The sequence below is a fragment of the Zingiber officinale genome, chromosome 5A (genome assembly GCF_018446385.1).
Source record: "Zingiber officinale cultivar Zhangliang chromosome 5A, Zo_v1.1, whole genome shotgun sequence".
NCBI lineage: Eukaryota > Viridiplantae > Streptophyta > Magnoliopsida > Zingiberales > Zingiberaceae > Zingiber > Zingiber officinale.
Genome location: NC_055994.1, coordinates 122,420,985 through 122,493,073, shown reverse-complemented (window position 1 = coordinate 122,493,073; position 72,089 = coordinate 122,420,985). Strand labels below are relative to the sequence as shown.

Below are 72,089 nucleotides of genomic sequence, written 5' to 3'. Positions count from 1 at the left end.
TTAACGCAAATTTTTAAACCAATTTTCAAACATAAGTTAATAAAAGACAGTTTTCAAAAAATAAGTTTATAAAATCTATTTTCAAAAATAAGTTTATGAAAGTCATTTAAAAAAAATAATTTTACAAAATTAAAGTAAGTTTCAGAATAATTTTTAAAATAATTTTACAAAATTAAAGTAATTTTAAAATAATTTTACTAAAGTTTTTTCAAGGAGATGAAAAACATTTTTCAAAAATAATTTTGTAAAATATTTTCAAAGAAGAGAAAATAATTTTATTACAAATATTAATCCTCCCCTGACATTATTTTTGAAATAAGACTTTTAAAAATATTTGTCAAAAAAAATTTAAAGTAAGATTTTTTCAAAGTATTTTTTTTAAAAGTGAGGTAGGATTTTCAAAAAAAGATTTTAAAAAGAAATTTGATAAGGAATAATTAAAAAAATTCTAAAAAAAACTTAAGGACATAATTTTCTAAGTAAATAAAAAAATTGATATTCCACCTGAATTTATTACTCCCCTTAATTATTACTCCCCTTTAATTTATATTAGAGTTTGAGTATGTTAAAATGTGCGACAAGATTTTTTTTTAAAAAAATAATTTTTTAAGGATTTTTAAAATAAATTTTCAAGGATTTTTAAAATAAAATTTAGAAGATTTTTAAAATAATTTTTAAAATAATTTTTAAAGATTTTTAAAATAACTTTTAAATTGATCCTCAGATGCTCTATCCTTCACCGGACCCGAAGCCATCAACCCGATTCAAATGTGTATTCTGCAAACTTGCACAACTCAAATACACATATCAAATACAAGGGTGAACCTAACTTAAACTCTTTGCCCAAACACCAAAACACATGGTCGCACGGATCATTGGTATTGCTCCAACAATCTCCCCCTTTTTGATGTTTGGCAATATGTTTATGTTAGGAAAAACATAATAGCAAAACAATATGCTAAAAACAATGGACTTACGTTGCCAAGGCTACACACTTGGACTTACACCGCCGAATAGACTTACATTGCTAAGGCTACACACTTGGACTTACACCACCAAATGGACTTACATTGCCAAGGCTACATACTTGGACTTACATTGCCGAATGGAAAATGCACCATGTATTGGAACCTATCCCAAGGCTCCCCCTACACCTATACCCCCCATTGAGCTAGGAATTTTAACACAGAGCTATTTAAGAACCTATCACATGACTTCCCCTACACCTAAGATCTTGAGCTAGGATTTTTACTAGTGCAAAGGTATTTTTAGGTTTTCCCAACTAAACCTTATTTTTCCCCCTTTGCCTAACATCCAAAAAGTTCTCCAACAATATCCCAATTGTTGAAAACTCGTCATTCAAATTGACCCTAAACTCATGTATTTATCCCTTATGGATCTCACACACCTGCACGAGCTGACCCGGTCCTAAACCAATGCTAAAAACAAATTCAGACTGACATTAGTCGACTGTTCTTATTGAAACAACACACAGAACCTTTCTGTGTTCAATGTTCACCATTATCAGTCGACTGGTAACTAAACCAGTCGACTGACACCCTATTTCAGCCCTTTTCAACATTTCTAACCCAATTTCAGAAATACGTTAATAATTCCACAGACCTCCAAAAATCCTCAAATTTTATGGAGAGGTCTATTTTACTCATGTCTATTTGGAAAAAATACATCTAAAAATGTATCTATCACCAATCCCAATATTGACACAAAATCCAAAACTAGCTAAATGGTTCAATTAAACATTGACCTAAAGTCCTAGTTTTGGCTTCCTCTTGATGTATTTGCTCATACTAACCCATAATGCATCCCTAGCATTGGTTTATATGACATCTATACATCCAAAACCAATTATCATGCAATATGACCCCAATGTCATATTTCCTTGTATGAAACATAACCCAATTGTGCCAAATCCTTAGGTTTGAGACTCAAATCTGTCTTCAAACCATTTGGCACACTCCATTGCTCCTCTAGACTCTCAAGTAGTACTATACCCACTTGAGATTCATTTGCCATGGGTCCCAACTTGACTCTTAGAGCTCCCCTAGAGTTCTTAACCTTAGCTACCTCCCTAGGTGACTCATCTATAATAGCTAGGTCACATCGGTGCACCTCTGGTGACACTTGGCCTACAAACCTAACCTTCTTAGCGTTAGACACCTTGTCCTTGGTTAATTTCTTCTTACCATTAAATGTCTTTCCCTTGCCATTTCTTGACTTCTCCTTGCTATAGTCATATGCAACCCTAGCATACGACTTTCCCTTAGCCTTGGAGACATTGGATAGGTATCCCAAACCCGATCTATCATTGTTCGTCTTTGGCTACCCAACACCATACCTAAACCCTTAGATCCAACATTGAATCTTTCTAGGGTTTTCTCCAACTTATCAAGCTTTTCCTTCAAAGCTTGATTTTCCCTTTCTAGGTTCCTAAACCTAGAGTCAACATGTCCATCATGGACATTCCTAGACCTACCCTTTTTAGGCACGCGTCTTCCCTGTTGGTCCCCGTGGGTGTTTTGATGTGATCAACCAAGTTGGTGTTAGGATCGATGGTCGCGGCTAGAGAGGGGGGTGTGAATAGCCGACCCCAAAATCGCGTTTCTTTCTACAAACTAGGGTTAGCGCAGCGGAAATAAAAAACAACGAAACAAAGACAAGAAATCAAACCTCAATACGCGTTGACGTAACGAGGTTCGGAGATGAAACTCCTACTCCTCGGCGTGTCCGTAAGGTGGACGAAGCCTATCAATCCGTCGGTGGATGAGTCCCCGGAAACCCGGCTAATAATCACTCCTTCTGGGTGGAGAAACCTCGCCACAATGTCTTGCAACAGCAAGATGAACAGGAGTACAAGAATACAGCAAGAAACTAAGTACAATACACAAATGTAATAACCCTAGCTTGCCTTCTTGTCGACTGGTTGAAGCAGCAACTTCACGAGACGCCTACAACAGCAGGAACCCAGTCGAAGAAGCTCACACGAAGCTTCGGAACTCAGCAAAGCTCAAGAGCACACCAGCAGCTCAGTAGAAAGAAGAGGAAGAAGAGATTAGAACAGTAGCTCCTCAATCCCTTTTATAACCTGCGAAGAAGACACAGAAGAAACTAGCCGTTGCTACGCAACGGCTAGGATGTGGACCGATCAGGCTCCATCCTGATCGGTCCACAGAGCTCCTGATCGGTCATGGGGACCGATCAGGCTAAGCCCTCCTGGACTTAAGGTCTGGACCGATCAGGCATGCTCCTGATCGGTCCAGCTTCATCCTGATCGGTCCTGGGGACCGATCAGATCTTTCTCTGATCGGTCCAGGGACCGATCCCCTTCCTTCTCTCCCGAGCTTCTTGCCTTCTGATCGTTGTTTCCTGATCGGTCTGCAGACCGATCAGATAACACTCAGTAGGCTACTGTTTGGTTACTGATCGGTCACCAGACCGATCCAGATACCCAGTGTATCACTGGATCGATCCACTGATCGATCCAGAGCTTGGTTTTTGCCCAAACCAAGTCCCAAGCCTTCCAAACCAATATCCGGTCAACCTTGACCTATTGGTATCTCATGCTTAGCATCTGGTCACTCCCTTGACCTGCTAAGACTCCCTACCAAGTGTCCGGTCAATCCCTTTGACCCACTTGGTCTTTCCAACACCAGATGTCCGATCATCCTTGATCCATCTGGATTTTTCCCTTGCCCGGCTTCACTCACCAGGACTTTCACCTAGCTTCACTCACTAGGACTTTTACCTGGCTTCACTCACCAGGGTTTTCCATCTGCCCGGCTTCACTCACCAGGACTTCCAAACCGCCTAGCTTCACTCACTAGGTCTTTCCCTTGCCTGGCTTCACTCACCAGGTCTTTCACTTTCACCTAGCTTCACTCACTAGGATTTTCTATCTGCCTTCCTGGTCTAGAGAACGAGCTACCGAGCCCTCTCTGACCTAGTCCGGAGAACGAGCTACCGAGCCCTCTCCGACTTCGTCCGGTCCAGAGAACGAGCTACCAAGCCCTCTCTGACCTAGTCCGGAGAACGAGCTACCGAGCCCTCTCCGACTTCCACATCCGGTCCAGAGAACGAGCTACCGAGCCCTCTCTGACCTAGTCCGGAGAACGAGCTGCCGAGCCCTCTCCGACTTCCACATGCCAAGCTCCCATACTTGGACTTCTCCGTGCCAAGTCTCCATACTTGGACTTTTCCCGTGCCAAGCTCCCTGCTTGGACCTTTCCGTGCCAAGTCTCCATACTTGGACTTTTCCCGTGCCAAGCTCCCTGCTTGGACTTCTCGAAATAGATCAACTCAAGTCGGGTCAACCAGGTCAACCTTGACCAAGGGTTGCACCCACAACCTCCCAAGTTTCTGTTCTTGTCAAACATCAAGATACAACTTGAGTCAGGTCAATCAGGTCAACCTTGACCTAGTGTTGCACCAACAATCTCCCATCAAAGTACAACTCTCTTCTGTTCTCGTCAAACATCAAAATACAACTCGAGTCAGGTCAACTCGAGTCGGGTCAACTAGGTCAACCTTGACCTAAGGTTGCACCAACAGTTGGTTAGGTCCTGCTTTGTGTTTGATCCATGTGTCTGAGTGTGCAGGAGCTTAGGAGCGCAGGAAGTCGAGCGGAAGACGCAGCTAGCGAGAAGGACGACACGGGAAGGGAGCCGACAGGCTCGGTGCGTCCGAAGGATGAGAGAGCTGCGGAAGAGTATTCCGGTGGACGAGAAGAACGTATGCGGCGTTCGAGAGACGAGAAGCCGGACGGAAGCCTGCTCGAGGAGAAGGTCGGAAATTGGATTCGGGTGATCCCTATTTCGGTTGACTGGAATCACCCAAAAGAACAAGACTTCGGAAGACGAAGCAAAGAAGCAACCAAGCTGGAAAAGCTGCCAGCCAGCTTGGAGGCGCCTCCATTAGGCTTGGAGGCGCCTCCAGCTTGAGGGCGCCTTCAACCCCTGTTGAAGGCGCCTCGGACCCGACATAATTGAACATTGAACTTTTGGATAAAGTTTTATCCACCCACTCGATGGAGGCGCCTTGGATCCCTATTGGAGGCGCCCTGGACCCTCAAGATCAAATTTCCAGAGGCTATTTAAAGGCCCCTGGAGCTAGGAATTCAATATCGATTATTCATTCAACATTGTAACAACTTCCTAGCAATAGTTCTGAGTCGTTAGTGTGTAAAAGGCTTCTCCACCTTCAGCAAAGGAGATTTTTCTACTGCGCTCTTCTTACTGCCCTAGATTAACAACCCTCTTGGTTGTAACCAGGTTAAATTCCTATCTTCTTATTTCTTTATTGCTTTATCATTTTATTTACTATTGCACTAGTTGAGTTGAAAGCACAAGGAGGGTATAATTTTTATTTGCAGGCAATTCACCCACCTCTTGACGGCCTCCGCTGCACCTACACTTGGTATCAGAACCAGACCGCCTCAAAAGGACTAACCGCCAACTAAAGCACAACGATCAAGACGATGGCCGGAGCAAATATTCATCCTCCAAAGTTCGACGGAGATTTCGCCACATGGAAGCGAAAAATGAAGGTATTTTTTAAAACTGAATTTGATATACTTTTAATAATGAAATATGGATATGCAGCACCGAAAGATAAAGAAGAAAACACGTGGAGCAAGAAGGAGCAAGCTAATTTTATCGCCAACGGAAAGGCTGAGTTCCACCTGCTCAGCATTCTGCCACCTCAGGAGGTAAATCGGATCGGAAGCTACGACTCCGCGAAAGATCTTTGGGAAAAATTCCTAGAGCTTCACAAAGGTACCTCCGAAGCGAAACTAGCGAGGCGCGACATCCTCCGGACCCAATTGACGAACCTCCGGATGAACCAAGGCGAGAAGGTAGCGCAACTCCAAGCAAGGATCAAAGAGCTGATCACGCAACTAACCAATCTTGGAGAAGAAATAACGAACCGAGACTCGATCCGATATGCGCTCAATGCCTTCCCGAGAACTCAAGAATAGACGTCCTTAGTAGATGCGTACTACATCTCTAAGGACTTCGAGGTAAGTACTCTAGAAAATTTATTTTCAACTTTTGAACTTCACGAATCTCAAATTGCAGAGCCCATTGGAGTAGAAAAGACAAGTCAGAACATTGCTTTGAAGGCAAGAGCAAACGGTTCCGACTCCGAAGCCTCGATCGACGAAAATGAGGTTGCATTAATGGTAAGACGATTTAGTAAGTTTTTTAAATCTAACAAATTTAGATCGCAGAAGCATGAGCGAAAAAGGAGAACAATTCATTGCTACAATTGCAACGAAGAAGGGCACATCAAGGATGATTGCCCGAAATTAAAAAACAAACAGAAAGAGAAGAGAAAGACAAAGCACAAGAACCTGAAGGCCACTTGGTCAGATTCGTCATCCTCCGAATCAGACATCGAAGAATTCTCGGGGTTAGCGCTAATGACGAACCATCAGCTGGAAGAAGAATCAAGCTTAGAAATGAGCATAGATGAAAGGGGAGGAACATCTTCAGAAGAAAGTAGCGATGAAGGGGGAGCATCACCAAGCCAGGTAAGTAAGGTACGTGCTCTAACCCCTACTCAGTCGTTTAAATTTATCAAATCTCTTTCTAAAGATTTGTTTAAATTAGAAAAAGAAAATACTGAATTGAAAATGAAATTAGCAAAAACATGTCCACTTGAGATGTACGATAATCTAAAATCAGAAAATGATAATCTAAAATTAGAAATTAAGAATTTAAAAACTGATGCATGCTAAAATAGATTTCCAAAATCAAAAGTTAGAATTTATGGAAAATTGAATTGGTATATTAGAAATCATCAGGGTCAACTTAGAAGAGTGTCTAAGAACTATGCACCCCCGAAATTTTTGAATAACCCTGTAGGTAGGGGTGAGCAAAAGTTCGGTTAAACCGAATAAACCGATTAAACCGATTAAACCGACCGAATTTAAAAATTTGGTTCGGTTTATTCAGAAATTCGGTTTTTTATTTCTAAAAAATCGGTTAATTCGGTTCGGGTTCGGTTTTGATTTTTTTATTCGGTTAAACCGAATAAACCGAATAGACCGAATTTTTAAACCAAATCGGTTTTTTAGACCATAAATTTTAGACCAAACCAAATTTTTATTAAGCTAAACCAAATTTTTAGAAAAAATCAGTTTGTTCGGTTCGGTTTTATTGAAAATTCGGTTCGGTTCGGTTCGGTTTTTATCGAAAATCGGTTCGGTTCGGTTTATTCAAAAACAAATCGGTTCGGTTCGGTTCGGTTTTAACCGAATACTCACCCCTACCTGTAGGAAGGAACCTCTATTGGGTTCCGAAATCTGTACTAAATTAATTTATTAAAAGTTTACAGTAAGAAAATTAAACTTTGAATTTCTTTATGGAAGCTTTGTCTAAGGAAGTGGTTGTTGCTCTAATAACCAAGAAGGCCTAGTGCCTCGCCACGACCTGGAAGCCGAAATATCGAAATAAAAATGTTTAATTAACTTCCTGAGAAAAGCATTCAAATTAGAATTAAATAATGCTTTGAAAAGTTTTTAAACATTTTCTTAGAATTTTTTTTTAATTATCTAGAAAAATGTCTCTTAAAAGTTTTACTTAGGATTTTTTTTTAAAAATCTTAAAATCAATTTTTTAACTTAGAAATTATTTTTGAAAAATTCAAGAAATTCATTTTAGTTCGAGTTTTTTTTTGGAAAATTCTAAAAATCATTTCTACTTAGATATTTTTTTCTACAGTTTACTTAGAAATTATTTTCTGACTTAAGAATTTGCTAAATATTATTTTTATCCCGTTTTTACTGTGATCAAAGGGGGAGAGAAAAAAGTACAAGTTTAGGGGGAGTTAGGAAAATGGAAAATTAATTTTTTTTATTTTTCTAAACCGAGTTGCAATTTTATTAATTACAAATTTATGCTTAACATGTTAGTTTAGTAATTTTCTTTTAAAATTACTTTTCTGTCTAGTTTTATCCTAACTTGAACTTGAGTTGATACACATCAAAAAGGGGGGGATTGTTGGTCCCCATGGGTGTTTTGATGTAATCAACCAAGTTGGTTATGTCTTGCTTTGTGTTTGATCCCTGTGTCTGAGTGTGCAGGAGCTTAGGAGCGTAGGAAGTCGAGCAGAAGACGCAGCTAGCGAGAAGGACGACACGGGAAGGGAGTCGACGGGCTCGGTGCGTTCGAAGGACGAGAGAGCTGCGGAAGAGTGCTCCGGTGGACGAGAAGAACGTGCGCGACATTCGAGGGACGAGAAGCTGGACGGAAGCCTGCTCGAGGAGAAGGCCTGAAATTTGGTTCGGGTGAGCCCTATTTCGGTTGGCCGGAATCACCCAAAAGAACGAGACTTCGGAAGATGAAGCAAAGAAGCAACCAAGCTGGAAAAGCTGCCAGCCAGCTTGGAGGCGCCTCCATCAGGCTTGGAGGCGCCTCCAGCTTGAAGGCTCCTTCAACCCCTGTTGAAGGCGCCTCGGACCCGGTAGAATTAAACGTTGAGCTTTTGGATAAAGTTTTATCCACCCACTCGATGGAGACACCTTGGACCCCTGTTGGAGGCGCCCTGGACCCTCGAGATCATATTTCCAGAGGCTATTTAAAGGCCTCTGGACTTAGGAATTCAATATCGATTATTCATTCAACTCTGTAACAACTTCTTAGCAATAGTTCTGAGCCGTTAGTGTGTAAAAGGCTTCTCCGCCTTCAGCAAAGGAGATTTTTCTACTGCGCTCTTCTTACTCCCCTGGATTAACAACCCTCTTGGTTGTAACCAGGTTAAATTCCTGTCTTCTTATTTCTTTATTGCTTTATCATTTTATTTACTATTGCACTAGTTGAGTTGAAAGCATAAGGAGGGTATAATTTTTATTTACAGGCAATTCACCCCCCCCCCCCTCTTGCCGGCCTCCGCTGCACCTACATTCCCTTCTTGGGATTAATACCTAGGTTCTCTATTACCTTCTTCTCCTTAGGTAATGAGAATCTAAATTGTCTAGGTCTATCATGCATAGGTACCTTAGGATTTTGATTTACATTTACCCTACTCCTATCATGATATTTAAAACCAACGTTATGCATGGGTAAATATAAGCAATTATTTCTAGCATGCATGAGAGTGTAAGAATTTAAATTTAAATTACACTTCAAATTAGGGTATACCTCTGTTACCCTTGAATCTCCCTCTCGACTTGAGTTTCTCTTCTTCTTCTCCCACTTCTTCAATTGCTCCAACTTCTTGAGCTCTCCTTTCCTTGGGCATTTTGTGTGGCAGTGCCTCATTTCTCCACACGTGAAGCATCTAATGTACTTCTTCTCCTTCTTCTTCCTACAACTCAAATTAGATTCTAAAGAAATTGAATTAAGTTTAGGAGATACCTTCTTCTTACCCATTGGACATCTACTCTTGTAGTGTCCCTTCTCATTGCATCCGAAGCAAATAATGTGGTCATTTGACTTGACTTCGGTGGAGATGCTCACTAAGTTGACCTCCAAGACCTCTTCTTCTCTTGTCTTGGACTCTTCTTCAACCCTTGAGGATGTAGATGATGCCTTATCTTCCTTCTCCTTCTTGGATGTTGAGCATGACTCAACTTCCGTTGGCTCCTCCTCAACTTGAGCCACTTCATCCTTTTCTTTGGATTTTTCCTCTTTGTGTGTAGGCATGAGTTCTTCCCATTGAGCCTTCTTTATCTTGCTCCACAAATCGTTAGCATTCTCGTACTCACTTACACATCTCATCACATTAGAAGGCAACATATCAATTAAAATTGATATTACCTTATTGTTTGCCTCCGATCTTGAGGTTTGCTCCTCCGTCTAATACCGTGATTGGAGCTTCTTCCCTTTCTTGTCTTTTGGGACTTCGAACGGTTCCTTGATCACCATCATGGTATCTCAATCCGTGTCGAATAAGACTTCCATCTTCATCATCCAATAAGTGATGTCCCATAAGCCTCCGCCTTCAAACTTCGGCGGTTCAATCAAGCCGGTCATCTTCTTGTATTTGCTCTTCTCGGTGATTAGTCCGGTGAAGTGCGACCTCGGCTCTGATACCATTTGTAGGGGATTGGTGGCCAGCTAGAAGGGGGTTGAATAGTCGTGCCCCCAAATCGATCGCTTCTTCCTACACTTGTTAGTTACGCAGCAGAAATACAAACAAACAAGTAGAAAGCTAATCTAAATACAAGACAAGAAATGCAAACCAAACTACATGATCATTTAACGTAGTTCGAAGATTAGGGCTCCTACTCCACGGCTGCCCGTAAGGTGGATGATCCCGATCCGTCGATGGATGAATTCCTGACAAACTCCGGCTAGCTCACGTAGTTCCTTGTGGGTGGAGAAACCTCACCACAACTCTCACAAGAACACTTGAAACGCTAGGGCACATGTAGACTACTAATAGGGGTTAACCACCTCTATTTCGTCAACTATAACCAAGCTCCCAAGCCTTGGTTATATAGGCCACGGGTTGAAAACCCCACCTACCAGTCCACTGCCAAAACCATTAGTCGGTTGCCCTCTTATGGAGATTTGACCGTTACATCCCAACGGCTCTATACCAGTCGACTGGTAAAAGTACCAGTCGACTGCTCCACACTGGCTGAGCGAAAAGAAACCTTCTGTTTGCTCCCAGTCAACTGCACAGTCGACTACACCAGTCAACTGATGAAACCATTAATCGACTGGTACCCGAGTACACTTCATTCAGCACTCGGACCCTCACCCTTACGACTCATTTGACGCTTCTTTGAAACCTTGACATCTTGTCTTCAAGCCTACTTCCTTTGGCTCTCGTCTCTCGGATGCATTCAAGCTCGCAGCTCGTCCCCAATGTCATCCTTCGCGTATGCCTCGAAGTCACTTCCCTCAACCCTTGTCATTGATGCCTTGTCTGCGGTCTCTCGGATGCTCCATCGTTCACTGGACCCGAAGTCATCAACTTGAGTCAAATGTGTATCCTGCAAACCTGCATAACTCAAATACACATATCAAATACAAGGGTGAACTTAACTTAAACTCTTTGTTCAAACACCAAAACACATGGTCGCACGGACCATTAGGATTGCTCCAACAAATCTAACACAAGATCAAACAATCTATAAAATTTAAAATTTTAAATCATGTAAAAATTGACTAAGCATCTCACAAAATTCATAAGGGTACTATGATTGATTATAGTAAAATACTAAAAACTAGTGAAATGATCTTAAATTAAAAATATTTTTAAAAAGTTTTCAAAATTTATAGATTATTTTCTAAAAGTTATTTTCAAAATAATGATTCTAACATATTAATATTTTAATAAATTTAATGATTGATTGTGATATTACCTTAATAATTTTGTAAAAAACTTATGTATTTTGAAAAATCTTGATTGTTGACTAACATTTAGAAGTCTATATCCTAGGTCAACACTAAAACCATCTCTTAGATATTTAAGTAGTTAATCAGGATAATCAAGGTGTGTCGTGGAGATACTTTTAAAAATTATTGATAATGCTCTGAAAAACCTTTTAAACAATAGCTGTAATGTTTTTTTGAAAATATTTTGAAAAAAAATTAAAAATGTTTTGAAAAATCATGAAATGTTTTGAAAATTCTTAAACATATTTTAAACATTCTTACAAATACTTTTGAAAACTCATGAAAATATTTAAAAAATTCTTGAAAAATATTTTTAAAATTCTTTGAAAAAGTTTGAAAAGAAACTTTTGAAAATTCTTTAAAAAAAGTTTGAAAATCTTTAAAAAAAATTTAATAAATCTTTTGAAAACTCTTTACAATACTTAACAAAAATTTTATTGAAAAGTATTCCAGTACTTAGCAAAAAAATTAAAAACCTTAAAGTACTTAAATGTTTTTTTGAAAACAATGTTTTATTTTAAATATTTTAGGTGTTTTCAAAAATTAATATAAACCTTAATTATATCTTTCAAAAAATTTCCATAAAGTTAAGTTGAAATCTTTTGGAAATAGTTTTTGAAAACTATTCAAAAACTAACTGTTGGTGTAAACTTACAGAAAACTTAGGTAAATCTGTTTGATATATGCTAAAGAGGGAGAAGAAACCTAAGTGAAAAAATCTAGTAACCCCCTAAAAATAGCAAATATTAAAAAGGAAAAGATTATTGTTACACTCAACCTTTAGGATTTCAATATTTAAGAATGTACCTAAGTCTGACCAATTTGACCGTCGATCCAAATAAAACCTATTGTTTCGATGTGAATGAAGTCTAGTTAAGTCAAAATTGACTAGATAACTAATAAGGAGAAGTCTAGTCAAAGACTAGATGACTAACAAGGGGAAATCTTAATTGGTGATAAGTCTATCAAGTGACTAATCCTAACTAGAGGTTAAGTAGGTAAAAAATCTATCGAGTGACCAGTTCTAACTGGAGATAGGCAAGGAAAATTCCTAACTGGAAATAGGCATGGGAAAGTCCTAATGGGAAGTTAGGTAAGGATAAGTCCAAGCGAGTCTAGAGGACTAGAGGTTTGACAAAGGAAAATTCTGGGGAGTGAACTCTGAGTGGTGAAACCCTAAGGAGTAGATCTTAAGTGGTAAAGTATTGGAGAAGTTGACTCCAAGCAAAATATAAGTTTGGTAGGTTAGGTAAACTTATAGTATTAAACTAGGTTACTTGTTTGTATTTGTATGCTTGTTTTACAGGAACCTGAAGCTGGAAGCAAGACTGGGGAGCAGACAGACGCAAACTAGATGCAGTTGGATCAAGTTTGAAGTGAACTGGACTTGATTCAAGCCTCCTGGACTGCTCTAGGCTCCCCTATCAGATCTAGGCGCCTTGAAAGTCCGATCGCCCCTACCAGATCCAGGTGCCCCAACGGTCCGGACACCCCTAACAAATTTAAGCGCCCCGAGCGGGTCCAGATGCCCGAAGAGATTCCATGTGCCCAGACCAAGATGTGATTGAGTCGGATAAGACACGGCTAAATCAGATCGGATGAGATCGGAATCCAAGCGTCCAGAAAGCTTCCAAGCACCCAGAAGGGCTTTATAAAAAAAAATCCTTGATCAGAGCATTCAAGACAACTCTTACTACTACTACTACTCTTCAATGTTGTAGTCGCAAATCCGCTCGAAGTTTTGTTAGTGCGGCCAAGGAAACGCAAGGAGAAGTGCATGACTCTTAGGACTTCTAGACCGATCAACACGAGAGATTATTTGCATTTTATTATAAGTCTTGTTCTTATGGCCTTGGACGTTATAACTCTGGGGGTTGGGAACCATTGGCCAATGTTCCTATCTTTGTCTTTTTATATATATATTTTATTACGTACTAACTTTAGTTGAAAGACGAACAATGACGAAATACACAGAAACCAACGGATCAAAATTCCCCCACCTACCACCCGTCCGCCCGCATTGAGCATTGACCCTATTTGAATGATGATCCCACATTCAATCTACTGACATCAGTTGTAATCGAATGACTAAAGCTTTAGATAGTAGCATGTCCAATGAAACAGTTTGGACGAGACTAAAGGTATTTTAGGAAAAAAGTGCCCTCTCTGGTAAATTTAAAATACTTATGATATTTTGAAAACTAAAGTACACCTTTGTCCTTTGGTAAATTTCCAATATATTTTTATTTGGTTATATTAAGTGATTCTTACTCTCTCTCTCTCTCTCTCTCTCTCTCTCTCTCTCTCTCTTTTTAATTTTTTATCTCGTAATTTTGGAGCACGACCATGTTTGCCTACCCAAGGCATCCAAGGCATGTTGTGGGACGAGCCCTTGTTCAATGGTTGTTTGTCTCGCTACGGGTGCATGAATGAACATGGCATTTTCAGGTGGATCCTTCAATGGTTTCCTCATCTTAGTCTTCTCATGGAGTATTTGAGATCCTATAGCCCTATTACCATATTTTTATTGATGATTCACGTATTCAATTTTTACAATCCGACTAATCCCATAGACCAATCTGACCATATAAAAATTTTCCACCAACTATCAAAATTAATCGAGATGTGCAAATGGATCATGACAAACAGACCAATATCATAAGTAATCCGAACTCCTCAACTATAATATATCCTACTATCATATAGATCTAGGAGCCTATGGTGAGTGGAAAGGTGGCTAAAGAAGTTGAAAAATCGTTCCACAAATTCAAGTACCACGAGAGCGAAGCTCGGGGATCTTCGGAAACGATGGGAGGAGGATACTGAGAATTGAGGAGATACATCGGCAATTTGTTCATTGCTCCATAAACCAAAGACAATATTGCAAAGCTCATTGACCTGAATGCCTTAAATTGATTTCATTGACAGGTAAACACTCATCCATCCAGGCTGCTTTGGATTATCATATAAAAAAATTCTATTTCGATAACCATTGACGTCCAACTCGGACGAGGTTGAGAAATCAACAAAATTCTAACCAAAAGACAGGTATTTACATAAAAGTAAACCTTCTTTTAAGGCTTTCACACAGTACAAAAATCATCTACTTAGTTTCGACTATTGTAGGTCTTATTTTATGAGAAAACTCATTACTAAACAAACTTCTCGTGCCAACTTGTATTTAGGACGTAAACAACTTGCTCGAAAACAAGTACAGAAGACATTAGAATATCTGATTTTCTGATAGCTTTATTGTTGTGAGGATATGTTCAAAGAAAGTAAATTACTTCACTAAATTCATAGATTGACAAAGCATATACAATTTTTCACTCACAGTTTGTCTTCTGATGAAGCTTGATTTTTCCTATTTGCAGGTAATAGAGCAGGGTGGATAAACCGATACAAAGGGAGTCGCCTCGTCACTAGCTCCCTGCCCGATAGCCATTTCTGCCACCTGCATAACTATTTATCCTTCATGTGCTTCTCCTGGACTGCAGCAGTTGTAACCAACAGTTAAGGTACGGCATTAACGTAAAACCATTAATGACCAATTTTAATTTTGCCCAAAAGAATGAACCTCCATTTGCAAATGCCCCCGGAAGGAGCATCTTTGCCTCACACTATTTTATTTGCCCAAAATAACTTCTACAAAAGTGGTTTGAGTCAAAAACACATTTATGAACTAGGACCATTCTAGATCATGAACTAAAAGTATATTTAAATTCTCCAGTCTAAATTCATGACTCTAAACTATTTTGAATCACCAAAAGCTCCAAATCACAAATTAAGTTCAAATTTGATCTCCCCATACTCCAAGTACCACATATTACGTATTGAATAGCCGAGATATTTTGGTTCGAACAATAAATTAAGACTAAATTTGTATTCCTAAAAGTATTGAAAAACACAAATTTAATCTTGGTTTATGATCTAAAATTGTTTTGATATTGGAATTTTTCCCAGGACCTTTTCGAGTAAAATGAATCAACTTGCCTGGAAAGACAAGACTGACCAACCTAGTTGGTTTGGTTTTGAACATTTGAATGTGTTATGGGAAATATGGAATAGGCAAGGAAGAATTATTCTTAAAATAGAGCAAGAAATGATTATTCCTTATGAGTTTGGAATAAATATTCTGTATGAATAGTAGTCGATGGTGATTTTGCTACCAAATTTAGGAACAGTTATTCCATGAAAAAATTCATAAGAAATAGAATAGTTATTTTATGAGCTAAATGCATGATAGAAAAACTGAACATTAAGCTATATAAGAAAATGATATGGAAATTATCATCGATCAAAAAGGATATCTGTAATAGTCCCAATCTAGTGGCGCAACTGCAATTTTGCTAAACTCCACAACACTACCCTGTATGTCGTTGAATATATATCCATTGCTTTTGTCTATCTGCTTCACAAGATTACCAACACTTTCTTTGTCCTGAAATTGAGAGTTATGTAATGTCTAAGAGTTAAGGAATGAGTACAATGGGGGGAAAACGAATAGGTAACTTGCTTGAATGTCTAATGTTGAGAAGTTGACGAGGCCAAAATCTTCGATGACATCACATAGCTCCTTGGTGAGCTTCCTGCAGAGTAGATAAAAAAAATAGCACAAAAATGTGAAAATCGAACCAATGTTCCAATACACCCCACTTGCATTTGTATTCTTGAAAAATATTGTTTCAACCAATGGGAAATTTTGTTCAAAATTGAGGGCAGTGAAAGTCTCTAAGTTACAAATATTTTCAGGTAAAGAGATGCAAGTGGAATGAGGATTCACACAGTTTCAAATCTTATTGAATGTCAATCAGCATGAGCCAAATGTACCATATCATTCTAGTTATGGAGAAACTGAAACTACGTTGCCATGAAGGAAATTCCTCGTCAATATTATCATTCAGTACCAACCATGTATCTCTTGGTATTGGGAGATATATATGTGCATCCTAAACCTGGCCACGGTCCAGAAAAATGTTTGGAAAATCTCAACTCTTAACCTTAACTGTCGAAGCCGGTTATGGTTCATAGTTCAAAACCATTGGTTATGATTCAAGTTATGGTTCATCAATGGTTCGACGATTCAAAAAATATCAACCCTTAACCTTAACCTTCTTCTCGCGAGATGAACTCGATTCTTCCATTTGAATTGAAGTTGAAAATGATTGAGATTTGAAAATTGAAAAACGAGAGTAGAGGAGTTTAGGCATAGCAAGCACAAAGATTAGAAGAACCCAAGATGAGAGTACGTAATGAAGGGCCAAAGGCAATTTCAACTTCATGTTGATTTTGGATCGACCAAACTGATCCAGATAGAACCTACAACCATGCAATCCTAATTAGAGCCATTAGGATTTAGTTAGGCATTAATTGATGCCAGTTGATCTAAATTTAACTCTAAAACCACTCAATGTGACCCAAAAAGTTAGATTTGCAAACACCAAGGTGGCACCAGTTCAGGGTTAACACCAAACTTGATACAGAAAGAGAAATTTTATACTTTATGCCACCAAAATAGTTTATGTTCAGAGACGATACTTTGAGTAAAGGGAGGATATGAAACCCAACAAATCATAAAATTTCACCTGCACAAACTTAAAAGGGCGCTGGTACTGACAGCTGAATCTTGTAATAACAGACTAGTTTGCAATAGGAAAACATTTAGGGGGAAGCAAAGAACTATATTCTTGCCTTATAAGTTATAAAGCATTCTAGACTAACAAGTATCTAGATATGCAAATGTATTTTTAAAATATTTCAGAAAAAAAAAAAAAGGAACAAGGACACTGAAGTTAGCAAACTTACTAAATATAGATACCTGTATTTTGACGAACGAGGGTCCTGATCAAGATGATCCTGCAAGTAGGATAGATCTTCAACATCCATATAATATTCCAGGTTATAAGCTGCAGAAGAAGTTAGATAACTCTAACTTAATCATTATAAAGGCTTATGTATTTCACTATAAATGCACAAGACATAATTTTGTACACACCAAGTTCTCCATAGTTCTCGATCAGATCAATTTTGGAAAGGACATTTATGTGTGGCAAATCCAGATGTAACATGGTTGTTAATGAAAGCACCAATGCGCTGACATATTTCCCAGGGTCACAGCATAGATGAGCATCAACTAGATGGACGGCAGTCAACTGAATGGGATGAAGAAATAATAAGTGTTAATAAATGCACTGCAACATAAAACAATTTAAAACGAGAGATGGATGCAATTGATCATCACGTGTGCAAATAATATACCCGAAGATCCAATGTATGTACAAGTTTAGTGATGACATTCTTTGCATTTGAATGAAGAGAGAAAAGCTCAACCTGGCCAGGAAAATCAAATAGAAAGTAGTGGTCTGCAATTAAAGAAAGACAGTTTAGTCTAATGCTGGAAAAACTGATATTTGATGAAGTAATACCCAGATCTTTCCACTTTCAAATATCCTTTATATTTAATTAAATTGACTAAGAGAAAAATATTCATCAGCGTCAATGAACATGCTTAAACACCAAGTGAACAAAAGAAAAATCAAATGCTTCGATACATTGAATAGAAAGTAGTGGCCTCAAATTAAGAAAGACAGTTCAGTCTAAATGCTGGAGAAACTGATTATTGATGAAGCAATAACTAGATATTTCCACTTTCAAACATCCTTTTATATTTAATTAAATTGTCTAGAAACAAGATATTTATTGATGTCAATGAACACGCTTAAACATCAAGAACCTAAAAGAATAAACAAATGCTTGGATACTTCTTAAGACAACCAAAGGATCCTCTGTACCTCTAGCATGGTGAAAGAGAATCATAGCCCATGATAGTCAACCGTTACTTTAGTAACATGCAGCCCAACATATTTGTGCTCAGTATAGCATTGACTTATATGATTACTTCATTTCCCCGAGAGAAAAGTTGTTAAAACAATTTCAGCTTTTTACCAAACCACATAGCTAATTTTGCCAAATATCCAAATCACGTTCCTACGTTCAAAATTACCAAATCACGTACTCAATATCCATTTTACCCCTTCGTATTTATCCCAATTGATTGCTACAGTATAACAATCGATGGATTTTTTTTGTTAAATACGCAATTATTTTTAAAGGATCGATTTGTGTTCAAAAAATCACTGCTCTCAATATATTGTGTCAAATTAATATTTGAGAGCATATATATAATCATGAGAGCTAGACGAATATATAAAACTTTGGTTTCATGTCATTCCGAGCTCTCTAGGTCGTTTCGGTCGAAATTTGGCATAATATATTTCGAAGTTTTAATCGCTTTTTTTAAAAAAAGGTTTTAATCGATTATTACAATGAAGCAATCAATTCAAGTTATTGTTCATGTTACAAAAACAACTTTAATCGATTGCTACATGGTAGCAATCGATTAAAACCCTTTTTCTTTTTAAAAATAATTAAAAATTTGATTCGTATATTATGCCAAATTGATGTTTGTAGGCATGGATATAATCAAGAGAACTAGACGAACACATAAGAGTTTGTTTCATGTTATTCCGATCTCTCTAGGGTCATCATTCGATTTTGGCCCTCAAACATCAATTTGGCATAATATATTGAGAGCATTGATTTTTTGAACACAAATGTGTCCGAAAAATCTAATTCGTATTAAAAAAATCAATGCACTCAATATATTTGGTCAAATTGATATTTAAGAACGTGGATATTGTAGAAGAGAAAGAGACCATATATTTTACATAACAATAATCTGCTTACATGTAAGTATTTATATACATAAAGAGGAAAAGAGAATCCTATAATTATGGTATGTCTATTAGTTACAGTCAATCACAATCTCTATAATCAAGCTAATCTAAATCAATCATAATCCCTATAATTAAGGGAATTTTCGAAAGTATTTAGCACTCCCCCTCAAGCTGAAGCATATATGTCAATCATATCCAACTTGTCATAAAGTTCCGAGAATCGTTTTTCTCCTCATGCTTTACAACTTGGTTGGATGATGATGTGAATGGAGTGACAAATTTCTGACTCATTACACACTCACGAATAAAGTGACAGCCAACCTTAATATGCTTAGTCCTCTCGAAAAACTGGGTTACTTGCAATGTGAATAGTTGCTTGGTTATCAAGCACATTGGCAGTGGATCATTGTATGTGAACCCTAATTCTTCAAGTAAATTCTTCAGCCATAACACCTTGGTTACAGTGTAAGCCATGCTTTGTACTCAACTTCGGCAATCGATCTAGCAACAACAGTTTGTTTCTTACTTCACCACATTACTAGATTTCTCCCTACATAAGTGCAATATCCAGAAGTGGATCGTCTGTCTATCTTAGATCAAGCATAATCGTCATCAGAATAAGCTTCGATCTTTAGGTGCCCATTTCTCTTAAATGATAACCCTTTTCCTAGAGATTTCTTAATGTACTTAAGAATCCTGATAGCGACATCCTAGTAAACTTGCTTCACCTTATCCATAAAATGACTGACTATTCCAACTACAAAAGAGATGTCAGGTCTCGTTACTGCTAAGTAGATGAGTTTCCTAACAAGCCGTCTATATTTTGCCTTATCCTCAAAGAACTCTCTGCTATCATCCCAAACAGTTAAATTGATATCCATAGGTATATCAACCGGCTTCGTTCCAAGCAATCTAATTTCTTTGACTAAATCTGTAGCATACTTCCGTTAACATAATGAAACTCCAGATTTGTTATGAGCAATTTCAATTCCAAAGAAATACTTAGGACGTCTCATACCCCTCGTCACACAGTATTGCTGCAAATACTTCTTAGTTTTGTTTATCCCACGTATATCATTGCCGGATATTAGGATGTCATCGACATAAACAATAAGAACGATAATCTCATTCGTGCTCTATCGTACAAACACAGAATGATCCAATTTGCACTGTTTAAAGCCATCAACATTGATTATATTACTAAATTTATAAAACCAGGCTCTAGGGCTTTGTTTAAGACCATAAAAAATCATTTTAAGTCAGCAAACCATAATAGCATTCTCCCCCTAACCAACATACCCTGGAGGTTGTTCTATAAACACGGTCTCGTGCAAATCGCCATAAAGAAAGGCATTTTTCACATCTAGCTAATACATTGGCCAAGATTGATTGACGGCTAAGGAGAACAGAACTCTAATAAAATTAAGGCGAGTAGGAGAGAACGTCTTAAAGTAATCAACACCATAAGTTTGTATATGTAAAATACCAGAAAAATGACGAATAATGATAAGGGAATTTCTGGGAATTTTTCGAGAATTTTTCGAAACTCGTATGGACGAGTTTACGGGGATAAAAACGGGGCTCAGGAAAGCCTGTTTAGTCTACCCATTTAAGAGAGGAAAAATTTTATTTTCCTTTTTCTTTTATTATTCTTTTCCCTTTGTTTTTTTTCTCCCGCGTGCTTCCCTCTTTCTCCCCCTGCCGAACCCGACGCCTTGCCCTAACCCATGCGACACCGACGGTTCTTCCTTCCCCTTCCTCTCCGATCGACGCCGGCCAAGTTTCAGTTTCCCCGTCTCTTTCCCTTTTCTGGCCGAGCAGCACCGACTCTTCCTCTTCCCTATCGCGTCGCTGCCTTCCTCCATTCACTCTCCGCCGCGCCGATCTCAGATCGCCAGCCACCCGAGCAACGTCGTCGACCAACAATGGCGTGAAGCAAGATGTCGGCGCTGACAGCCGACGCCGCCACTTTCTTCTACCCTAGTTATTCAGTCGTGCCCTAGTCTCCAGCCGACGCCTCCTCGCCGGCAACCGAGTCCCTAGCCCTCTGCCGGACTTCACTACACCTTCTCTCCTGATTGTTGTGAGTAGCCAACCTCAACACCTCATTCCTCTGTTCCCTGTTTCCGCAAGCAATTAGGTTGAGGTAAGCTATGTTTTGTGAATTAGAGTGTGATCGGTGGTGATTTGGAGCGGTTTGTAGCTCTGATGTGCAATTCAGTGTGTAAATCTCAGACATCGCCGCACTGCATCCTTTGTCGGGAGTGCATCGCAGCCATCGGCGCTAGAACTTGTAGTGTTCTCTTGCCGGCACTCATAAGGTAAACTACTGCCACTTATTTTGTGGATGTTTAGTATGATCTTAGCACTAATCTGAGGTATTTTAGGTTGGAGGACAGCAATGACAGGTTGTTTCGGCCACATTATCCAGCAGTGATTCTTTCAATCGAGGGCTGATAACTTCGGAAATTTGGTAAGTTGTGGAGGTAACTCCGAGTACGAACTAGATCTTATTCTAGTTGTGGAATAATTTAGGGTTAATGGAATTAATCCTAGTTTGATGAATTGGATTAAGTGGATTGCTATTTTAGGGATATTTGATTTGGTGGACAGCCGCTTGATCAGGGCAGTGCGGTTAGGAGAGGTTCTGTTCTGTGCTGTGAGATATTCTTGTTCCGGCAGCAACCCTTCCAATAGCAATAGCCACTTAGTTCCAACATCTTGTTCGGCTGTGAATCGAGATAAGTGTAGGGATCTTAATACAGTTTGTAATTGATGTGGTCTATGAATTTAGAATGGAACATGTGGTTGATCATGTTTTAGATTCATGTGTAATTGGATTTAGGTTTTGGATTAATTAAAAACGATTGAGGAGTTAGGTGATCCAATTAGGGTTTATGATTGGATCTGGATTTATGTTAGCTTCTCAAGGATTTGATTTAGCTAATTTATTCATATGTATTTAGCTAAATCTGTATATCATGTATTACAGGACTTTGATTCGAGACGGTGTCTCGACGAGGATTTATTCGGATACGATCTTCTCATTGGAGGCGGGTACCTCTTGACTTATCTTTTATGATATTGTCAATTGGATATGCATAGTATTTTATAGCTATAAGCAATGATCATGTTTGTCTTTGGTATGTCACGGTTTGATACCCATAGCATGATCTGTTTTGACGCTTGTTATGTATCCATGTTTATACCTCGTGATTATTGTCATGAGTACCTTAGTTCCTAGAGTAAGTGACATACCATGCTTTACTGAGTTTAGGACTAGATTCTGGATTTTTATTATCTGACATGTGTATCTATATTTTTTTATATCATACCTGATCTGTGTACCTAGACCTTTTGCTTTGATCCATGTACATTGTTGGTACATATTTTATAGAGGTGGATATGTTCAGGACCTAGGTTGTTATACCATAGAGGACCTATATACCCTAGATCTGTGGATATAACTTACTTGTACTAGGGTACACATTTTTATATATATATGTGGATTTGGTTCAAGATATTGTCATGCTTAGTTTCATGCACCATTCGCATGATTGCATGCTGCGTGATAGGTTGCTCCATTATTGTAGAGCATATCGCCAGTTTCATCACTGTTCGGTGCTCCGTTGGTCCGCTCATAGGTAGCGTGACGCAGCGTGGTAGCAAGTCAGTTTTGCTCTGTTCGGTGCTCCGTTGGTCCGCTCATGGGTAGTGTGATGCAGCGTGGATCCCTCCCCGTCATGGTGTACCGGGAGATGAGAGCATTGCGCTCCCCCATTTATGATTTGGGATAGGAGTATGTGTGTACTCCGACAGCATCTCGTCCATTCGGTCACTCATCAGGAGAAGTGACGTCAGAGTGCACGGTTGTCACAGCCCTACCCACTCAGTCTCACCATTGTGTGTGAGATGACTGACTGGCGTCAGGGGTGACTATGACATTGGCATCATATGCATTTATTGCATTTATTTGCTTGTGTTTGCTGCACTTATATGCTGCATTTTGGTGGATGCATTTGTTTGACATGCATACAGGAGGCATTTTGTGTATCTGGTTTGACGACCCTTTTGTTCTGGATAGGAGTTCCTGGTGAGTACAGCTTCCTCAGTTACCTTTCAGTTTTACATATTTCCTATATATGATTAGGAAGCTGTATTTCATGTTTATTGCTGTTAGATATATCTTACTAGACATGTCTATTGGTATTCGCTGAGTTGTTGAACTCACCCCCGTGGACACTATCTTTTTCAGGTACCAGGTTGTTTATAATGTCGCTTGGAGTATCCTATCTGCTGGTCCCCACGTCACCTCAGAAGATCTATCGATTTCATTTATGTTTTGTTTGTTTTATGTGTCAGTGTGTTTAGTTTGTGCTCCGGTGTTGTTTTTGGAGTTTTGAAGTTGTGATGTGGTATTTTGTATTATTGTTGATTGTGTAAGCCTAGCCGGCTAGCAGTTTTGTGTTTGGTTTGTATTTGGTCTGTCATTTTCCGTTGTGTTTTGGTTTTGGTACAGCCGAGTGGGCTGCTTTACATATAACTGCGTGGTTGTGTTTTTATTGTATCAGCCGAGTAGGCTGTATCATATAACTGCGTGGTTGTGTGTATATTCCAGCCGCTGGCTGATGTATATTGTGCATGTAGAAATGATTCAGATTGTCAGCCGTACAGGGGAGGTGCTACCGAAATTTCTTCGGACAGAGACTCCCCCGGGGCGTGATAGTATAAATCATTTGGCCACCAGACAAGCTTTGTATCAATCAATAGTAACGTCAGCTTTAAATTTTAGAGTAAATATCCAACGGCATGTAATAATATCAACAGAAGGTGGTGCATCCATCAACTCCTAAGTACCATGAGAGATAAGGGCAGACATTTCCTCATCCATTGTAGTTCGCTAAGTTGAGAATTGATAAGCCTTAAGAGTAGGAAGTTGGAACTTCTGTAGATGATAGAGAAACAACAAAAGCGCAGAATACAAAACCAAGGTAATCAAACGAAATATGATTAGACAAAAGATGAGTAGTGCAAGATTGAATATCTTTACAAAGACCAATAGGCAGATCAATATCGAAGGGGCAAGGAGCATCAGGATCTGTAGGAAGAGGAGGTGAGGGATATGAATCTGGTTCTGGCCGAGCATACCTCATGTACATCTGCAATGATTTAGGAGATGGAGCATCTACAATGGGAGATAGGGATGGTGGGGTAGGTAATGGAAGAGACGCTAATGTATCATGTGACTAAGCTACATGGGGGAAAAGTATGGTTGAGACTCAAAAAAATGTAACATCAGCATAGGTGTAACTGTGTTTTGTCAGTGGGTCAAGACAACGATATCCTTTTTTTGTGTGTGAGAATATCCAAGCAGGATGCATTTAATAGAGTGAGGAGACAATTTATCCAAATCAGGAGTAAAATCATAAACAAAACAAACACAACCAAATATGCGAGGAGAAAAGAGATTGTTCAGGTTAAAGACAAGAGAAGGGGATATCCCCATGTAATACAATAGAAGGCATCCTATTTACGAGAAAGTAAGCTGTGAGTGCAGCATCACCCCACAAAAACTTAGGAACATGCATGTGACAAAGAATAGGACGAGCTTCATTTAAAATATGACAGTGTTTGCATTCTATTTTGTTGGGATTTGTATGAACAAGAGGATTGAGGAATTAGGCCATTAGAATTACAAAATGTAGACACTGTCTTCAAGTGCATTATTGATACAAAGAATGCATAAGACAACAAACTAATGTGTTTTTATTTCGTTATAAAACGATATTAACACCTTCGGAACCTCACTCCTATTTTTAAGTAAATATAACTCAGTCATGCGAGAATAAGAATAACAAAAATTATAAACTACTGAAAACCTCCTCTCGACTCAATTCTACTGAGTCCCCAAACATCACAATGTACAAGTCCAAAAGCAGAAGAACTACGTTTATCAACTCTAGAAGGAAAAGAAGTACGATTGTGTTTACTAAACTCACGGGACTCACACTGGAAATCAGTAGACGAAATGGGAACTAAACTTTTGAGAGCGGAAGAAGATGGGTGACCTAGACAACAATACCACTGATAAGGAGACATAATTGTTGAGAGTGCCTAGAAACTTACAAGTGTAACCAAATCCAGATGGTATAGGCCATCACTCTCATGTCCTCCACCAATTATCTTCTTCATGTGCAGATCCTAAATAATACAATAGGATGGATAAAAAGATACATAATAGTGGTGAGCTTTTATTAGCTAACTTATGGATAGTAAACTAATAGAAAATTTAGGTGCAAAGAGAACATTATCAAGAGTGATATTTGCAATGGGCCTGACAACACCTCTTCCTATAATCGAAAAATATGTACCATTGGTTAGACGGGCTGGGGATAAAAATGAGAAAATAAAAGAGGAAGAGAAAACAGACTTGTTACCAATAATATGAGCAGAGGCACCGGAATCCAGCATCTAAGACTTATCACGAAACACAGCAAACACACCTGGAGAGGATGAGGCAGTAGTGACAAAGGGAATACTAGCAGAAGAGCGGAGCAATTTCTTATAATTAGTACAAGAAACAGATATCATATCATCATAACTAACAGTGTATGGTGGAGTCGATAGTTCGGCAGATGCATTATTAGCTAGGCTTACCAAACTTCGTCCAACACTTCTCAGAGGCATGGTTGGAACGACCACAGTGAACACACGAACACCTACTCCTGATGGTATCGGCTCCACAACCACGACCGCAACTACTATTACGACCCCGAAAGAATCCACAACCGCGTGCAGCCATAGCTGATGTGTCGAAAGATAGGGAAAAACTAGTGTTAAGAAGGTTGTGGTCCCACGAAGAACCCGAGGCAGAAAAGGACGTTGGCGCAGAAATCAGCAACACAGGGCGTCGATGCCAAAAACGATAGGAAAGGACGTCGGTGCCAAAATCGACAGCATAGGGCGTTGGCACCAAAATCGACAGAAAAGGGCGTCGGCGTCGAAATTGGAAGAAAAGGACGTCAGCATCGAAATCGGCAGAAAAGTACGTCGGCACTGAAATCGACAACGACAGTAGGAGGCGGCGACAACAATAGGAAGCGGCAACAAGAGGCGGTAGAAAAATTAGGTCAGAGAAGGAGAACCTCGCTCTAATAGCATGTAGAAGAGAAAAAGATCATATATTTCGCATAACAATAATCCGCTTACATGTAAGTATTTATATACAGAAGGAAGGAAAGAGGATCATATAATTATGTATGTCTATTAATTACAATCAATCACAATCTCTACAATCAAGTTAATTTAAATTAATCATAATCCCTACAATTAAGGACATTTCAAAAGTATTCAACAGATATAATTAGGAGAACTAGAGGAACACATAGAACATGATTTCATGTCATTTCGAACTCTCTATGTTCATTTACCGATTTTGCTCGAAATATGTGAAAATTTGCTGATGTACCTAGAGAGCTCGGAATGACATGGAACCAAGTCCTATGTGTTCATCTAATTCTCCTGATTATATGCATGCCCTCAAGCATCAATTTACCCAATATATTGAATGCAATGATTTTTTAACACAAATTAAAATTTTCAAATACATTCGTGTGAAAAAACACTGCTCTCAATATATTGTGCCAAATTAATGTTTGAAGGCATAGATATAATCAGGAGAACTAGACGAACACATAGAACCTAGTTCCATGTCATTCCAAGCTCTAGTTGCATCAGCTGGCTTTAACTGATTTCGGACAAAATCAATAGATGGACCTAGAACTCGGAATGACATGAAATCAAGTTATATGTGTTGCTCTAGTTCTCCTGATTATATCCATGCTCTCGAATATTAATTTGACTCGATATATTGAGTGTAATGATTTTTTTAATACAAATTAAAATTTTCAGACATATTCGTGTCAGACAAAATCGGTAAATGAACCTAGAAAGTTTGGAATGACATAATCAGGTTCTATGTGTTGCTCTAGTTCTCCTGATTATATCCATGCTCTCGAATATTAATTTGACTAAATATAGTGAGTGCAATGATTTTTTGTAATACGAATTAGATTTTTTTGATACATTCGTATTAAAAAAATCACTATTTTCAATATATTATGTCAAATTGATGTTTGAGGACATACATATAATTAGGAGAACTAGATAAAGAAACTTGCCAATAGACCTATAGAGCTCGGAATGACATGAAATCAAGTCATGTGTTCGTCTAGTTCTCCTAATTATATATATGCCCTCAAGCATCAATTTGACACAATATATTAAGAACAATGAATTTTTTAACATAAATTGATCGTTAAAAAAATCTATGTATTTAAAAAAAAAAATAACCCAATAGAGTAAAATGGGTATTGGGTACGTGATTTGGTAATTTTGAAAGTAGGGTACGTGATTTGGATATTTGCCAAAGTTAGCTACTTGGTTCAGTAAAAAGCTGAAATAATTTTGTTTATTTTAATAAAATGAAAATTTTGGGCAGATAGAAATTCTAGATGGCTGAACAAGGTCAGACAAGAAAAAAGGAACATCAGGAGATGACTAAAACCTAAACGAGCTCAAAAGGAAACATTGTTAAAGAAAGTCTAATCTGATATGATGGCATTTTACACTATTTAGAACACGACAGACTCATAAAATTTACTTAAATAATAAAGAAGACAAACATAAAAAAGTACACCAAAGTTCCTTCCTAAGAAAATCCAAGATAGTCGCATTTCAGTATGCCAGCTTAAAAGATAGGGCAATATTCTTATTTTAATTTCTGTATACAATCAACCAGCCATTATCAGTGTCCATAATAGCTAAGTATCTTCCTTGATCTATATTGTTTGAAACATAGACAATAATTATTGGTGCAGTTAGCATCAATGGTCAAACTTAAGTTTTGATGAATGACAATTGGATTAAAATTAGATGTTGTGTCATCTAACATTGTTACCAAGTGTGCAGGACTTGATGGGTCTGGAGGACCTGATACCAAGCTAAAATCCAACTAGGACTGTTAGACCTAATAGCTTATAGGAAGTCCAAATAGGTCAAGGAGTAACTTGATATCTGACGGGAAGTCCAGCTGGATCTGCGGGACCTGACAATTGGCCGAAGTCTAGTTGGATCTACGGACCTAACAACTAGCAGAAAGACCTGGTGGGTCAAAGGAGAATCAAGCGATTCTGCATGGTAAGTGAGGTAAGTCACTAGAGGAAAGTGATCTAGTGAAGACGAGTCTCAATTAGGGACTTTAGGCGCTAGTCCAGCTTAGATCCATTTTAAAAGGTTAAGCTGAGACCATGACTAAATCCTAGTCTCGAATAGACAGAATCTAATTAATAATCTTATTGAATTGCACTAACTTTTTTTTACAGGTTAAATACCTAACATGTTTTTGCAGGAGCAAAAACAAAGTAAAGCCTCATATTAACAACATTCGAGGCGCTCGAGAGGGTCAGGAGGCGCCTCGGAGTGGCGCGGAGACACCTTAGATCCAGCGAAGGCGCCCTCGCGTGGATGAACTTTGAGGATAAAATTCTCATGGTGGGGAGGCGCCCTAGAGTATGCTGGAGGCACCCTGGAGTACGCTGGAGGCGCCTTAGAGTGCATTGGAGGCGCATCAGAGCGCCTAGAACTGGAAGGCGCCCTCGAGTGGATAGAAGTCGCAGTCCGCGTGACTTATCGCGACCAAAGCTTAAGGGATCATATTTACAACTGGAGACGCCTCGTATGAGATTGGAAGCACCCTCAATGTTCAATAAAAGAGATGTTCGGCTTGCAGAAGGGACGCAACTCATACACAAGCTCTTACGACTATTCTATGACCTTGCATTGTTGCCGCATTCATGCTTCAACGATGCAAGAACAACACAACGTCGTTACGTGCTCAAACAAGCCTAGACTTTGGTAATGTGTAGTTATTGCGTAATTTTTCTATCATTTTTTTCTTGTATATTAAATTCTAAGGTTGGCAATTTTGTTACCAACCCAATTTTTGTAAAGAAGCAATTTGATAGTGAATTACACATCAGAAAGGTCCAAAGGACATAGATCTTGGAGTAGGAATCGACGAAGGCTCCACCAAGTAAAAACCGACCTTGTGTTCTTTCGCTTGTTTTTATTTTAAATCTTAAAAAGACTCTATTTAAAAAAAAAAACACGCGTGATTCACCACCATCTCACGTGCGTATCGATCCTACACTAATAGCTACTAGTCCAATAAATCAACCCTTATTTTCATAGAATCACGCTCCTCAACTAACTACAATTTCCAAACCTAAAGGCAGACAGAAAGTAGATATCATTTCCCTAAACCCTAAACTAATGTTCTTTTTCCTAAACCATGTTTCTATATATCAACTATAGAGATGACAATTGAAGTCAATGTTTCTATATATCAACTATAGAGATGACAATTGAAGTCAAGATATCATAAAAGTCATGTTCTTTGTGATTCATAAATGATTTAGATAACACGAACTTGCCATATTTATCGGTGACAAGATAACCTGTTGAATGCATTTAATATCTGATATCGGCCCTCTAGACCAAAATATTATATAATGACCATCAACCAATTCATCTTAATAAGTACATATTAAATAGTGTTGTGAGAAGCAAAGAAAGAATTTATAGTCTTACATTCAGCTTTGTTTCTATACTAATTTTTCTTAGCTAAATATAACAACCACAATCATAAGACAAGGAATTATCAGCAGATCATGTAGGTTGAACATGCATAACCAAAACATTTGTGTACTATAAAGGGGTAGAAATGTTTTGTGACTTGTACACAACTACACTCATGTGCATCCATAAAATGTGTATCTAGTCAGGTTGAAATCTCCCCCACCCTCCTTTAAAAATAAACAATAGAAGAGGGGTCACTCATTTTATATTTTTAGATTTCATGTTATCTAACTCCTACCTCATGTAAGAGGATTTCACTTTATATAACTTAGATGTGGAGCAGTATATTTTCAATGAGTCTTCCAGACTCAAACTCAAGCATTCATGAACTTCAAGTTGGAATCAAGTTTCACTACTTGAGAGCCTAGCTGGCCTTTTTAAACTCAAGCATAAGCACAAATGATATTAGTCTGAACTGAAATTATTTAGCTACATAAAGAAGTTGAATGCAAACTTTAGAATTCTCAAGCTTGAATCCACTAGCAAAACCAAGTTTGAGCTTGAAATCAATCTCCAAATTTATAAACCAAACAAAGCCTGTGGCAAAGTTCAGTCTATCTCGACCATACTTGCTTCTAATACCATTGCGGTGTTTCACTTACATAGTACGGTTCATCAATTATGCAAACAGGGAATATGCTAGGCTAAAAGGTATGGATACTTTTGGATATCCATTTTAACGATTTCTTGAACAGGTATTTTTGGACACCATGACAGGCATGGGATGGATTGGAATTTTATGGCTATGGGTAGTTGGTACTCGAATAAATTTATTAATATTATATAAAAATAAATGTTATTAGAATCACTAATTTCTTATTTTTCTTCTTTCATGCACAAACAAGTTGGATGCTAGGTGATACCTATGATACATTACCCATTTAATCGGGTATGGATCCCCAAGTTCATTATATGGAATGGGCATGGATTTGCATAGATAGAATAATTGATAACTTCATAAACAAATTTGGGAATTTTTGTGCTCACCATCAAGAAAAGGTTTCAGCTTGGACTCTAACCAATCAATGTTCTTCTCCAAGTAATCCATGCAGTAGACAAGACCTAAAGGCACATCAAAAATAGTTTTTCAAGAAAAACAGTATCTACATGCAATTGTTGCAAAAGTGTGTAAAGGAGTTGTTTCACTGATCTTACCTCCATTTGGACCAAGAGAATGCTCCGACATTACATCACTGAGTTTTATTAGATCATCAATATTCACGGCACATTCATATCTGTTTTAACTAGTCAAAAGAAAACATTCAAGCCACAGAACTTGCAACGCTGATGTAAATAAGTAGAATAAGATTGAATTCAAAGGATACGGTACCAAATCATTTGCAGGATCCAAATTGACAACAACCACTTTTCTGCAAGCCAAAAGTTACTTTTCTTAATAGCTCAAAAGGTAGAGTAACTCACAATCTTATAAAGGAATGAATAACATAAACCGTGTGAGAACCAAACAAGATCTCAAGATATTCGAAGCAAATTAATGCAGCTTGAAGAAGCAGGCAAAACTATGGGGTGGAGAGAAACGTTTCTTAAGAGGAAGCGAAGTGTCGCAGCTTAACGACCACAAACACCACCTAAAATCATGATTTTACCACGCAAAAGAAAATGATTCATGCATACCTCCCAATAAGTTTGAGAAATTGAGACATGCCATTGCAGTAGGTGGTCTTTCCAGACCCTGGAGGTCCGATCACAACTTGCCCAAAACCCATCTGATATCCCCGAGGTTCGCAGGTGAATTGGAATGGTGACTCGGCGAAGATAAAACGGGTGCGTGTGGAACTCAACTATGTCTGTGATGCTGACGACGGCGTATTGGCGAATCCCGACGCGGGTGCGGACTCGACCAGGAGATCCGGCGAAGGGGCGGTAGCACGCCGGCGGAGAGCCGTCCAAGGAAGCGAAGCCGGCCAGGCGCTACGAGACTCGCCAGGTGGAGCAGCTCTGTGGTCTACCCGCGAAGAGAACAATCGCGTCTCTGCTCGACGGGTGAGGAGCGTTCGCTAGCGCCGCCGCTGGCCTGCAGGAGAACCGAACTTAAACCTTCCCCTCTTCTACTATATTTATTAGAAAATATCTTATATTAATTACATAATAACTTTTTTTAATTTTTATTGATTAAATTTCATTTTATATATATCCTCTAAAATAATGATAAATATTTTTTAAAATTTTTTTAATTGGCCAGTATAGAAAGTTTCAGATCAGCCATCAGCCCATCATTTTTAATTTAATCGTATCATCCATTAATTTATCAAAATTAAGATTTAATCTTTAAATATTTAAAAATTTGAGAAGGCGGTCACGGTACAATTTTAAACTTTACTTAAAAAAAAAATGAATAAACTTTTTATCGAAGAGGACCTCTTCGGCTCGTTTTAAGTTGGAGGTTATTTATCCAATTCCTCAGGCCCATGGATCGTCTAATCTATAAATAACATATTAAAATCTGTGGGACCGGCTCTAGGGGCTGTTGATATGACGATTCCATATTTTTTTCGTAAATAACAGATTAAAGGATGATTCATTGTTTGTGATTGATAGATTATAATGAATCCTATTTATTTAAGTGATGAGATCCATTAAAATAGATCAATCCATAAAATGAGTCATCTTTTGATCTGGAAATTACAGACAAGAGGATCTCGCCTAATTCTTTATGTAGAAACTTTTGTTTAGGAAATACACAGAGAAAAATGTCTACATCTATATCTCAATTTGTGAAATTTCAAAGGCAGATGTATTTATATTTATTTATTTATTGGATAAATTAGTCACTCAGATTAACTTTTAGGGTGTATTTAGTTTAAATTATTCTACATAATCTTAATTTATAGGGAATAAAATTTAATTTAATATTATTTGGTTCAATCCTATAATTTTATAACTTAATTTAATATTTATTATATTACTCTTATTTAATTATTTTAATAGAATAATATAATTTAGGAGATAAGAAGATGTATTTAAATTATCCTATTAAATTATCCTTGATATGACAATTGTCATATCTGTCTCTGGTAATAGAAAACCTCTTCATCAACATTATTTCAGTCTCAAGACTGCTCTAAATCCTCGGCAATAACCTCACAATTGGATGATTCAATCGTATGTAACTGTGAAAGTGTGTGTTAACTAGTGTCTTCTATATTGATAAATCATCCAGTTGTGGGGTTATTTTTTGAATTACCATTTACAATTAAAGAATTTTTAGATCTATCATGATAAGTTATTCAAATCGAGTGGCATGAATCATATTGGTGTGTAATTTATAGTGAAAATTAAATAAATCCTTGTAACTTCAAGGCCAACATAAAATTTAATTTGGCATAAATAGAGATAACCAAATACTCAAATAGTTTGATCAACCCAAATCTTTTTTAGAAACTTTAGTCTTTAAAATTAAATAATTTATTTAATTGATTAAAACAAGAGAAAAATAGAGAGAAAATTCTCTTTCTTCTTTCTCTTTACTCTTCCCTTTCTCTCCCTATCTCTCTTTTGCTCTCAAGAAATTTCAGATTTTGAGATTAAAAATATTATTTAATCAATTAAAAAAGGAGAAACAAAGAGAGAGGTGAGAGGTCTCCTCCTTCTCCCTCTTCGCTCTTTCCTCACCCTCGAAGATCTACATTAGGGCTAATCGTAGGTAAATTCATCTTTGGACCTACTTAAATTCAAAATAATATGTTCCTGTAGTACTGTAGTTGAGATATGGAATATTGTCATATTAAGTAATGAGATCAAAATTCGACATGTTTGAGTATGTCTTTTTCTATATTTTGACCATTGCACCAATAGTTAGTAGTTATCCGTGATTTACTTCTTCTATTTTAATCTAGAGATGAATAGACGGGAACATTGGAACGAGCAAATTACATTTTTTGCCACATTAAATCCAAAATAGTGAGATTTTCGTAAAGACCAATCTCCGTTGAAATTTCTCCAACAAGAAGGTTATTATGTTGGGTTTGCAAGGTTGCAAACATAGTCCCACATTGTAAAACACATGGGAAAGATCATGGGTTTATAAAGAGAAAATACATCTCCATTAGCATGAGGTTTTTTGGGGAGAGCTCAAGAGCAAAATCATGAGGATTTAGGCTCAAAGTGGACAATATCATGCAAAATGTGGATGTTGGTTAGTCCTAGGAAAACCATACCGGCTCTACTGTACAAAATTTTTGTACAAGTATCGAACCTTTCCTTAAATAACTTATTGCGTTCTTTAGAAATTAAATTAGGAATTGCAGACGGAACTTAACATCATTGATTCCAAATTTAACTTATCTGTTCTAATGGTTTAAATTTGAATCGCAAGCGGAACTTAACACTATTGATTCAAATCCACCTATGTTATTAATTCCATTAAATATTAATTTCCAAAATTGGCTTCCAGGACTGCATGGCGAGGCACATGGCCTTCTTGGATATGGGAGCAACTACCACCACCTAAACAAAGCCTTTTAAGGAAAACTAGTATGATGCGGAAAATAATTACTAGTTATACCTTTCTTTGTAAGCAAAAAACCTCTTGATCTTCTACCGTATTCCTCTTCTTATCCCGGACGTTGTGTGGGCAACGATCTACCGAGATGAGAATCCACCTAAGCCACCTTCTTCTCCAAGCAAGATTCGGCCACCATAATTCTCCAAGAGAAGTAGAGGTCCGACCACCACCACCAAGCTCCAAGGGATGCAAGAAACAAAACCTCCTTTCTCTCCTTCTTCTCCTAGCTAGAACCGGCCACCATCAAGAGCTCCAAGAGAGGATAAAACCGGCAACTAAAGAAGAAGAGAAGAGGAGAGGGAAAACCTCTAGGGCCGGCCATACCAAGGAGAAAAAGAGAGGAAGAAAAGAATAAAGTTAGCTCCCATGAAGACACCTCTACCCTCTTTTTTATAATCCTTGGCCTTGGCAAATAAGGAAATTTAAATAAAAACTTCTTTAATTCTTTTGCCATGAAAAGTAAAATTTATTTTAATTAAAAAACAATTTTCTTCTCATTATTATAATGGTCGGCCACAACCAAATCTCCAAGCAAATAAAATTTTAAACACAAATTAAAACTTCCTTATTTGTTTACGGAAATTTTATAAAAAAAAAATTCTCCAATAATTTTTCCCTTCATGGTGGATTATAAAAAGAAAATTTTATAAATTAAAATCATTCTTTTTAAATATGTGAATAATTTTCAAAAAGGAAAGTTATCTTTAAAAAATTAAAATCTCCTTTCAATCTACAAATAAGGAAAGATATCAAATATTTTCTTAATCTCTTGTAGAAACTTATAAAAGAGATATTTAATTTTTAAACTCTCTTTTAAATCATGAACATGGTTAAAAAAGGAAAATTTTCTTAAAATTAAAATCCACCTTTCAATCTACAAATAAGGAAAGATTTCAAATCTTTTCTTAATCTTTTGTAGAAAGCTATAAAAGGAAAGATTTAAATTTCGAACTCTCTTTTTAAAACCATGATATCCACATAAGAAATAATGTTAATAAAAATCCCTTTTTATTTTCTAGTGGTCGGCCACCTAAGCTTGGGACCCAAGCTTTGGTCGGCCACCTAAATTTAGCTTCACCATTAGCTTTGGCCGGCCCTAGCTTGGGCTCCAAGCTATCTTGGCCGGCCACCTTAAGGTGGGTAGAAATGTGGGTATAGGTGGGTATAAATCTCTATATACAAGAGGCTACGATAGGGACCGAGAGAAGGAATTGGTTTTGGTCTCCCGATGAAATTAAGCTTCCCGTGTTAGCCCCGAACACACAACTTAACTTCATCAATAATAATTTATACCACTAAAGAATTATTATTGAACTACCGCACCAATCCCAACACTACAAGAAAAACCCTCATAGACATCGGTGGAACAACAACGGTTTTAAGCAAAAACCGATGTCTTTGAGTATTTTACACCGATTTTTCCAAAAATCGATGTCTATGAGCGCAGATTTTCGCTCATAGACATCGATTTTTTAGCCGATGTCTATGAGTACCTTTTTTTCGTTAATAGACACCGGTTTTAACAACGGTTTTTAAAACCCGGTGTTAATGAACCAAAATAAAATAATTTAATTTTCCCACCAATACTTGGCAAAAATTTGTAACAGTTCACTCGTCCCTCCAAACCTAAACCTATATCGCGCCGTCCACCGTATACCGTCACGACACCACCACGACTTTCCTCCTAGCTGCTGCCGTCCGACCATCTCTCTCAGCCTCATCTCCCTCTTCCCCTTCCTAGATCGACGCCCCTTCCTCTCTCGATCAGGATCAAGACACGACACCCTTGCTTCTCCGTCCAACCACACCGCATCTCCTCCAACTCGATAAGAGGAGGTCTTCTTCGCATTCCGGTCATTTTTAAGCCAAAACAGAGATTTCCTCCATGAGCGATGACCTTTCTGTAAGTAGAACCTTTCCTTTTTTGTATTTTCTCAGATTTTCTCTGTGAGCCCTACCGGTTTCTTTGATCTCATGGAAGAAGCGGTGTAAAAGAAAGCATTTTCACCCAAATGTCGATCTTGAGCGGAGGAAGAGTAGTGTGCGTGTTGAGATCCAGGATGTTCCCTAGCCCAATCCAAGGGATTTTTTTCTGTGTCGTACTGCTGTTGTTGTTGTTGTATTGTTGTTTCGCCTTCTTCAAGTTATCCCTTTTGCGGCGCCCTCCCTTTTTCCTACCCCTTTCTGGTTTTCCTCCCTTTTATGGATCCGGTTGGCGCAGTGTAAGCATCAAGCAATAATAAGTGGCCGTAGTGGTGGTGGGATGGAGAGAAGGGGAAGAGGTTGGTAGGTTGTCTTGCTGGCATCGCATTACTTTAGCGGAAGACAAAGAGATTGTCAACTGGAGAAGAGGCCGGAGGGAGCTAGGGGATGCGACCATGGCGCTCCAATGAGGCTGCAGTGGCTTTGATTTGAATGAGGCTGCAGGGCCTTTCTTGTGTTTTCCCCTGGATTGAGGCAATACTTCATGGAGACGAGTGCGGGGCTGGTTGCCGGCTCGCACAATAGAAACGAGCTAGTGGTCATCAGGCGCGATGGGGAATCGGGGGTAATTTTCCCGCCCCCTTCTTTGATTCTCTGGTTCCTGCTGTCAAAATGTGATTTTGATTCGATGTTTGGGCTTTGCAGCCGAGACCGCTACAACAGCTGAGCGGGCAGGTGTGCCAGATCTATGGCGACGATGTTGGCCTCACTGTCGACGGTGATCTCTTTGTCGCGTGCAACGAATGCGCCTTTCCTATTTGCAGGACTTGCTACGAATACGAGCGACGGGAAGGCAACCAAGTCTGCCCTCAGTGCAAGACCATATTCAAGCGGCTCAAAGGTACGTAAAAGAATGAAACGCAAGGAAGCCCTAGATCCCTTCCCTTCTTTCATTTTTAGGAGATATATTAAAAGTTTACTCCGCTATATGGGAAACTTGAGTTGGCCATTTAGTGTATTGCTATACCAACACACGAAAGTTCCTTTTCAGCAAATCTCGCCAGTCTTAAATCCTGTAGTAAACCCCAGTGATGGATCCTTCGGGTATATGATCCTTCTTGTTTTAGAACCTGATATGGTTTCATCCGTAACTCCCTATAGGGTTAGTAATAGATCTCTCTTTGCTTATATCTTACTTGTATCAGATTGTTGAATTCAACGACATTGTAAATTTACAGCAGAAATTGAATTGTTTGTTAACTCAATATGATCTTTGGGAATAAACTAGAAATTGAGATGTTTGTTATAATCCAAATAGAGATGACTAACCAGAAATTGATCTGTTGGTTAAAAATTATGTTAGATGGAGAGGAATGTTATTTGATAGGTAAAAGAGAAGTTAAACCTTATTGACTTTGGTGTTAGATTTTGTCGATAACTACAAAAATTATAATGATGATTACGTCTCTTGAAAAGGAACACCAATTAAACATAATTGTACTTTTCAATTAAACATAATTGAAAAGGAAATCTCCGCTTTGGCATTCTTCGTGATGGAAAAGCTCGCGACTTTCATCAGCGCTTCGTGAAGATATTCTCACGAAGGCCTTGAATTCTAACGAACATGGTGGACATGTGAGAGGCATAGGAGCAAATGCCACTCCATCATCCTTCTTCAAGGTTGCTAGAGGGAAGGTGCAAATTGAAGGAATTCGAAGTGATACTACACCGGTTGCATATATTACATCTAAAAGATGTGATTCGAAGGAATTCATTGGGGCTCGATGCAGAGGTATAGTTCATCTTATTCTTACAATATGCATTGTCATCTTTTGTAATTGTTGGATGCTTTTGTAAAGCATAAATTTTTCATCGACATGTACTAAATCCTTGTTACAAGTGCTGTGGTTGTTCAGGCTTGTACATATAAGCGATAGTTCTTGAATTCCTTTAATTGGTGAAGCATCTTAGGATTGAGCTCTGCAAATTCAAAGTGTCCCAGATGATAATGTGCAGCTTTTTTTGACCTGTAGTATTTTGGTTTGCACTTGTACTCTATGGCTTCAGTTATTCAGATCCTAGGTTTATGTTTGCTTTGGCCTATTTGCATATATTGTAGCATGAAAATAGATGCTGATACACAGTTTTGGCTACACACTTGGGTGCATCTTTTGTTTTTTTAATTTGTAGTGTTAATTTTAGTTCATATTTTTCTTTATCCGCTTGTAACACTGCCTTATGTTTTTGCCACTTTCAATTATATTGATTATCTCTTTTTGGGTGATTACGTTGATCGTGGCCAACATAGCCTGGAAACTATTACTCTTCTCCTTGCATTGAAGGTATTACTTTCCCCTCAAGCTTGTCAATGTGATCAGTCTTATCCAAGCAAATATTTTTATGAAAATATTTAGCATCAAAGAATTCTTGAAGGTATTACTTTGCACTCTTCTGGTACAGGTTTATGTTTACAAATATGTTGTATCCTTAAACTTTTCAAAAATTTCTGAATCAATGTTACAGATTGAGTATCCACATAATATACATTTAATTCGTGGAAACCATGAGGCAACAGACATTAATGCTTTATTTGGGTTTCGTACCGAGTGCATCGAGAGAATGGTACCACTAATTTCTATTTGCTGTCATTATTTAGTTTATCAAGAAAAAATTATGTTCCATATCATTGTTTATTGTTTGGAAACAGGGAGAACAAGACGGAATCTGGGCATGACACCGTATTAACAGATTGTTTAATTGGTTGCCTTTAGCTGCTTTAATGGAGAAGAAAGTTATCTGCATGCATGGTGGTATTGGTCATTCCATAAATCATGTAGAGCAGATCGAAAACCTTCAACGACCTATCACAATGGAAACTGGCGCAATAGTTCTTATGGATCTGCTATGGTCATACAAATAAATAACTAAAAAGAAATACCTTATTCCTGTGAATAACTATTTCCTGTTTCTTATTCATGCAGGTCTGATCCAACAGAGAACGACAGTGTTGAGGGGTTAAGACCAAATGGCAAGGGGTTTGGCTTGGTTACTTTTGGGGTGAGTGATTATATGTTTGGCTCGGACCATTTTCTACTCAATTCCTATACAATGGTTTCAAAGTTTTGATCTTTTGATGTGACAATCTGACCGAGTTAGTTATTGAGTTCTGCAATAATAATGACCTCCAGTTGATAGTAAGGGCACATGAGTGTGTCATGGATGGTTTTGAATGATTTGCTCAGAGTCATTTAATCACTCTTTTCTCTGCAACTAACTATTGTGGTGAGGATCCATAGCTTTGCTCAGTCTATTGTTTGTCTATTAATTCTCCTGATTTTCTTTCAATCCATATATCCAGGAACAACAAATAACACGGGGGCAATTTTGGTTTTGGGACCAGATCAAAGTTAATTCATCCCTTACCTCCTGCCTTCCATTCTCCTGAAACATCACCAGAACGTCATATTGAGGATACATGGATGCAAGTATTGCTACGTTAACTCTTTTGATGTTTGCACTTTATTGTTGTATCTATCTGCATTCTTTATGACTTGGAAACAAAATTGTTTATCTCCTCAGGAAATTAATGCTAACAGACCAGCCACACCTACCCGAGGTAGACCTCAAGTGGCCAATGATCGAGGTTCTCTAGCCTGGATATAGAAATCATCCCAAATATGGTATACTAATTCCCCTTCTGTGAACTGAGGTTCCTGGTGGTTCAGCTGTTGGACCTACTCTTTTGAACAAGAAGCTGGGTTTATAAACTGGCCATCAAAATTTGTAAAGCTCTTAGATATTTCAACATGTAAAGTTGATTGAAAGTTGCTCACCAATAGTGTTTTTGTGGTAGTTATTCTTTCCTTGTCGAGACAAACTGAGGTTAACAATTACTATGAGCCGTGTATAATAACAATCTTTTCCCTTATTGCAGTTCCGTCGCTATAATTTCTTTGGTGATTTTGTGTATAAGATAAGTTTTGAGTGTAACGTGTAATTGATAAGGAATGGGTGTTTGAGCTCTGCAAATTCAAAGTGTCAAGGGAAAAAACAACCAACATGGGTAGTTGTCAAGGTATATTCATATTACATCGGTTTTACACCGTTCCTGAAACAGTGTCGTTAAGTGATACTACATCGGTTTATAACCGATTCGAAAATCGATGTCGTTAAGTGATACTACACCGGTTTTAACCCGATGTCTAAAATGGCAGACCTTTTACATCGCTTTCATAGACATCAATCGAAAATGTAATAGACACCGGTGGAAAACCGATGTCTATGAGGGTTTTTGTTGTAGTGCAAATTATATTTTGGGCTCCTTCTTATTATGAGTGTGTTAGTTTCCCTGTGTTTAAGTTGTCAAATGTCCACTAATTAAATGAGTTACTGACAACTCACTTTAATTAATATCTTAGTCCAAGAGTAGTACCACTCAATCTCATCGTCATGTCGGACTAAGTCCACCTGCAGGGTTTAACATGACAATCCTTATGAGCTTCTCTTGAGGACATTATCAACCTAGATTACTAGGACACAGTTTCCTTCTATAATCAACAACACACACTATAAGTAGTAATATTTCCCAACTTATCGGGATTATTGATTTATCGAGCTAAATCTCACCCATTGATAAGTCAAAGAAATAAATACTAAATATATGTGTTTGTTATTATATTAGGATTAAGAGCACAGACTTCCATAATAATTAAGGTCTAGTTCTTTTATCAAGTCAGTATAAAAAGAACTTACCTAAAATGGTCATACTCAATACACTTAGAGTGTACTAGTGTAATTTATTAGTCAAGATAAACTAATCCCTAATCACACTACGACTTTACCGATAGTTTGTTCCTTTCTATCTTAGTCGTGAGCAACTGTTTATAATTTATAAAGAACTGATAACATGATCTTCTGTGCGTGATACCACATACCATGTTATCTACGATATAAATTAATTGAACAACTACATATGATCTTCTTTATGAGGCTTGTTGTTTTCGAGTATTTATATTCGCGAGTAACACCGATGTCACGTGCCTTGGTCACGGGGCATGACAGTTTATCTTTTCCTTATTCCAATGCAATCTTACTTTGATTGACGAAAAGAAAACAAGTTTTAAACGGGCAAGTTTCATCCCCTTTTCTTGTTTCTTTCGATGCAACATTAGTTACATGGTTCACATTTGTATCTTTATTTTATTTATTATTGTTTGTATATAACAAGAATGGTAAGGGATTTCTCTACATAGATATTTTATAAAAAGAAAGCTAATGGTGATTTTGTTAAAACGATAGTTTGTGAAGTATGAATTATATTAAGTCGATTTATTTTGTGCTTATTTCTATTGTTCTATGTTTATTTGCATTTTCGCTGCATTAACCTTTTGTAGACATCACAACACAATCGAATTGAAACGAAATTGAGAATGCGCTATTTACCCCATCTAGCAACGCCGTCAATCCCAACACTCTTTTCTTTGGCTTTATCAATATTTTGCGTGTTTCCCTCTCCAAATTAGGTAGATCAATAGGTTTAGGATCTTTGAATTTGAGTCACTAACTGGTTGGAAGAACAGGAGAGATTTATTTGCAGCAAATGTTTTTCTCCTATGTATTTATTTGCCTTTCAACTCAGTAGTCTATGCATGCACACTCACACCCTCTCTCTTTCTCTTCTCTCTCTCTCTCTATATATATATATATATTTTGATGATTATAATGACTATGTGCCTGTTATTAGTAAGATTCAGTAATTACATTTCTGATATTGATTGGGAGGTTACTTAATCCTTGCACATCACTCATTTCTAAAAAGAGAACTGTTTGCTTTGTTATGTTCATGGATGAAAAGACTTGAAAAGTTCTTGACACACAGGCTCATCACTCACTTCTCAAAAGAGAAATGTTTGCTTTGTTATGTTCATGAATCAAAAGACTTGAGAAGTTCTCGACACACAGTCCCTTCCCTTCCCTTCTGCCAGGCGAGAATGCAACTAAGTGTTAGTTTACTTGCATGGAAAATATTAGGGGAGGAGGAAGACGACACAAGATAATTTTCTGAACCTCTCTCGCACTATTTTCACTTCACATGTTCATTAGTATTTACTTTTGTTGGCCCAATCAAGTGACAATTAAAATGGAGCTATTGGCAATCGATTAGTTGACCACCAGGTCCAATTTTCATCGAACATAAGACAAAGTGTATTAAAATAAATATAATTAAACAGCCATAAGATTCACAAGCTTTCATAGCTCAGTTGGTTAGAGCACCCGTTTAGTAAGCGGGAGGTCTTGAGTTCAACTCTCAATGAAAGCAATTATTTTTATTGGATTTGTTTTTATGTAATAAATAAAGTTTAACACATCATAATTATTGATGTATTATAGCCCAGTTGGTTAGAGGACTTGATTAGTAAATACAGTTCTCGAGTTCAATTCTAGATGAAAGCAATTAATTGTTTTTTGAAGCATTTAATTTGATAAAAAATATGCAATCTTAATTAATGCTATTACAATTCATTAAAAATAAGTTAATATCATAATTATTTTAGAACGCAAATACACTAAATTATGGGAAAAAAATATTCAATTGATTATGTGAAAAATGTAAACTATTTTTATTTAATGCATTTAATTTGATCAAGAATTAAATTTGTATTAATTTCTTTTTAAAACGAATTTGATCAAGAATTGAGTGGTTTGGATTTTTTTTTGTTTAAATATAAACTTGATTTCAAACTTAAGAATGTTTTTACTAATTTTTTATAGCTCTATTAATATCTGGCCACTATATTTGATGCTCTCTATCTATATATATTTTAAATTACAATGGCTAAAATAGTGGACTAATAAATTTAAGTTTTTAAGTTTATCATTGGGATGCCTTAGTTGGTTTAAAACTTTGATGTAAAAGATGATGTGGTAAAAATAAATCTACTTATGTTTGCCATTGGGATGCTCTAAGAAGAACAAATGTAGATTTTAGAGTTTGAAACTCAGTTATGATATATCATGGGGGATTTCTTTTAATGGGTAACAAATGCTAGAACGCGCTGATAGGATGAACTTCAAAGTGTGCTAATTTATTTTGATAGAAGAAAATTTTTGTTGGATTAGGTTAGTCATTATAGGATTAGTCTTTCATAATTTATTTTTATGGTCGATGAAAATTTTTATTGGATTAGATGAGTTATCATAAGATTAGTCAGTCAAACATTTAAATATCTTATGTCAATTTTTTAAAAAAAACATGGGTGATAAGTTAGATATTTCAAATTTACTTCAAACTAGAGTAAATGTCATCTATCTATTATTATATAAAAAAAAATCGACTTTGAGTAATATGTAGTTTGAGATGATTCTCGATGATGATTGATTGGTCGATTGCGCTAAATGAGTTGATTGGATTGAATTAAATCGTTGTGGAATTCTCATGTGTAGGTACGAATACATTCTAACAAATGAATTATTTGCTCTGCAAGCCAACTACTGAAAACCCTAAAGTGCCCCCACTGCATCCACTCTGCCAGTAAACAGAAACATGACACCAAATTCTACAGCAAGATCCCATGCATGCCAAACGTTACTTAATTCACCTTGAAAACCATAAGTGCAGCCCATTTTGGTTCAATTGGAGTTTGGGCTAGTTAACTGCTGTTCCGATTTGTTAGACAAAGGCTCTACTAGTTAAGATCAGACAAAGAAACAGGTCACTTGGGCACTCAAATAGGTCACTTGTGCGATTTGAGAATTCCCAAAATCTATAGAAGATAAATCATTAGCCACGGTGGGAGTTTAAGTTCGAGCGACATGGCTAATTTGATGATTGCTTCCTAGCTAGTCGTTTCTTCGGGGGAATATATAATGTTCTCCTAGTCGATCTATAACAATTCGAGCAATAGAGGGTTGTTATCAATTCGAGTGATAAAGTAAAGCGGTCGTCGAACAAACCTTAAACAGCCGTTGAGAGTTTGAGGTGGTGCGGTTAAGTGCGACATCGACACTCAAAAGAAACAGCTCATGTTCAAACAAAAAAGCAAAAACAGAAAAAGGAAAGCCAAAGGGTGGCGGCCAACGCCAATACAACCTCCATCTTAGCTGTCAACTTCTTGAATCATGTGAATACCAAACCTTCAAACATACTTCCCGCTCAATGCTTACTTAATTGGAGATTATTTTATGTAATTTATCAAATCAGGCATTCGACTTTACAGAATGTTTAAAACGTATATTCATACGACGCGTTATGAATAAATTCAAAAATAATATAATTAAGATGATATGATAGTTAATGATAAAATGATGTGATGATTAAAATTAAAGTGGAATGATAGTCTCATGGGTAAAACTCTCATTATAAATTTGGGTGAATCTAGAGTCAGCCAAATTTATGAGCCTCAACTCTCCATTTCTCATCAGTAAGACTCCCAGTATAAATCGAGACGATCCTAGAACTGATCGGATCTACGGGGCTCAGCTCCCTACTTCTCATAGGCAAGATTACCAGTATAAACTCAGTTAGCTCCAAGCCAATCAGACTCCCTCTAAGCAACAACATTATCAAAGAATTGTACCAACTTATCAAAGAATAATTGTTACTCATGAGATAATATCTCATTTCTCTGATATATACACGCAATGAAACTTTTCTTTGTCCAGAGGAAGGCTGTTGTAAATCCTCTATCACTCGACATATTCTGACGCTAGACATTCTCTACTGTCTTATTATTACGGAGGTTATGAGAAGTGTTATAAAAAGGGACCATCTCCGTTGGTCAGGGACACGTGCACAACATCCACATACTCAGTCATACTACTATTCTACTGTTTATCTCAGACTTGTTCTAACGTAACTGTCGAAGTGTTTACGACAGGGACCCTCTTTCTGACCTAGTGACTAACACTTCTTTTCCCAGTTCTCATTTTTGTCGCGCAAGTTTGTCTACGTCATCAAGATCTTCTACTTCTCACGATCAACATCAGAGCTATCTAACTAGTACACCATCTTCCTCGCTTCAAATAGGAGCATATACTATAGGATATTTACCTATAATAAAATGAAAAATTTTAAATGATGAGTATTCAACGAAGAATCGTCTGTACTTTCATATTTATTTGATGGACAGATCAAAAGAAGATCGCGCTCCTCCCGAATTTATTTATTTATCAAAAAATAAATAAACAATTAAAAGGCTTGATCTATTTTAATATTTAACTAAAGATGGTATTCCCTCCCCTAGAAAATGCTCATTTGCCAATGCAGGAAGGATTTTTTTTTTGTCTTGAATTTCTTTTCCTTGTTAGGACCGTGAGAATTTAAGGGGATGAATAGTTCCTATTACTTCATGTCTTTACTTTATGTTCGGCGTTGAATGCACATCGTTGAATGCACAGTGAAAACAATCAACATTGACATCACATGCACAACATCTAGTTTTACTTGATATCCGTCTCCTTGAGACAACTAATCTAAGGGTTAACTTATAGTGATTTTCCTCCACTATGATCTTCCTCTTTCTCATAAACTTTCCGAAGACAAAGAAGACTCTTACTAGCTTGATTACACAAGAACATAACAAAAAAAAACAAACACAAATATAATCAAAAGCTAAAATGACTTTACAATGAAAACATTGCTTTGCCTGTTATCTTTTATTTGAAAATACCTCTTATTGATTTGGAAATGTATCAGCAGTTCATCTCAAAATCTTCAAGAATCGGCGCCCAAAATCTCCTCAAGAACCTTTTTTAATAGGCTTCAAGTCGGGGTTGATTTCCGCCTATTTGTAGATAGATCTTACTTGTCAATCGATTGATATGTCAAATTCGATCGTTTAAACTAATAGAATGACTCTTTCTTTACTTGCTTGACTACTATCAGTCGATTGATGAAACTCATCAGTCGACTGATGTCATTAGTCGAGTCTAGCAATCCAATCGACTTGTTCTGTTTGGTTCTTACATTATCAGTCTATTGATTCTATTAGTTGAGTCTTACAATCGAATTGACTTATTTTTATTCAGTTTCTAAAGTCATCAATTGACTGATTAAACCTATTAGTCTACTGATACATGTAACATGAATTTTACAAACATAGATATCTAAACGAGCTCCATTTCGCAATGAAAATCGTCTCATTCTGATATCTAAATCAAAAGTTATGACATTCAGAAGTTTGTTCTATTGGAATTTCCTCATTACCCAATTTCTAATCAATCTTAACTAGTTGAGACTTTACGCATCGTCGTTAAGTGTTCAGTCACTCTTGATCCCCCCCCTAGACTTTTCATCTCATACCAAGTATCTGGTGCTCTATGATCTGCTTGGATTTTTCTCTTATCAACTTCCAATTGGACTTCTGATTACCAAGTGTCCGATCTTCTATGAATCATTTGAACTTTTTGTAACTTCTCGTTAGACTTTCGATCACCAAGTACCCAATTCTATATGATTCATTTAGATTTTTCTCTTGTAGTCAAGTATACAATCATTTTGACCTACTTAACTTTTTACAAATATATTAATCAAAAATTAAAATCTAAACTCGAGTAACCCTAGCTTGGCAAACCTTGACATGAGATCGATTGCACCAATATCCCTCCCTGTTTCATTTTTTTTCTTTTGAATAAGTAGGCCTAAATAAAAGAGTTGAATGCTCTCTGCTCACCTAAATCGAGCAAAACAATTGTAAGAAACAAAAATTAATTAATTAATTAATTTTGTTTTAATTGTTTTATTAAGCATTTTAGTAAAAAAAGATTATTTTATTTTATTATATTTTTATAATTCAGATGTCCTACTGTTTGAATCTAAGATGATTTACTTGACCTCACAAAATTTTTTAATCAAACATCAAAATAAATTTATGTTAAATTGACATAGATGGGCTCAAGGAACCGCTAGGAGTGTCACAATATCTAAACTCACTGAGGTCGTCAGACACTTTTAACGAAGTATAATCGTTGCATTTCATGGTCCCATAAGTCCATTTATCTTCTTCTTCTTTTTCAAATTTAAGTTCAAATCATCAAACACCTTTTAGTAGCTAAAAGTGTTATGGTCAAGGTCTTTGTTGTCTACGAAGGTCTTTGTTTTATTTCACTAATGATCTCTTCAGTTTCTTCGTATTCTTGATTTTAGATTTTCAACCTTTTTTGGCCATCCAACATAGGTGAGCATGCTTATGAAAAATTTGATTTCTTAAATACATTGATTCCCGCACCCTCAAATTTAGAGTCATCAATCACTTCTAATCACTTTTGAGCAAATGTGTTTAATAATGTTTAAAAATTCAAATTTACACAGGTGAGTGATCTAAGAAAAAAAACATGGTTAGACTCGGAGAACCCCAATAAATCTAAACTCTCTAGCACCATCAAATACTTTTACATAGAAGTGATTAAAATGTGGTTGGTGCAGTTGGCCAGGGCGGCTAAAGAATAGGTCATTAAAGTTTATATCTAGGGTCTCTATTATATTGGGGCCAGCAACTTTTATATATATATATATATATATATATATATATATATATATATTATATTTATTAAATTAAATATGAATATTAGTTTAGAAATATATGAATTTGGAAATTAAATATTTAAAATTATGTTTAGAATAAGTTTTAGTCTAGATTTATTTTAATCGTTAATTTTAATTTTTTAATTAGCCAAATTCAATTTGATCAATAATTTTTAATTTTTAATAGATTAAAATTAAATTTGTTTATTTTTATTTTTTTAATGGTCAAATTATATTTAATTGATAAAAAATTAGATTTGGTTGGTAATTTATTTTTTAATTAAAATTTGATCATAATTTTTTATTTTTAATTGATAAAAAATTAATTTATTAACCAAAATTAAGTTTGGTTAATAAATTAAAAATATTTATTGGTTATACTTATTATTAGTAATTGATATTGATTTATAAAAATACTTTTTTAAGTCAAAAGCATATTTAATATTACACTTCGTTATCATTTTTATACCCTTATTATTACTTTTTAAGTCAAAAGAATATAAAAATACTTTTGATGAGGCAATCAAAGGGTTTGATTTCTCACAAAATCTTGATGAATCCTGTATGTATATGAAGGCTATTAGGAGTAGGATCGTGTTCCTAATGTTATATGTTGATGACATATTACTCATAAGCAATGATATATCTGTTCTACAATCAGTTAAATTTTAGTTGTCCAAATATTTTCCATGAAAGACATGGGAGAAGTAACCTATATCCTAGGGATTATGAGATATGACAAATAGATATAAAAATAGCTTCCTCAATGAAAATTTATCCAAAGATGTGTATATAATACAATCTGAGAGTTTCACATCTATTAATAAAAATAAAGTATACAAACTTGAATGATTCATTTATGAATTAAAGTAAGCATCCAAAAGTTAAAACATCCGTTTTGATGAGGCGATCCAAAGGTTTGATTTCTCACAAAATCTTGATAAATCCGGTATGTACATGAAGGCTATTAGGAGTAGGGTTGTGTTCCTAATGTTATATATTGATGGCATATTGCTCATAAGAAATGATATGTCTATTCAACAATCAGTTAAATTTTAACTGTCCAAAATATTTACCATAAAAGACATGGGAGAAGTTGTTAATGCAGTTTGCACTAATAATCTAACTCAGGTTTTGATAAATGACAAGTGAGTTAAGTTAGGTGTCTTTGTGATCTAAGTACTGTACCAAGTGTGCAGGAGTTGACGGGTCTGAAGGACCTAATATTTGACGGGAAGTTTGGTTGGATCCGCTGGACTTGACAATCGGCAGAAGTCCAATTGGGTCTGCGGACCTGAAAACCAGTATGAAGACCTGGTGTGTCATGAGGCTAACCAATCGACTGCAAGTTGATAAGTAGAGGTAAGTCACTAGAGGAGAGTGACTCGGTGAGAATGTGTCCTGGTTGAGGGGGCAGTAGGCGTCGATCTAGTTTAGGTTCATTTCGAATCCTTAAATTGAGACGTTGACTAGATCTTGATCTCGGGGAGACAAAATCTAATTACTACTCAGTATTATTATGCTAACACTTGTCTTACAGGTTATTATTTGGTTTATTGGACTAACACGCTTTGCAGGGCAAGACAAACACAAAAAGCCTCGAGTGAACAGTAGCCGAGGCGCCTTCTAGGAGATGGAAGGTGCCTTTAAGCATTGGAAGGTGCCTTAGGATTGTTCATGGATGGCACCTTCGGTGCTTTGAAGGTGCCTTCCGCAGGATAAAATTTAGATTTTGTCAAAGATAAGGATCTGGCTGTTCGGGATCAAACTTGTCATATTGGAGGCGTCTTCAAAGCCCTTGAAGGTGACTTCCATGATTAATAAAAGGAGTGCTCGCCCAAGCCATGAAATCAATTACTTATACAAACTTCTGCACTTTCGATTGGACTTTCAACCGCTCCAACTTCCTACTGCTGCCTTAAAGAAATCTGTCTGCCACCAAGCCTTACTTCCGAGTCATCCAATCATTTCTGGCAGGCTGACAACAACACACGAGGGCGCTATAAAGTATTGGTAAATTTAAATAGTGTTGCATTCTTTATATTACTTTTTTAAAAAGGGAAGTGTTGGTTGTTATACTGTCCTTATCTTTTATACTCGATCCCCTCTTTCTGTGGTTCTAGAAGAGATATTTAATGAATTACCTATCAATAGGTATGCAGGACCTAGGTCTTAGAGTAAGAGTCGCCGAAGGCTCTGAACTAAGTAAAAATCCTTGTGTTCATGCTTCTTTCATTTATGTCTACTTCCTTTCCGCTATGTACTTTATTTTAAAAATGAAAAAGACAAGTTTTTCAAAACCACGTGATTCACCCTCCCCCCACTCTCATGTGCAACTTGATCCAATAGAAGCAACCTATATCCTAGGGATTAAGATCTATAAAGATAGATCGAGAAGGTTGCTTAGTTTTCCACAGTCTACATACATCGATAAAGTGTCAAAACGGCTTAGCATGGAAAAATCCAAGATAAAGGTTGCTTAGATCGAGAATGTTGCTTAGTTTTCTTCTTATGAGACATGAAATTTACCTTTCGAAGTCTATGTGTCCAAGCACACAAGACGACAGGATATACATAAGTCAGATCCCATATGCATAAGCTATATGATCGAGCACATATGTTATGTTATGTACTATGCCTGATGTATTATACGCTCTGAGTGTCACGAGTAGATATCAGTCGAATTGAACATGGATCATTGGGTGGCTATCAAGGAAATTTTTAAATTCTTAAGAAAACTAAGGACTTATTCTTGATATATAGAGAAGGTGATATGATTATATATGAGTATACCAATGCCAGCTTCCAAATAGATAAGGATGACTCTAAGTCCCAGTTTAGATACATATTCACCTTAAATGGAGGCATAATAAGTTAAAAAAGTTTCAAGCAAGAGACTATTATTGATTCTACCATTGAGGCATAATATATTGTGACTTTAAAGGAGGCAAAGGAAGAAGTTTGGATCAAAGAAGTGTTGATGCGGGAAGCATCCGACGATCGAACTCATGTTTTGATAATGACAAAGGATTCAAAGTTAAGGTGCCTTGTGATCTAACAAGTCTTCTTGAGTATTTCAGGAAAGTCCTAGCTGCGGTTAGGCAAAGGGAAAAACCCTAGGGGGGTAACCCTAGGTCATAGGGGGCGGTAACCCTATGCGGAAAGTCTTGGCAGGTCGATGGCTTCGGGCAAAAGTCCTAGGGGGTGGTAACCCTAGGTGGAAAGTCCTGGTGTTGCGAACCAGGTGAAAGACTGGACTAGCCGGGAAGCGGATGTCCAGCAGAAAGTCCGGAAGAGTCGAGTGCTAAGCAAAAGTCCAGTCGATCTGGAGGATCGCACTGGCAACAGGTAAATCTCCTGAGTGGAGTAGGTGAGGACGCGTTCCCCGTAGAGGGAACAGTAGGCGTCGGGTCGACCTAGGGTTTTCGGTCGGGAATCTGAAGTCAGACCCGGACAGTCCTGAGACTGTCACAATATTCTTGATCATATTTATACTGTCATTATGTGCTAACTTTGTGCTGCAGGGTATATTTAAGATTAATGTATCTTGCAGGGACCAAAGTGCAAAGATTAACCTCGGATGAACAGTGCCCGAGGTGCCTCCATGGAGCTTGGAGGCTCCTCGGGTGCAAAACCTGAGCTAGCTGCGAAGCAAGCTTGGAGGCGCCCTGAAGGAAGCCAAGGTGCCTTGGATAGCTTGATGAAGGTGCCTTGGAGAGGTTGGAGGCGCCTTGAACCTGATAAAGTTCGACCAGTTCAGCACTTATCTCCGCGGCTGACTCGGCTCATTCAAGGCGCCTTGGTGAACAGTAGAAGGCGCCTTGAACATCCTTTATAAGGGATCTCGACCAGTAGCTCAAGCAATCAAGTTCCAGGCTTTCCTTCTTCAACGTGCTGCTAACAAGATCATTCCGAAGTGCTGCTGCGACATTCCGACGACCCGGAGCTCCGTAACTTGTGATTTCAATACTTTGTCGGTATAATCGTAGTTCTTTTTATTGTATTTATTTGCAATACTTGTACTCTATTCGAAATTATAGTTGTTGCATACGGGAAGCGATCAAGGATCGCGGGCCTTCGAGTAAGAGTCGCCTTAGGCTCCGAACGAAGTAATTCCTTGTGTCTCTGTGTTTCTTTATTTTATTTCCGCTTATTCCGCTGCACGTTTTAACTCCGATAGTTTTTCGATAATCGAAAAAGGAAATAGCCGCGAGCACTATTCACCCCCCTCTAGCGCGTCTCGATCCAACAATTGGTATCAGAGCGGGGTTGTTTTGAATTGGTGCAACCACTATTCAAAACATTTTTTCGTGGTATTTTTGTTTTTCGGAATCAATTAGAAATTAGCTTAGTGGCTAAAATTCTAATTCTTTTCAAAATCAGTGTTGCTCAAAGTTGGTCAAAACCACTTGAGCTCGTTTTTTTTCTATTCTTCCCGCATTACTAATCCAAGACTCAGTCTTGGAACAGAGATCTTCTTGTTTTTGTTTTTGCAAGATTTATATGGCCCAACAAGAAGGATATAGCACTGTTCGTCCTCCACTATTTTCCGGAGAAGACTTTGGATATTGGAAGGGGCGAATGGAAATATATTTGAAGATTCAGTTCGACACCTGGATGATAGTCAAGACTGGATTGCGACTACCAACGGATGTAGACGGCAAGCCTACATCATGCGAGAACTGGGAGCCAGCCCTTATTAAAAAGGTGGAAGCCGACGCCAAAGCCACCTGCACTCTCCAGTGCGGTCTTACCAAGGAGGAGCTCAACAGAGTCGGTCCGTTCTCTTCCGCAAAGGAGCTGTGGGAGAAACTGATCGAACTCCACGAGGGCACTTCCGACACTAAGGTAAGTAAAAGGGATCTTTTACTTAATAAATTGTATAACTTGAAAATGCAGGAAGGCGAGACGGCAAGTTCACTACATGCGCGAATTCAAGATATCCTTAACTCCCTCCACGGAATTGGGCAGAAGGTCGAGAATAGGGATATAATAAGGTACGTTCTTAATTCGTTTCCAAGGAGTACATTGTGGGCATCAATGGTAGATGCTTACAAAGTCTCCAAGGATTTATCTTCTTTAAAGTTAGATGAATTATTTAGTGAATTTGAACTTCATGAACAAACTAATGCACAGCCAACCGAGAAGGGTATTGCTTTGGTTGCAGGTACTAGTCGAACACGGGAACCAAGAGTACGGCAAAAAATTGAATCAGAATCAGAAGTCGAACCCGACTCAGAAGATGAAGAAGACGAACTGACCAGTGAACTCGTGAACCTCATGAAGAAGCTCTACAAGAAGAAGAAGGGCTTCAACAAGAAAGACTTGAAGAAGGCAGTACAATCCAAGGAGGCCCAACCAAGTTCGAAGGTAAAGTTTGAAGTTACCTGCTACGGGTGCAACCAGAAAGGGCATATCAAGGCCAACTGCCCTAACCAAAAGGAAGTCAAAAAGCAAAGAAGAAAGAAGGCCCTGAAGGCGACGTGGGACGAATCTTCTTCGGAGGACGACGACGACGAACTCGATCAGACAAGTTTACTCGCATTGATGGCCCGGGACCAGATCGTCGAATCCGAGAGCGAGGGCGAGTCGGAGGCCGAGTTGGAGCGAAGCCACGGATCCGCATCCGTTTCCGAAGGGCCAGAATCCACTGAATTGGATCAATGGATGTTGGATAGTGGATGCTCCAGACACATGACTGGAGATAAGTTGAAGTTTACTAAACTCAAGTACAAGAATTTAGGATCGGTTGCATTCGGCAACGACGGTAAACTTAAAGTAATCGGAAAAGGTAATATTGAACTTAGTTCCGATTTCATTATTCGAAATGTTTTATTGGTTGAAAATTTTAACTTTAATTTACTAAGTATAAGTCAACTGTGTGACAGCGGATACCTAGTCAATTTTGATAAATCTGGATGTCTAGTTAAAAACATCGAAAACCCTGAGATTAGACTTAAGGGACTTAGGAAGAATAACATCTACACAATTAACCTATCAATATCCTCAATAAAGTGTCTCTTGACACAACAAGAGGAAACCCAACTGTGGCACAGAAGACTGGGTCACACTCACACTAGACTCATTTCAAAAATGAGTCAAAATGGTCTAGTTAGAGGTTTGCCCAAATTAAAATTTATTGAAAACTCAATCTGTGATGTGTGTCAAAAAGGAAAACAAACCAAGTCAACCCACAAGTCAACCAACCTAGAAAGAACTAACTTCTTACTTGAGCTCCTTCACCTTGACCTATTTGATTCACATGGAGCCAAATCACTAAACAAGAGTCAATATTGCTTAGTGATAATTGATGACTACTCTAGGTACACATGGGTAAAATTCCTAAAAACAAAAGATGAAACCTATGAAATATTTAGTAATTTTTGCAAATTAACGGAAAATGAAAAAGATACTAAAATTAAAAGAATAAGAAGTGATCACGGGGGCGGGAGGGGGGGGGGGAATTTGAAAAGCATAGGTTTACCCAATTTTGTAAAATAAATGGATACCAACATGAATTTTCATGTCCTAGAACCTCCCAACAAAATGGTCTAGTGGAACGTAAAAATAGAACACTAAAAGAAGTCACTAGGACTATGCTAAACGAATATAATTTAAATCATCAATTTTGGGCTGAAGCAATAAATACTGCAAATTATATTCAAAATAGAATTTTAATTAACAAACCTCACAATAAAACACCTTATGAACTTTAATATCATAAAATTCCCAACCTAAACAATTTAAAAGTATTTGGTTGTAAAGTTCACATTTTAAATACTAAAGATTACTTAGGAAAATTTACACCCAAGTCTAACCAAGGAATATTTTTAGGATACTCCTCAATCAGTAGGGCCTTTAGATTATATAATCAAAATACCTTGAAAGTTGAAGAAACAACTAATGTAATATTTGATGAAGAAAACAACCTATCTAATATAAATGAAAATATTGACATCAATCCAAGAGCTATAGAAGATGATGAAATCCAACCTAACCTTAATGAGTCAGAAGAACCAGTTTCTGACCCACAGATAAGACCAACTAGAGTAAGTACCTCTCACCCACCTGACCAAATTTTAGGTGACCCAAATCTAGGAGTCAGAACTAGATCCTCCTATAGAAACCTTAGTCAGATTGCCCTTATTTCTAAAATTGAACCTAAGACTATAGAAGAAGCCCTACCTGACCCAGACTGGATCATTGCAATACAGGAAGAATTAACACAATTTGAGAGAAACCAAGTCTGGGACCTTGTACCTAAACCCACAGATAAATCAATAATAAACACCAAATGGGTTTTTAGGAACAAGTTAGATGATCAGGGTGATATAATAAGAAACAAAGCTAGACTAGTAGCCAAAGGATTTAGTCAAGTTGAAGGCTTAGATTATGATGAAACCTATGCACCGGTAGCTAGACTCGAATCCATTAGAATGTTATTAGCCTATGTAGTAAATAAAGGGTTTAAGTTATACCAAATGGATGTTAAGTCAGCCTTTTTAAATGGATTCATCAAGGAAGAGGTCTATGTAAGCCAACCTTCAGGATTTGAAGATCTAGACTATCCAAACCATGTATTTAAACTAAAAAAGACGTTATATGGACTAAAACAAGCCCCTAGGGCATGGTATGAAAGATTATCTAACTACTTAATATCCAAAGACTTTAACCAAGGACGAATAGATCCAACCCTATTTGTAAAAACTATAGAGAAAGATATATTGCCCCCAGGGCGTAGCGCAGACGGTGGGCGCATGGTATCTCTGGCGTAAGGGCCAGGGGTCGATTCTCAGGAACTGACGACCTGGGGTTTATCCCGCCATGCGCCTATGGCCTGTGTACCTGCATGAACCTCCCTCCATATCCGTGGGGCCGACACTAGGGGGGTCGCTAAGGTAGCGGATCTACCTTTTTTTTATAGAGAAAGATATTTTTATAGCCCAAATCTATGTTGACGATATAATTTTTGGCTCAACTAACTCTAAGTTTTTAAAAGAATTCATTAAATTAATGGAAAATGAATTTGAAATGAGTATGGTTGGAGAACTCAACTTTTTCTTAGGCTTACAAATAAAATAAACCAAAGATGGAATCTACATTTATCAAACTAAATATGCTAAGGAATTAATTAAAAAATTCTGCATGAAAAATTCAAAAATTATAAATACTCTAATGGCAACTAACATTAACATTGACTCTGACCCTGAAGGAAAACCAGTAGATCCAAAGTACTATAGGAGTGCTATAGGTAGCCTACTTTACCTAACTGCAAGCCGACCCGACATATTATTTGCAGTAGGAATGTGCGCAAGATACCAATCCTGTGCAAAAGAGTCACACCTAACATATGTTAAAAGAATACTTAGGTACATTAAAGGAACTCTAAATGTAGGACTCTGGTACCCTAGAACTTGCACCTTTGACCTTTATGGCTATTCTGATTCGGACTATGCCGGGTGCAAATTAGACAGAAAAAGTACAAGTGGTAGCTGCCAGATTCTAGGTCAGTGTCTAGTAAGTTGGTCAAGCAGAAAACAACATTGTGTTGCTATATCCACTACAGAAGCTGAATACATAGCTCTAGGAGAATGTGCATCTCAACTGTTGTGGATGATGCATACATTAAAAGACTATCAACTAGAATATAAAAATATAAAAATCTTTATTGATAATATCAACTCAATTAATCTGACCAAAAATCCTATTCACCATTCTAGGACTAAACACATAGAGGTAAAACATCATTTTGTAAGGGATCACGTAGCCAAGGGTGAAATTGCACTCAACCATGTTGAGTCCAAATCAAACCTAGCTGACATTTTTACAAAACCCTTACCTGAACTTGAGTTCAGTGCACTTAGAAGGCAAATAGGAATGTGTTGGGTAGAGTAAGTGTCTCGTTCTATTTAATTATTTTTAAAATTCTATGAAAGATAGTTTTCAAAATTCCAATTTATTAGATTTTTCAAAAAGTTGGAATTAGCCTAAGCTTTCCCCTAGAAATCATATTCCCCTAGACTTAAGCCAGAGCATCTCACAAATACCTAGGTATACCTTGATTGTGTTTGAAAGACATAGAACGGTGTGAGATGAATAGGGTACAGCCTGGACTCAAGAATGCTTATATCTGTGCATCAATATGAGTCTGGGCGTTAAACGCGCAACATACATCAATCAAGTCAAGTTTTCCAGCTCTAGTCAAATCTAACTGGACCAAATTGACTTAACTTGACTAACCATGTGAAAGTTGTTGCCCTGTAGGCAATCAGCAAGTAGCTAAAGGTTAGACAGTTGGTAAAGGACACTCAGTTTTCTGGTTAAACATGTTTGATCTTTAGGGCTCTGATACCTCTTAAAGTGAATCTATAGAACTTGACTCATGCTTGGACTTAAGGACCAACTGACTTTGAATAAATAACCTAAACCATGTTTTTGGCTACTCTACTCCCTCCTTGTCCTAAATTTAATAAGTATTGTTTAAAATTAAGCTAAGTTTTTTTTAACATAAGCTATAGATTTCAAAATCCAATACTTGCAAAGAGCTAAGCTAAGTTCCAATCCTTATTTTCAAAATTTTAAAACTTAGCTCACTTTGAAATCTAACTTTGTAAATTCTTGCTTTCCTAAGTAAAGCACAGTTTTGTAAAATTCAACTCATTGCTTTAAAAAATTTAAAAAGCAACTTCAAAAATATTTTCCCCAACAAATTTTCAAATGTATAGTTTTACTAGCTTTTCAAAAAGGTTCCACCTTCTAGTAGTTTTATAATTTCCAAAGGGCTAACATCATTTTCTCACTTAACTAAACTATTAAATGTTTTCAAAAATCTTGTTAAATCAAATGACTATTTTTGCTTATTTTTGATATATGGCAAAGGGGGAGAGTAGCAAATTCGTAGCAAATTCAAATACTTAAAATAATGAATATTAAAGGGGGAGCAACAGTTAAGGGGGAGCCTATACTTTAAATTCATAAAGTTTACCTTAGCAAAATAAATTGCTAAGCTTGCTTTAAATGTTTTTGTTTGATATCTGTTTACTTAACTTTGAATTTGAGTTGCTATAATCAAAAAGGGGGAGATTGTTGATGGGGGAAGCATCCGACGATCGAACTCGTGTTTTGATAATGACAAAGGATTCAAAGTTAAGGTGCCTTGTGATCTAACAAGTCTTCTTGAGTATTTTAGGAAAGTCCTAGCTGCGATTAGGCAAAGGGAAAACCCCTAGGGGGGTAACCCTAGGTCCTAGGGGGGTAACCCTAGGTCATAGGGGGCGGTAACCCGATGCGGAAAGTCTTGGCAGGTCGATGGCATCAGGCAAAAGTCCTAGGGGTGGTAACCCTAGGTGGAAAGTCCTGGTGTCGCGAACCAGGTGAAAGACTGGACTAGCCGGGAAGCGGATGTCCAGCAAAAAGTCCGGAGGAGTCGAGTGCTAAGCAAAAGTCCAGTCGATCTGGAGGATTGCACTAGCAACAGGTAAATCTCCTGAGTAGAGTAGGTGAGGACGCGTTCCCCGTAGAGAGAACAGTAGGCGTCGGGTCGACCTAAGGTTTTCGGTCGGGAATCTGAAGTCAGACCCGGACAGTCCTGAGACTGTCACAATATTCTTGATCATATTTATACTGTCATTATGTGCTAACTTTATGCTGCAAGGTATATTTAGGATTAATGTATCTTGCAGGGACCAAAGTGCAAAGATTAACCTCGGATGAATAGTGTCTGAGGCGCCTCCATGGAGCTTGGAGGCGCCTCGGGTGCAAAACCTGAGCTAGCTGTGAAGCAAGCTTGGAGGCGCCCTCAAGGAAGCCAAGGCGCCTTGGATAGCTTGATGAAGGCGCCTTGGAGAGGTTGGAGGCGCCTTGAACCTGATAAGGTTCGACTAGTTCAACACTTATCTCCGCGGCTGACTCGGCTCATTCACGGCGCCTTGGTGAACAGTAGAAGGCGCCTTGAACACCCTTTATAAGGGATCTCGACCAGCAGCTGAAGCAATCAAGTTCCAGGCTTTCCTTCTTCGACGTGCTACTAACAAGATCATTCCGAAGTGCTGCTGCGACATTCCGACGACCCGGAACTCCGTAACTTATGATTTCAATACTGTTGTCGGTATAATCGTAGTTCTTTTTATTGTATTTATTTGCAATACTTGTACTCTATTCGAAATTATAGTTGTTGCCCACGGAAAGCGATCAAGGATCGCGGGCCTTCGAATAGGAGTCGCCTTAGGCTCCGAACGAAGTAATTCCTTGTGTCTCTGTGTTTCTTTATTTTATTTCCACTTATTCCGCTGCACGTTTTTGTTGGTTGCTACTCGGAAAACCTAATGGTTCCACTGTACAAAAATTTTGTACAAAGGTCTGAACCTTTTCCTAGCTACCATGTGTTCTTTTAAATTAAACTCGGATCGCCTGCGGAACTTAACACGTTTGATCCTAAGTTTAATTTATTTGTTCTTTTAGGTTTAGACTTGGATCTCCTGCGGAACTTAACACGTTCGATCCAAATCTCCTAGGTTATTAATTTCATTAAATATTAATTTCCAAAATTGGCTTCCAGGACTGCATGGCGAGGCACATGGCCTTCTTGGATATGGGAACAACCACCACCGCCTAGACAAAGCCTTTTAAGGAAAGCTAATATTTAATTTCCTTAAATAACTTTAGGTCAACCAAAAAGAACAATCAAATCACAAAGAAAATAAAAATAAAAGAACACAACATCGAAAACAAATTTGAAATACTAGAATCGCATGCCTCTTGTATTTGGTATTATTTCCAAAAATAACTAGTATGATGCGGAAAGGAAAAATACTAGTTATACCTTTTAGAAAGACCTCTTGATCTTCTACCGTATTCCTCTTCTAACCTCGGACGTTGTGTGGGCAATGATCTTCCAAGATGAGGACCACCTAGCACCTTCTTCTTCTTCCTTCAAGTTTCAGCCAAGCACCAAAATCCAAGGATGAAGAACTTTTTCCACCAACTAAGCTCCAAGGGATGCAAGCTTTCTCTCCTTCTTCTTCTTCTCCAAGTAGTATCCGGCCACCACAAAAGCTCCAAGCAAGGAAGAGTTTCGGCCACCACAAAGAGGAAGAGAGGGAGAGAGGATGGCCGGCCACAACACCAAGGAAAAAGAGGGAGAGAATAATAGAGGTTGTGTACCTTGAAGGCACCTTAACCCCCTCTTTTATAATCCTTGGCCTTGGTAATTAAGGAAACTTATTTACAATAAAATTTTCCCTAATTCTTTTTGTCAATGGTTATTTAGGAAAATTTAATTAAACTTCCCTCTTAACCATCTTATGGCCTGCCACAACTAGGATCAAACAAATAAGAAAAATTTTCTGAAAAAATTAAACTTTCCTTATTTGCTTCCGGAAAAATTTTAAAATAAAATTTATCCCTTTATGGTGGATAAAAAGATATTCTTATAATTTTAATTTTCAACATGTGAATAATTTATAAAGAAGAAAAATAAAATATCTTTCCAATCTACAAATAAGGAAAGAGATTTAATATCTTTCTTTAATCTTTTGTAGATCCTTTTAAAAGAGATATTTTAATTTTTAATCTCTCTAATAAATTATATCTTTCACATAAGAAAAATTTAAAATTAAATTTTTTTTTAATTTAATGGGGGTCGGCCACCTAAGCTTGGGTTCAAGCTAGGGCCGGCCACCCATGAACCAAGGCTTGGCCGACCCTAGCTTGATCCACAAGCTAGCTAGGCCGGCCCCTACATCATGGGTATGAAGGTGAGTATAGGTGAGTATAGTACTCTATAAATAAGAGGCTACGATAGGGACCGAGAGGAGGAATTGGTTTTGGTCTCCCGATAAAATTAAGCATCCCGTGTTCGCCCCGAACACACAACTTAATTTTATCAATAATAATTCATTCCACTAGAGAACTATTATTGAACTACCGCATCAATCCCAAATTACATTTTTGGGCTCCTTCTTATTATGAGTGTGTTAGTCTCCCTGTGTTTAAGATGTCGAATGTCTACTAATTAAGTGAGTTACTGACAACTCATTAATTAATATCTTAATCCAAGAATAGTACCACTCAACCTTATCGTCATGTTGGACTAAGTACAACTGCAGGATTTAACATGACAATCTTTATGAACTCATCTTGGGGACATTATCAACCTAGATACTAGGACACAGTTTCTTTCTATAATCAACAACACACACTATAAGTGATATCATTTTCCAACTTATCGGGCTTATTGATTTATCGAACTAAATCTCACCCATTGATAAATTAAAGAAATAAATATCAAATATATGTGCTTGTTATTATATTAGGATTAAGAGCACACACTTCCATAATAACTGAGGTCTTTGTTCCTTTATAAAGTCAGTATAAAAGAAACGACCTCTAATGGTCCTACTCAATACACTCTAAGTGTACTAGTGTAATTATTTAGTTAAGATAAACTAATTCCTAATTACACTACGACCTTCCAATGGTTTGTTCCTTTCCATTTTGGTCGTGAGCTTCTGTTTATAATTTATAAGGTACTGATAACATTATCTTCTGTATGTGACACCACATATTATGTTATCTACAATATAAATTAATTGAACAACTACAAACAAATGTAGATAATTTGACCAAATGTGGCGCATCCTGATCTCAGCGGCGGAGGCAGATCTCTGTGGCGAGGAGGTGCTAAGGCAGAGGGGAAGAAGGAGAAGAAAACCGCCCCGTGCGGTTAGGGCACGGGTTCGGTGGGGGAAAGAAAACTCGGCGCGAGAAGGGATCGGTGAGGGTGGTTCGGCGAGGGAGAAAGAAATTGAAGAAAATAGGAAAATAAATAAGTAAATTCAACTTTTCCTCACTTAAATGGGGTAGCCTAAACAGACTTTCCCGGGCCCCGTTTTTATCCCCGTTAACTCGTCCATACGAGCTCCGTAAAATTCCAGAAAAATTTCCAAAAATTCCGGAAAATTCCCTCATCATTATTCGTCATTTTTTTTCTCGGTATTTTACATTCTCCCCCACTTATAAAAATTTGGTCCCCAAATTTCGTTATCTACCATCAGCAAATACCAACAACAGGTAACGAGTATAAATGCTGAACGGTAAATAAAATCACATATCTCAAATGAAAAATGGGGTATCGAGCTCGGATAGTATCCTCGAGCTCCCAAATAACCTCCTCGTCCAAATGATACTGTCATCCGACTTTAACCAGTCGGATAGTCTTGTTCCGCAACTAATACTCTTTCCGGTCAAAAATTCGTACCGGAACCTCCTCGTAGGTCACATCAGGCTGTACGGAAACTGAGATATCTGTCAGCACATGCGTCGTGTCGGATAAGTATCTCCTCAACATAGACACGTAGATCACATCGTACACGCCTACCAAGGACGGTGGTAATGCTAGCCAGTAAGCTACCGCTCCAATCCTCTCCAAGATTTGGAAAGGTCCAACGTACCGCAGAGCTGGCTTACCTCTGAGGTCAATCTCTTCACCCCTTTCGTGGGTGAAACTCGCAGAAATACATGGTCACTTGCAGAGAACTCTAAGAGTCTCCGACTCCGGTCTGCATAACCCTTCTGGCGGTCCTACGCCTCTGCCATCCTCCATCTAATAGTACGGACCAATTCTGCCTCATGCTGGGCTCTATGAGGTCCCAACAACTGGGCCTTCCCAACCTCATCCCAGAGGGTGGGTGTCCGACAAAACCTACCACCGGCTGCAGACTCTGATAGAAACGAGTCGTGAACTGGGGGTCTCTATCCGAAATAATACTCAAAGGAACACCATGTAATCCGATGATCTCTCGGCAATGCAGATCTGCTAATCGATCCAGAGAATCAATCTTCCGGATCGCTAAAAAGTGTGTAGATTTGGTTAATCGATTAACGACTACCCAAATCGCGTCATGCCCTCGTCGTGTCCTCGGCAAACCCACCACAAAGGCCATGGTAATAAGTTCCCATTTCCACTCAGGAATAGGAATCTGCTGAATTAAACCGGCAGGTCTCTGGTGCTCATACTTCACCTGCTAACAATCAAGACATCCAGCTACAAATTCCGCGATGTCCTTCTTCATACCGTTCCGCCAGTAGGAACGTCTCAAATCTCGATGCATGCGGGTCCCGCCTGGGTGGACCACAAATCGATAGCGATGAGCCTCCTGAAGTAGCTCCTGTAAGACCGGATGAGACTGAGGTACGCATAAACTGCCTCGGAAGTATATAATACCCTCCTCGTCTCGTGTGAACTCGGTCTACTGCCCGGAAGCTATCTGACTGCAAATAAACTGCAAATACTGATCAACAGCCTAGGGCTCTCGGATCCTCGTCCTGATCGACGACTGAGCAACCATGGTAACTAGAGTACCCTGCTCTGTCTGTCCTTACCCTCAAGGCCCAAATCGGAGAAACCTTGAATCAAGTCTGTGACCACAACTCGGTGGCAAGCTAAAGTCCCTTTAGACTTCCGTCTAAGTACAACGACAACCACATTAGCTTTTCCCCAAATGATAGCTAATGGTACAATCAAAATCCTTCAGGAACTCCATCCATCTTCCCTGTCGAAGATTAGATTCCTTTCTAAGTGAACAAATATTTGAGACTCTTATGGTCCGTGAGAATCTCAAATGTAACACCGTATAGATAAGGCTACCAATCTTCAAGGCACAAAATAATGACGGCCAGCCACAAGTCATATACTGGGTAGTTCTACTCATGCTCCTACAACTGTCAAGAAGCATAGGAGACTACTCTATCTTGCTGCATCAGAACAGTGCTCAAACCCTGAATAGTTGTGTCGATGTATAGGACATATCCGTCCTCTCCAGAAGGTAAAACCAAAAATCGAAGCCGACACTAGTCTCCACTTCAGCTCCTAGAAGCTGGTCTTGCATTCCACAGTCCAAGTAAACTTCACGCCTTTCATGATCATGCGTGTAAATAACATAGCAATCCGTGAGAAACCCTCAACGTATCTCCGGAAATATCGAGCCAAACAAAGGAAGTTGCGAGCCTCTTCTATAGACTCCGTCTACTCCTAACGGTAATAACCTCGATCTCCTGTGGAACCACGGTATACTCCTACTGGTGACCGTGTGTCTCAAACATCTCACAGAAGACAACCAAATCAGCACTACTGATAATCACATATACATGTTCTTGTCGAAACATCTTTAGACCTATGCAAAGGTAGTGTACATGACGCACCTCAAATCCGTAATAAATCACAACATCGTCAACAAAGACAATGGAAACTGATCCAAACATTCTAGGGATACCCCAATCATCGAGTCCATGATAACATCTAGGGCACCACAAGCACTAATGGTAAAACCAAGACACATAATGTCCGTATCACAGACATTCCTAACAATAAGATCCTCAACAATAAACAGATCTAATCACCAACGATATATAATCACCAAAGAATAGAACCTCCAGTGTGAGAGCAATGCTCTATCACACGAAATATCACATATGTGGGAGCAACGCTCTACCACAAACAATCCGTAATATGTGGGAGCAACGCTCCACCACAAACAAACAATAATATGTGGGAGTTACACTCCACCACAAACGATCCATAGTCAACTCTATCATCCTCCTAGTGGGTCGGTCACCCACTAATGAAAGAATTAGTTGACAGGGTAAAACAACCAATATCATAATGTAGACATTTAATACCATACACCTGACACACGTGCACACACAACATATGTATGATCGTCATAATCCTCCAATTAGTACACACCAAAAAAAAAATACTCACATCATAGGTATACATCACTGTGATACCTCCAACAATGTATACCGAATCCGTGTGCACATATCATCGTAGGTAAAATCAACAATACCCTCAAACAACACTCACATGACAAATATACACATATGCCAAGAGTATAATCAACATATACTTCCAATAAGGCATACTAAACCCAGGTGCACTCACAAATCACACATAATCAACAAGATACCTCAGATACCACACCAAACACATATGTACATATCACAACACCAATGTAATAGACAAAATACTTCCAACATGACACTCACACCCATGTACACATACCACGACACATATTTAAATAGATAAGATACCTCCAACATGTCAATCAGGCACGTACAGCTAACCAAATAGCTATAATCCACAAGGAACCTACAATAACCACATCAAGATGGGAATACCCACACTATCTGTAAATGAACTATCCATCATAGAATTCCTTCAACTCATAACAATCATATCTACACACCACATAAATATGCATAATCAACATATTTTAAATCCAATCTACCACACAAACCCTACGCCACCTTCTAAGTTATCCTACAAGGTACTTACAGTCTAAATTTAAAGTACCCACGGAATAGGATAAATCAATCCTCTAAAGACTGACCAAACCAACAACGATATACGGCTAATTCAGTCTTTTCCCACGTCAGTAACAGTCATGTACTCCAATGTGTTCATAATATCCAACTAAGCCCGAAAAATCAAAAGATTCGAACCTCTAAAAATAGAATATAATTGTCCTCTACTGATCAAACCAACAAAACTAAATCAATCATCTTCTAACTAATCAAGAATACCTTAATTCCCCACAAGCAACTAAGGTATATCAATATACGACTACCCAAATCAATAAGTGTAAATCAGACTCCTACTGACTGATCTAACAAGAGTAAATCAATATTTACTGATGAAATTAACTAAGATAACATGATATACTACTGGCTAGGTCAACATAAATAGGTAAATACTATCCACTACATAACTAATAAAGAGGCTGGTATGTGCCTCAATCTGCTAACCAAATAGTAGTAACAGAAGCTAAAGCTACTAGGGGTATGATATGTAAAATCACCAAAGCCTATAATCCTTAATCTCTATTAAGGTCAATCAAGATCAGTGGCTAACCCATCACATATAATATATGCTACAACAACCAGACAGGTACTAGTAAAGAGTGCTAATACATGTCATAGACTGTAATAATGAACAGGGCATAAACTAATCAAAAGGTAGGATAACATATACCAACATACCTCCTATAGCTTAGAGATGTCCTGCTTCTGCCAAGTCCCAAAATCCAAAAAGTCACATCGAGAAGACTAAAACATGAAATCCGAAACACGAGAAATAAAACTCGTAAGCCGATCTCTGATACCAAATAAATTAGTATCAGATAAATCTCAAAAATCCAGAATACGTAGCAAGTATCGTATACCTGCTCTGATACCACTAAATTGTCACGCCCCGAGGGAGTCTCTGTCCGAAGAAATTTCGGCAGCATCTCCCCTGTACGGCGGACAATCTGAAACTTTTCTACAAGCACTATATACCTCAGCCACATGCGGCTGGAATAATAACAATAAAAGAAAACAAACACCACGCAGTTAAAAATAAAGCAGCCCACTCGGCTGTACCAAAACCAAAACACAAAACTGCTAGCCGGCTAGGCTTACACAACCAATAACAAATACAAAACACCACATAACAACATCAACCCTCCAAAAATAAAACCAGAGTACATAGCTAAACAAACTGATACATAAAACAAGCAAAACATACGTGAAACCGATAAGTCTTCTGATGTGACGTGGGGACCAGCAGACAGGATGCTCCAAGCGACACCATAAATAACCTGATACCTGAAAAAGATAGTGTCAACGGGGGTGAGATCAACAACTCAGCGAATACCAATGGACATGAGTAGTAAAATATATCTAACAGCAACAAACATGGAATACAGCTTCCTAATCATATATAGGGAATATGCAAAACTGAAAGGTAACTGAGGAAGCTGTACTCACCAGGAACTCCTATCCAGACAAAAGGGTCGTCAAACCGAAAGTGTCAATAATCCTGTATGCAGGTCAAAAGTATGCATCCAACCAAAATGCAGCAACCAAATGCAACAAACATATCATAAGAATATAAATGCATCAATGCATATGATGCTAATGATGCGTCCTGGTCACCCCTGACGCCAGTCAGTCATCTCACACTCAAATGGTGAGACCGAGTGGGTAGGGCTGTGACAACCGTGCACTCTGTCGTCACTGCTCCTGATGAGTGACCGAGTGGACGGGATGTTGTCGGAGTACTCCTGTCCTGTGACCCCAAATCATAAATGGGGGAGCTCAATGCTCTCAACTCCCGGTACACGATGACGGGGAGGTATCTCTGCCGGCTACCACGCTGAGTCACCTGACCAACGGAGCCAAACAGAGTCCACCGTCTGCCGGCTACTACGCTGCTACACTAAATGCCAGCGGAGCCAAACAGAGCGGAACTGACTGCCGGCTACCACGCTGGGTCATATGACCAACGGAGCCAAACAGCAGAACCGCCACACACCTGCCTGATATACCACTAAACCATGAGTGGGGGTGTGTGCAGTACATGTAACTGGCGATGGGCTCAACCATAGTGGAGCCGACAATCGCACAACATGCAATCATGATGCATGTCACTATGCATAACAAAAACTGATCAACACAACCATATCCATATATACAAAAGGGGTACTGTAAAAACGATGGTCACATACCAAAATCTATAGTACACAGGTCAGATAGAATATCAAAAACCTATGTCCTGAACATAATAAGTATGGAATAACCTGATCAATATAAAAATCCATATATACATAAATGGGTACCACAAGAGCGATGGTCAATCCACGGATCTAGGGCATACAGGTCCTCTATGGTATAGCAACCTAGATCCTAACATATCCCCTTCCATAACATGTGTACCAACAATATGCACATATCAAGAATCAAGGTCTAGGTACACGAATCATATATGATATACAAATAGAGGTACACAAGCCAGTCATGACATAAAACCTAAGTATCAGATAATCTCGATACACATGACTGAAACCAAAAGTCCAGAACCTAGTCCTAACTTCAGTAAAACATGGTATGTCACTTATTCTAGAAACTAAGATACTCATGGTAATACAGTACTCATGGCAATAAATCACATGCTATAAGCACGGATATGTCACAGGCGATAAACCTAACATGCTATGGATATCAAACAGTGACATACCAAAGACAAACATGTTCATTGCTTGTAGTTATAAAATACTATGCATATCCAAAGACAATATCATAAAAGATAAGTCAAGAGGTACCCGCCTCCAATAGGAAGGTTCAATCCAAAATAGATCCCTCGTTGAGACACCGTCTCGAATCAAAGTCCTGTAACCACATAATGTATTTAGTTAATTACAAGCTAAATAAAATCCCTAATCTGATTAGGGTGACTGTAATCAACCACGATGACTGAGTATCCCCAAAACTAACCTTAGTCTTAGGTTTATTCATAAATCATAAATTAATTAATTCCATCATCTACTAAGCAAATCCAAGCATCATATAGATTCACAACCCCACTTACCCTAAACTAGTGTCATCTCTGTAGACTCTCGGTCGGAGGAGTTGCTGTCAAAAGTTCTGGCCGGTATCAATTGAAGCTACTACCTTCTAGGTCGAGAACCCCTAAATCAGCATATGCTATATAGAATTCAACGAGACTATAGTACTATAGATTGGATTTTGTTATCCATATAAAGATCTATTGAGTACCAAGGCCGAAAATCACACAGAAATAGAACTGCTCACCTTGCTAGCTATTTTCTCTCTGTCGGAGTAAATTGCTGCCAGAGTCTTGTGGCCGACGGAGGCAACAAAGTCAGCCTGTTTGAGGTTGTCGGCAGCGGCGGCTGTGGAACCGCGAGAGAGAAAGAAAAGGTTGGCGGAGGTTGGCAGTGGCAACAGAGTTGAAACTATTTGCAGCATCACAATCTCCGACAACCACCAACACTAGCTCCCAACCCCACTGCTCGGACTGAAAAAAAGTCGGAGTGAGCGAGTACAGAGGAGGCAGCGGCGTCGGGCGGAGTAGGGTCGGCACCGAAGGAAGTTAGGCACAGGTAAGGTGGATCGCCCGAGATACCCTCGGGCAAAGAAGGCGTTGGGGATAAGGAGTAGGGCAGACGGTCGGCGTCGGCTCACAAGGATGAACGACGCATCCTGATCTCAGCGGCGGAGGCAGATCTCTGTGGCGAGGAGGTGCTAAGGCAGAGGGGAAGAAGGAGAAGAAAACCGCCCCGTGCGGTTAGGGCACGAGTTCGGTGGGGGAAAGAAAACTCGGCGCGAGAAGGGATCGGTGAGGGTGGTTCGGCGAGGGAGAAAGAAATTGAAGAAAATAGGAAAATAAATAAGTAAATTCAACTTTTCCTCACTTAAATGGGGTAGTCTAAACAGACTTTCCTGGGCCCCGTTTTTATCCCCGTTAACTCGTCCATACGAGCTCCGTAAAATTCCAGAAAAATTTTCAAAAATTCCGAAAAATTCCCTCATCATTATTCGTCATTTTTTTTCCGATATTTTACATAAATAGATCACAAAGGATTCACCACTACTTTTATAAGGAGACATATATCCTATGATCTCTTATTATGATTATTACTCATACGTCTTTGGTCAAAGTAAACACGCCAAGAGGATAGTCTTCCTGGACGTGTTTTTGAGTAATTCGAATCCATAGGACAAGGAACTATAACTTGGGTTAAGTGTGACGTAGCCAGCCTAGTGGGGACTAACACATGATGTCCTGAACCAAGTGAGTATAAAATGAGTGAAAGGAACATACACTTATAACTATAGTTGTTGAAGAGTTCAGAAGATGTTAATGAAATCAATTATGATTTTTCACTCAATTAGGGATCATAATGTACTAATAGTGTCACTCATGATTGATTCATAATTAATGTTTAATTATGAACGACCAAGATAATCGAAAACATATTGGGTCATATGACTACGAGTATGTCTTAAAAACTTAAGAGTAAGTTAAGAATAAGATTCTCAAAGAGAGAAAGAGATTAAGTTTGGTTAGACCAAACGAATGACAAATATAGAAAGTATTTATTCTAACAGATGGACTAATGGGTCATGCCTTTTGTTGGCAAATTGTGCCTACTCATGAGATATAGTTTTGGTTTTGGTTTTGGTTTTGGATCATACCTCTTATAGGTGGATTAAGTTAACACATATGATGTGAGCTTAAGATTGGACTTAGGCTTGGGTTAGAACTTGTTCCCCAAGTTTGAATGAAGAGCTTTATAAAAACCTCTTCATAGAACAAGAAGGTTAAGATTTTCTTACGGGTTTTACTCCTTTTATTTTTGGTGTGCGTCTCCTTCAAGGGTACGTTGCCACCCTTTTTCAAGACTCGAGCCAAAAGTTGGTCAAACCTTATTTTTCTAGTTTTCCGTTGGTGTGTGGCTAACTGATCCTTCCTTCTATTTTCGACCAAAAGGTGATCTAAATGTAGGTCCCTTGCGACCAGCTAGAGGGGGGTGAATAGCCTGCATAATAAATTCAAACAAAACACCTTCCTCAAAACTTATAGCTTGATTAAAATAAACACTTGCATAAAGAATTAAGAACCTAATTAAAAGGAAGAGGCACAGAAAGAGTTACTTGATTTGCAATCAGCATATTGCTAATCCAAAAAAATTAAAGCTCATTAAAAATCTCCTTTAGGCAGAGTAGTCTCTTATAGCAGTCAAAGCTCACAATTACAAAGCTAAACTTAAATGAAATCGTTTTCAAGTGTTGTATCTAGCTTCTAGGATCAAAACTGTATTTATAGTCCTGATTGGGGTGCCTGGATGGGTTCCAGACACCTGGAGGGGGATAAAATTTTATCCCCATCGCAATGGATCGCAACAGTTGACTTTGAGATAAACTTTCTAGTCTAGGTGCCTGGACCCTCTCCGGGTGCCCGGACCCGCTTAAACCTAATCCGCATTCGAGGGCGCCTTTGGGGGCGCCCTCGGCACCGAGGTGGTCCGGGCGCCTGGACCAGATCTGGGGGCCCGGAGTTTAGGCACCTGAAATTGCTCCTGGAGCTCGGACCACAGTCAACATCCAATTGAATTTTCGTCCGGGTCTTTCGCTCCAGCTCCGCTTACTAGGGTGATTTCGGCCATCCGGAATAGGGCTAACTCGAACTCATTTTCTGGCCTTCTCGAGCAACCTTTCGCTCCGGCTTCTCATCCCTCAGAACTGCAGCGTGATTCTTTCTCATCCTCCATCTTACTCTTCCGTAGCACATCGTCCCTCGGACGCACCGAGCCCGTCAACTCTCTCACGTGTCGTTCTTCTCGCTAGCTGCATTTTTCGCTCGACCTCTTGTGCTCCTAAGTTCCTACACACTTAGACACAAAGACATCAAAACATAATCGGACCTAATTTGACTTGGTTGATCATATCAAAACTATCCCAAGGTACTTACAATCTCTCCCTTTTTGATGTGAGCAATCCCAAGCTAAGTTAGGGTAAACCACAAATAAGTAACAGTAAAAAATTACAAGTACATGATTTTTTAAAAAATATACCCTCCCCTTAGACTTAATCTTTAATTCTTCCCCTTTGATTACATTAAAATGGGGTAATCCCTGGAAAATAACTTAATAAATTTAAATCACAATCTAAGGGATAAAAATAGGGTGATTGTTATCCAAAAAAATCAGGAATATTTAAATTTCAAAAATCTGAATTTTTATAATTTAAAAAAATAAAATTATTTTTAATTATTCAAAAATTTTGAGAGTTTTTGTAATTGTTAAGCATAAATATCCAAAGCTAAAATAAAATTTTCATGAAATTAAATTGATTTTACGTATATATAAATAAAGATCTATTTTCATTTAAAAATTACTTAAGAATAGTTTCTAAGCTAAAAAAATCTTCAACAACTTTTTAATTATGTATTATAGTAAGTAACTTTGCAGATAAAATAAATTTTCAGAAAATAAGTTTTCTAGAATTTTTAATATTAAAAATTTACATTTAGAAAAATAATTCAAGGAAAATTCACCAACGATAAAAAAAAAATTAAAAATATTTTTATTGATAGAGAAAATGATGAAGTTTCAAAAAAAAATAAATTTTGCAAAAAATAGCACTGCAAGATATTTTTAATTAAAAATATGAATTTTGTTAACAAAAAAATGATATAAAAATAATACAACGATCATAAAATTCAAATTTTTCTTCATAGATGAGTAATGGAATTTTCTTTCTCAGAAAAATTAAATTATAATTAATTTCTCATAGAAATTATGCAAAGAAATTTATTTGATAATAAAAAGTATGATATATAAAAAAAATTAATTTATGCATGATTTTGAAACCCAAAATAAGTTCCTTCCAACTGGATTAATTAAAAAAAATTTAGGAATATACTTTGGTGACAATTTTCTGATTTGGTTATTATGATATCACTACAAGAATTCTGA

General features: G+C 37.9%; 1 protein-coding gene, 1 long non-coding RNA gene and 1 other non-coding gene across 11 annotated transcripts; 2 read left to right on the top strand and 1 right to left on the bottom strand.

Moving 5' to 3' along the window:
• Positions 1 to 14,582: 14,582 nt before the first annotated feature.
• On the bottom strand, positions 14,583 to 31,870 carry LOC121981533 (GPN-loop GTPase QQT1-like). Its single transcript, XM_042534100.1, has 10 exons — positions 31,436 to 31,870; positions 31,126 to 31,170; positions 30,956 to 31,035; positions 30,788 to 30,862; positions 17,625 to 17,728; positions 17,362 to 17,518; positions 17,185 to 17,272; positions 15,883 to 15,955; positions 15,677 to 15,807; positions 14,583 to 14,868 (listed from the first exon to the last, which is right to left on the bottom strand). The coding sequence occupies exons 1-10, from the start codon at positions 31,525 to 31,527 to the stop codon at positions 14,829 to 14,831; spliced, it is 885 nt and encodes a 294-aa protein (XP_042390034.1). The 5' UTR covers positions 31,528 to 31,870; the 3' UTR covers positions 14,583 to 14,828.
• Positions 31,871 to 35,945: 4,075 nt separating this feature from the next.
• On the top strand, positions 35,946 to 40,196 carry LOC121981531. Of its 9 annotated transcripts, none has more exons than XR_006111836.1 (8): positions 35,946 to 36,873; positions 36,954 to 37,149; positions 37,775 to 38,681; positions 38,772 to 38,870; positions 38,956 to 39,155; positions 39,230 to 39,530; positions 39,607 to 39,733; positions 39,828 to 40,196. It is a non-coding gene; the product is annotated as an uncharacterized LOC121981531 (long non-coding RNA). The 9 variants fall into 9 exon arrangements; XR_006111835.1 differs by having other exon boundaries at positions 37,725 to 38,681; XR_006111838.1 differs by having other exon boundaries at positions 36,954 to 38,681; positions 39,230 to 39,305; positions 39,437 to 39,530.
• Positions 40,197 to 42,493: 2,297 nt separating this feature from the next.
• On the top strand, positions 42,494 to 42,567 carry TRNAT-AGU. The gene has a single exon. It is a non-coding gene; the product is annotated as a tRNA-Thr (tRNA).
• The last annotated feature ends 29,522 nt before the right edge of the window (positions 42,568 to 72,089 follow it).

Excerpts from the sequence above, each read along its gene's own strand:
- LOC121981533 (XM_042534100.1), bottom strand. The coding sequence starts at position 31,527 with ATGGGTTTTGGGCAAGTTGTGATCGGACCTCCAGGGTCTGGAAAGACC. Across the intron at positions 17,729-30,787 it reads GCTGAAACCTTTTCTTGATG|ACCACTACTTTCTATTTGAT; the intron begins GTGAGCACAAAA and ends CTTTAATTGCAG. Across the intron at positions 15,956-17,184 it reads CCTCGTTCGTCAAAATACAG|GAAGCTCACCAAGGAGCTAT; the intron begins GTATCTATATTT and ends TCTACTCTGCAG.